The sequence below is a fragment of the Pinus tabuliformis genome, chromosome 8 (genome assembly GCF_031772625.1).
Source record: "Pinus tabuliformis cultivar Carrire ecotype Pingquan chromosome 8, CPIR1, whole genome shotgun sequence".
Taxonomy (NCBI): Eukaryota; Viridiplantae; Streptophyta; class Pinopsida; order Pinales; family Pinaceae; genus Pinus; species Pinus tabuliformis.
The window spans coordinates 967,907,255-967,979,343 of NC_142294.1; the positions used below are offsets into that span (position 1 = coordinate 967,907,255).

The 72,089-nt window shown below is 39.8% G+C and overlaps 1 protein-coding gene and 1 pseudogene across 1 annotated transcript; both read left to right on the forward strand.

Annotated features, from left to right (window-relative positions):
* The first annotated feature begins 42,073 nt into the window (after positions 1–42,073).
* LOC149238691 (malate dehydrogenase, mitochondrial pseudogene) lies at positions 42,074–44,599 on the forward strand (annotated as a pseudogene).
* A 9-nt stretch (positions 44,600–44,608) lies between these two features.
* On the forward strand, positions 44,609–48,070 carry LOC149238692 (malate dehydrogenase, mitochondrial-like). Its single transcript, XM_089369643.1, has 5 exons — positions 44,609–44,689; positions 45,527–45,695; positions 46,057–46,118; positions 46,363–46,490; positions 47,671–48,070. The coding sequence occupies exons 1-5, from the start codon at positions 44,609–44,611 to the stop codon at positions 47,678–47,680; spliced, it is 450 nt and encodes a 149-aa protein (XP_089225769.1). The 3' UTR covers positions 47,681–48,070.
* Positions 48,071–72,089: the final 24,019 nt, after the last annotated feature.

Consider the following 72,089-nt stretch of genomic DNA (forward strand, 5'->3'; position numbering starts at 1 on the left):
TTAGGAATATGATTGCTGGGAAGCTGGACAATGCTATCTTTGCCAATTTTATTTCTAAGCTCGGATTTGCATTTTTCTTCTAAAGCTTCATTTTCTTGGTCAATTTGCATTTCGGAAAACTCATCAATGACTTGCAGGAACCTATTTATTTCATCATCATCATCAAAAAATTTCCAATGCTGGACATTGTCAGGCAAGGATGGTTTGTATTTCATTTGAACTTCATAAACTAGTTTGGGAGGCATGGGAGGGATAAACATGCTAGCAGACACAGCAAGGGAATCAGCAAGCTGATTTTTGGCTCTAGGAATATATGAAATACAGAAATTATCAAAAGAATCTCTAATTCTCCATACCTCATCTCTGTATGCTTTTAGCCGTGGGTGCTTTTCCTGAAATGTTTTATTTACTTGCTGAATGATCAAATCAGCATCTCCAAACACCTTTATGTTCCTGACTCCTCTATCTTTTACTGCGTTAAGGCCCAATAGCATAGCCTCATATTCTGCTATATTGTTTGTGACTTGAAAAGCCAACTTAAAAGATAGATGTGTGCTTTTTTGTTCTAGAGATACCAGCACCACCCCTGCTCCTGCAGTATCCCTGGAACATGCTCCATCAAAGAACATCTCCCAAACCTGACTTCCTTGCTCTTCCTCAGCCTGAACTATTGATTTCCTGATTTGCATTGAGGCCTTCTAAGATTCTTCTATTTGGAGAATACATGCTCCAAAATCAGTGTCCACAGCATATATGGGATGATTAGTAGGATTCTTCTCATTACTAATGATGTATGCCAACTGTGCTTCTCTATATAATCTCCTGCTTTCTCCTCCAAAAACTGGGACAGTGGCATAAGATAGATCATTCTGTAATGTCCCACCTAGTCTCTTAATCCATCCTCTAGACAGAAGCATGTCAAACTTGGGAGGGACATCTTCTACCACAATATCCATCATCATACTCTTCACGGGAAACTGAGTTAAGGCAATGGCCAGGTCTTTAATCAATCCTAGGCATTTTACTTTCCTTGAATCAAAGAGAATAGGCCTTGATATGGTCTGGTGATGTCAAGGCCTAACTCTTCCATGACAACTTAAGGCATTAGATTGTGGTGGGCCCCTGTGTCTAGCAAGCAGTTGTGGAGGATTTTGTCATGAATGGTTAAGGATACATAGAAATATGGAGAATTATTATCAACAGGTTCAATCATGGGGCTAAGCACAATAGCAGGCTTATCATCTTGCAAATTGACAGAGTCAGTGGAGGTTTGTGTGATTTCCAGCTCAAGGGCTTCAAGGATAGGCTTTCTAAATACTTCACTATTTAACGGAGGCACAGATATTTTCATCTTCTGGACTTCTGACTCTAGGCTTAAAGAGGAAGGTAGCTTATCAGAGCTTCTTACTATTGAACTGGAGCTTTGAGAATGACTGTATCAGCGGTTGGTCTTCTCCGTCTAATATTCTGTGGCTCTGTCTGGACAACAGCTCTTTGAGCAGGATTCTCCTTGACATTTTTTGCATTTGACCTTAGATTGTATATTTGTTGTTCACCAGTTTTTAGAACATCCTCTCTATCCCACTCTTGAGTTATTTGGTCCTGCAGCAATGATACTTCATACGCAGCCAATGTCAAGAAAGCAGCACTGCCTTTATCTTCCATGCAGTAAATTTCATCCTCATCTTCAAATTGTTCCTCCTCCGTGACTACATTCTGGAAGGGAGCTTTAATTTTCTGTTCTTCATTTTGGTTCTTTTCCCCTCTGAATGATTTGCAACTATTCATTTGCTCTTCTAAATGGATTTGGATTTCTTGGAGCAAATGTGTTCTGCTGCCTTGTCTTTCCTGAATTCTACTCAACCTTCAGCTTAGATATTTCATCAGCCAATGACTCTATCATCTTAGTCATTTTATCTAATTTAGGCTCTGAAGATGAGGCAGAGGAAGAAGAAGCCTCACCTCTTTGCCTCCTTCTATTAGCATGACTTTTTAGCTTTTCTGCATCCACAATATTAAACTCTACTTCTAGTGTTGCATCCTAATGTCGACTAAAGTGGCACGTCTTCTTTCTCTCAATAACAGGCAGAAATCAGAGTCAAAAGCATTGGCATAAGTGAGTTTGGCAGAGGTGGGGGTAGGCTTTACCTTAGCTGGTATCTTACTATACATATGATTGAATCTCTTATTAAAATCAGGCAATGATTCCCAATTTTCCCTCTTCAGGTTACCAAACTCAGTATGATAATATAGCAAGTCTTTTTTATCTCCCCAGTGCTTCAAAAATGCTTCATCTAAGGCTTCAATATCAGCAATAGATCTAGGGGCTAGTTCTCTGAACCACTTTCTGGCCTCTCCATCAACGCTCTGGACAAAAACTCTCATCCACACATCATTTTCACTTATATCCGAGTTATTAGCATAACTATAGAAAGCCTCAAGATGTTCTTCTGCTGTTACTCCCTCTGTAACAGTGAATTTAGGCATATATTTTTGATATTCTCCTGTAGGCATAGCATTTAAAGGAACAGGCAAGACCAAAGGTCCATACCTGGCAGCTACAATTCTTTCTATCTTCGTAGGTGCTTGCTGGCCTGCCATGACTGGGGTATGTGGAAGGACACTGGTAGATTGAGCAGTATGAAATAATGAAATGGATGACAAAGACAAAGGGATGTTCTGGACTGTATGGGAAACTTTCTTTGGACTGAGATTCAAAGGGAAACTAACTGAAAAAGGGGTTGAATTAATCTCTAGGAATTTCCTTACTAACAGTGCTGGGCTCTAAATCTTCAAACTGTATATCTTTAGCAATAACTTTATCTTTCAAAGATGGATGAGACTTCTTAAGTTTACCTGATCTTGATGCTACTTTCTGTGATGTTTTTTTCAACTTGACAATCTTCTCAAAGTCAGGCACTGGTTCAGCTAGTGATCTCTGAGGATTTCTTCGAGTATGCCTCACAAACTGAGCCAGGACTATCCTGTGGAGTTGCCAAAGGTTGGCCTTCCTCCAGTGGAGTCATCAAATAGATGATTATAACCAGAAATATGCCCAGACCTTGTCTATCATCAAAATCTAGAACTGTGTCGTTCTCCCAGGGAAGTTGAGCTTCAATTCTCCTCTCCTCGGCAATGGCGCCAATTAATGTTATCACCCCAAGAAACTCTCCTAGGTTGTATCTCAGAGATGCTCGGGAACATTACAAACACAACAAAAATGTTGGAAATGGGTGGATGAGTGGAAGGAATGATGCATATTCAAGCCAGATAACCACTTCTACTATGCTTAACCCCAGACATGGGTGAACACCCCCAGACTACAAGGCTTTAGACCACCAATTACTCACAGTTTAAGGAATAAGTGAACATGGATAATACTGACCACACCAGCAGATGCACAAGACCATGTGATGGCTGGCTGCAACCAGTAAAGAGGTCTGCAAATCTATTTCCTAATGCACAGACAGGATGACAACTCTCTGTCATTAAAACAACAGAAACCTGCATACACATTCAATGATACTTACTAGATTTTAACACAGAGGTGGGATGACAGCCCCTCTAATGCTAAACATCAAGAGAACATGAAAAATGCATAACAGGCACAGCCTGGAACAAAGAAGAAGTGGAAAGTGAGCAATTAACAGTAAACGAATCTTGTATTAGCTGAAAATGAAGACTAGACGCTGCAGGTATGACAATAGTTACAGTCTCCAGAAGTTGAACCTTACATCAAAACCACAACCATCAATCTTCATTACATCTTGTTTCTGGGTATATATAGAGATTGATTACAAAAATATCTGCTATCCTATGCGTGGAGGGGTCATAATGGACCACCAATCACCTTAACTCTCTGATATGGGTCTCTGATACAATCTGATGCTTCAATAAATTAGTTTGACATTCTCTATTGCTCAGCTGTCCTTTCTACATAGGTGGAGTATAATATGAAATGGGCTCCATTACTGATAAGTACATTTAACTGCTCGAGGCATGTCCTTCTTGCTTTTTGGCCATTCTTCCTTAAATGCGGTGGTTGAAGAGTGATTGTGCCGGGTACAGGGTAGTTGATCACTTCATCCTTCGGGTGTACAGAATGGTTATGGACGCGAAGGGTGCATGGCGAACAAATGAGCGGGACCGGGAGTAAACAATAGCCATTGGATCAGGTGAGTGGGTGGTAGAGATCTATCGACGGAAAGCATCGGGAGGAAAAGGAGGCGAAAACGATTGTGAGCCGTCAGATCTTGCAGATGGACGACAGAGATTGATTTGTAGTGGCTATCGGGAAATAGTGGGAGTGGGCAAATGAGGGCCATTGGATCACGAGGTGGACAGATCCAATGGTGATCGGGGCTAGAATATGCGTGAGGGTTAGCGAGCAGGGGGAACGGGTGGGACGACGATAAGTGGTTTCCCTGCACCGCTTATGGAGGAGGGTGGTAAACATACGCAGGGGGCGCGATCACAATCAGCGCCCGACACGTGGCGGATGGGACATGTCAAAAACCATTGATATCGTGAGTTAACGCACGGGCAAGTTTTGTTAGCGGGAGGTGCGACTGCCGTTGGATTGCAGCGACAAACGATCTGACAGTGGGGAAATGAAAGAGGTTTAGCACGCGGGAAAATGCTGTGGTAGCGGGAAAAGTCAATGAGCGCGCGCGGTGATAAGAATATGGTTACATGATGGTATGAACTCGGTGCTTGGGAGCTAAAGAATATGGCTTATTCCGGGCTTTTGGAAGAAAATAGGGGTAACGAGGTTTATGGGAGTGAAGGAAAAAATGAAGGAAGAGGAAGAAAACGGACTGCTGTGGGCTCCCTGCTTGCAAAAACACACGGCCATTCTTGTCTTCAATCCACCAAAGACTTTATCTTATAGCAAAGCTAACAGTAGTAATACTGATGTAAATAACGAAAAAAATTACTGGAAAATAAAAAATAAAAGGGGTTTTGGGACGAGAGACGTGACAGGGAGGAAGAAAAATGTGTGCATCTATTGGAGGAAAAGACAGTAACCTGGGAGGAATTTTGGAAGCAGTTCAAGAACCGCTATTTAAGTGAACTATATTATGATGGCCATGAAAATGAGTTCCATGAATTAAGGTTGGGGCACATAACTATGGATGAATTTGTGGTGAATTTTACCAATTTTTTGTGGTATGTTCCCTACCTTAAAGAAGAAAAGGCCAAGGTACAACAATTTGTGAACTATTTGCCTATTGTCTACAAGGAGTGAATTGAGTTCGAAAATGTGAATACGTTGGACAAAGCAGTAAGGAAGGAAAGGATGTGCTACCGAAAGTATAAGAATAAGGGAGAAGTCTCTAAGATTTGACAGAAAGAGGGTAGTTCCAAACCTATAATTGAAGGCAAAAGGCAGAAACCTAGCTATCTCAAAATTTTTGGAAAGGACCATCAACAGAAAATGTTCAGAAAGTGATCCAAACTTAAACAAGAACGTAAAAAATTATAGATATAACAATAAATATAGAGATGCAGTATAAATAAACTTCATTTCATTAATATCAAATACTGAAATATAATTACAAACATAATGGAAATAAGACTAGCTTGGGCGATGGCAGCTTATCTCTAAGAAGAGATGTGGTGGCTACATGCCTCTGAAATATGTTACAATGAGGCACGAAGGCATATTTATTATTGAGAAATAATGGAAAACCCCAAACATCCAAAAACCTAACCCTAGGAGATGAAGTGACAAAACTATGGGCATTGTTTGGGTAAATTGGCACATCAACTTCCTGGGGTCATAACTTTGGCATATGATATCTGTTTGACACACACAATACCTCGTTAGAAAGATATAACTGAGGAATACAACTTCCAAGTGGCTAATTGCAATCAAATGCTCATTTTGGAACTATTTTTCTTTAAAAATGTGATTTATGGCCTCAAAATGGCTCTGAAAGTTCAGGACCTGAAAAAACTGCCAAAAATAGTAAACTGTGCTACAATTAAGGAAATTGAAAAACTGAAAGAGATAGTGGTGGGTGTCCAAGTGGAATAGGTGGGTGGAAATGAAAATCTGCCTTGATCAGTCCTCCCCCCTTAGGAAGAAATGGTACCCATTGCATTGAGTGCATCCATGAGATGGGGAAACTTCTACTAAACTTGGTCCCTGCTATGCCACTTGCCTTAGTGCAGGAGTTGGCCAACTTTGACAACCTGATATAGTTGGATATTCTGCTGGTGAGTGGTATTGACCTATGTGTACATAATCTGATCCATTTTGGCCTATTCCATGTAGTCCGTGTTTAACTCTTTTGGTGTGATTTGTTCTGCAATGTCTGATGTGTCTAGTAATGGTGGGAAGTATGGTCGAAGCTACTCCACATTGAACACTAGGTGTAGGCGAAGGAATGGGGGAAAGCTGAGCTCAAAAGCGTTGTCTCCCAAAACCTTGGTAATGGTATAAGGACCATATCCATGTTCTGAGCTTCCGATGGGCTCTGGTAGGGCATTCTTTCTGCAAATTCAACAAAACTTTATCGCCCACATGAAACATATGTGGCACCCTATGTTGATCATGTCACTACCTGGACTTGGCATTTGAATTCTCCAAGATGTTTTGAACCTACTGGTGGATGTATTGGTTGCGTTCACTAAATATGTTTGCTTTATCAACTTCAGATAATACATGTGTGGATTTTCTCTGTGTAGTTGCATGAGGCATGGCAACATCAATCAGATACAATGGTTGAAATCCTAGACCCACTAGAAAGGGACTACGACCAGTCGAGCTATGGAAATCTCTATTATAACTGTGTTTCACATAGGGAATACTCTCATCCCAAGTTCATGGATGCTTGGAGTTGTACATGCATAGTATGTGCACTATTATCCTATTGACGACCTCCATTTGGCCATCAGTTTAGGGATGGAAGGCAGTTGACTTGGTGATCTTGGTGTCAAATAGTGTCTAGAGGCTTGACCAGAATATGCTCTAGAATCTTCTATCCTGAGTTGATATAATGGTCTCCGGGATCCCAAAATTTACCCATACTCGTTCAAAGAATATTTTGGCAGTTTCCTCTATTGTGATACTCTTCATCCAGGCCTCCTGTTGGCTTGAGGAGGCCTAACCTAGTTTCAACGTTAATTAACCAAACAAATCCCTACACTAGTGGCCCTTTCAGCGTCATCTCGTTCACCCGAAGCAGTACGGGGCGATTCTAGAACCAAGTTTCTGCATGCTGACATGGTTGTGATGTCGTTTGATTCCTTCTATCCTTGCCTTCATGTAGGTTGCTTCTTTGTAGGGTCTGCGAGATGAGCCCTCTATTCCCACCTTTAGTACCTCTGCGAAAGGGTATGATCTACCTTCACGCAACCCTAGCCTGCTACTCAAGTACTTGCATGCTGCTATGGCAGCATGTCATACAAATTCCCCTATTAATCTAAGTGACTTGCTTATCTTATCAAACAATTATAGTTAACACCGCGTAAACAGAGCGCGAGTAATCTGGGAGGATATGACTGGAACCCAGGGGGCATGCATCCTGGTCTGCTTCGACAGGAAAACTTTGGGTATAGAGTAGGTTTCCGCGGGAGAATATGACTAGTTTGTACCCCGCCCTTACTGGAGAGGGGTTATTCTAGAATAAGATTCTTTTGTCAAAGTTATGTGAGTTGACAGACGGAGTCTCTCACCTTTGTCTATTTCGATAGATATCGCCGAAGAAGTGTTTTGTTTGAAAGATTAACGAGACAATCTTCGGGTAACCTGAAAGAGGTAGGCCTCTCTCGGTAAAACAAATGTTTTATTGGACTAAGAAGGGGTAACCTTGAAATCATACTTTATGCTTGGGGGCATGCAAACCTTTTTGAGTTCAAGCAAGGGGCGGTTATTTATTTTTTTAAATTTTTAGGTCCTCCCTTTAAACCTATAGGTCTAACCCTTTAAACTCGTAGGATTAGTCGTTTCCGAACTTGCATAAAGAAAGGATGCGGGGCATAGCTTTGGTAAGGCGCAAGCTCCATAAAAAATGGAATCTTACATGAGACATTCTTATCATAAAACTGGGTAATCGAGCAGTTTTAGCACACAGTTCATGCTCGTTAAAAAATAAACGCAAGATCCGAGCAGTTTTAGCACATAGTTCATGCTCGTTAAAAAATAAACATAAGATCGAGCAAATGTTTCCACCCACGTTTAAGCTCGTTAAAAAATGAACTATCCCGGTAAATAACTACAGTGAATGTAATATCATCAACCATTAAAGCCTTGGTCGTGTTTGCACCGTCACCTCCACTTTTCCATTGGCCGATCGTTCACCTCCATATGTTTGTTTACCCATTTTGAGGAACAGCTGCGAAGAGTGATTTCACCTAGCCATCCTTGTGACACTGCCGTGATTGGAAAAATTCCAACCTGTACCTGGAATCAGCTGCTAACCCTGTTTATCACTCGTTCCTCAAAAGACGAGTCTTCTTTAAGCTCTTTTCAACTAACTCGTAAAATATGAAAAGATTGCCGAGTCCTTGGCCTTCCAGCTCGTTAAAGGGACAGGAAGAGCTGTCCCTCCTCTAGATTTTAGTCTTTTTGGACCTGAGGGATTATTGCACAAAAAGATCGAGCGCTTGTTTTATTCGGCTCGTTAAAACTATCGAAAACTCATCCCTTCTGTATTGTTTTATACTTTTTCGGACCTAAGGGATTAGATGACGAAAAAGGACTTTTGGAGTTAACTTTATGTACCTTTTCAGACTCTCTAAAAATGAAAAGGACCGAGTTATCCTTGTCGTTAGACTCGTTAAAATCATTAAATAGCGACAAACTTGTCTTTATACGAGAACGAGTTTCACTATCGCTAGGCTCATTAAAACATAGCGATGGGCTTGCCCGAAGGGTAGGTTATAGAACAAGCATATGTTACCCTCCTCAAGCTTGACAAAAATAAAGAGGTACTGGTCAGCAATGACTGGGGAAAAATTGGGAGAAACTAAAAAAACTTTGATGGTAGCAAGTCGCTCTTGAACATGACACTTTTCCTCCGTACCACCATCGGGTTGGGTTGTTTCATTCACCGGTCACATCCATGGTCTCGCCATACCATCCATATTTGGGGTAATGCTACCGATCCATCGCATCAGTGTCGCCACATGTTCAAGAGAAGTCGTTCAGAAAAGTCAATCGTGTCCCATCCACTGCCATACATTATCCTTCATCCTTTCATGACCGCCACCCTGAATCATATGTCACAGATCGTTTTCACCTCGATTAAAATCATTAGCTCCGTTCCGTGTCACTGATGTGGGATTCATTAAGGTCCTCCTTTGACGGATCGCTTCTTGTCGACATCAGCGCATTATCCAAGAAGTTGATCTAGGAACAACCCCTTCAGTACTTTGAAGCTTGCATGCCTCAATGGCAAGTTTCTCACTTCTGGCGACAGGTATACATCAATGACCTTCGACCGAAAGATTTTGCGTGGTGTTCGACGCCAAGTCCTTTATTCACACCACGTGAATTGTACTGCAGTACCTTGAGGGTCATTATCATTATCGGTGATTCCTCTCGCACTTGTTAACGATTTACCTCATTGACCGGTAATCAAGCGATGTCTTTCCATGTTCGACTTCAGAACAATTCTCACATGGATCGACTTGTACTTAGAGTGAAGATCGAACGAGTTTGAAGACCCCAGATCTAGTTTCATCCATCCGGGCTGCGACATATATTCAAGAAAGATAAAGACATTGACATGTACATCATTGCAACAGATAATCATCCTACTCAAAGGATGATAATTTCATCAAAATTATTAGTCTACCATCAGACGATTGTCTATTCTATGTACAGAAAAATGAATTTATAAAGCTGAGCATGGGAATGCCCGCCTCAGCTAGATCATGAAAGTAGTATGAAAAATAATGTATTGTATTGTATTGTATTACAGGTCTCCTGCCAGCATTGGATGAACTTCGGATCCCCCTGATAAAGCATTTCACCCGATAAACGGTCTCATACTTTAGGGGGCAACTGTTATAGACATTTTTGTGCCTTACAGCATTGAGCATGAAATGTCCAATACTAAGGGATCCAAAGTCCCTAAACATGTTGTTCCTACCCCTAGAGGAACAAGGCTAACAAACCACAGCAATTCACAGAAGTTCTCCACCTGAAACTGCTCAAAAACAAGTCAATTCAGGATCATTTCAGTGGCTACACTAGCTGTTTGCGCTGAATGTCAAAGCCAACACTGGCTACCTGCGTTGAATGTCAAAGGGAACACTGGCTACCTGCGCTGAACGAGAATGGACATGTGGCAAGCTCATTTCTCAAGGTGTCAAAACCCAGGAAGCTTCCAAAATGACACTTGCCTCAGGGAATTCGACTGGTGATGAGTAAGAGGTTCCAAATCTCCAAGTGGAAGCAAGAACCTCCAAGTGGAATCAAGAACTAACAGAGGGAGAGGACACTAGTCAGATCTCAAGCTGACTCATCCTCTCTCCAAACATCTATATATGGATCTCTCCTCCATGAGATCTAGAGGCTGGAATTTTGTTATTGCAAAGAATTGTTGTTGGTTTGAGATTGGAATCATTGGGTGCTTAATGCTTTGAAGGGGGTGAAGATAGGAATTCCATTTGTTGGGAAGGAGATGCTGGATTGGAGCCCTCTGGGTTGTATCTCTTCCTGAACCTTGTTATTCATCAATAAAGCTATCTTAGTTTCTCCTATATGCTGATGTATTCTTGATGTATGATTGCATTAGTATGTTTAGTTTATTTCTAATCCTGAACTAGTTATGAATATGAATCCATGTCTTGTGTAGTGTTCTCTTCTTGTGATCTTGCAGAAACCTCTTGAAGCTGGGCGAGCGAGAAGGCAAGTAGCTGGGAACTCTCCAAGAGAAGAGAAGCTGGATCGAGGGACAAACGGAAGACACCGGTTAGTCCATCTATCTCTCTCTTCATTCTTAATTCATAAAGGAAGAATACTAGAATAGTTGTCTCTGTTTGTTGCTAAGGCACTGTCACACCTTAGGTGGATAGGATCGTCCTGCATAGGCATTTTTCCCCACAACAAATTGGCGACTCCACTGGGGAGATCTGTTTAGTCATTTTATTTGTGTTTCTATCATTGTTTGTTTCATAGACTCGACAGCAACAATCGAACTGCATCTGCTTTTCCCGGATGCAAAGTAGACAGTTGCTGCTTTGATCCAATCACTGGACTTGTCTATGATCTGAACAATGGACTCACAAATGATTTGATGATCCTTTGTGATAGATCTTAGTACTCCCTCAAAGCATCCCTTTGATTGTACCTTGCTTGTTGCTTTTATTTGGCCTAAAACAGTGAATTAAATAGCAATCTGTGACCCAGAACCCAGTGAGAAACTCTCGTTTCTCCTTCAGCGCGACAGCTGTGAAGAGGTTCTGCATTTCAACGCAGGTCCCGTGAAGGCTACCTGCGCTGAATGTCAAAACCCCTGTGTTGAGGTTGCGCTGAACCAGTTTGGCCTTGTGCAGCTGGGGTTCTCTGCTCTGTTTTGCCTTGTTTTGATCTCTGATTTTTGCAGCCTGTAACCAGCATAGGTACCAGTCTGATAACTCCTTTTCTCTGCTTAGATTCCGCCTCCTTTTGTACAAAAAGACTGTGAGTGTTTTTATGTGTTTGTGGCGTCATTCGCAGTTTTCCTTTGCACGAGTGAAATAATCATTCTGTAGCCCTTGATTCAGATCTGTTGATTGTGATCTTAGGAGAGAGTTCATTGGCTGTTTACAGTTGATTATACATTCGCTTTTGCTTATTGGTTTGAGTTTGTCTCTTTTAAGTGTCGAAACAAGTGTTCATTTCGAAAATCGTTAAGTGTTGTAATCTCTTCTACCCTCTCTGATTTCGAAAAAGTAAACTTGTTTGTATTTGTCATTTAAAAGCAAATTCAAAGTTGTACAAAAAGATTTCTTTTGTAGGCATCAATACTAAGAAAGCGGAAAACAAACACCTGCATTGTGCATTTGCATCTTGATAGTTTGCATGTTTGATTTAGGAAAAGTGCATTAGAGTGTGCTGATTGCTCTTTGAGAAAAGATGGTGTCTTTCTTTTCCCTTAGTAGCTAGGATTTTCAAAGTTGAAAAGATATAAAGCTTGCTTATCATCTTCAGACTGCATTTAGGAATTGTATCATACATCTTGTGGTGAACCTTGAAAGGCAAACTTCTAAAAAGATCAACCTAAAATAAATTGAATGAACTTAACAACGCTTTGCAACATAACGCACAACATAGAGGTCTAGGCTAGAGACGTGTTCCGGCGTCGTAAAGCCTGGTGACTGTCGATCTCGTGGATGGTGGGTGATTCCTCCTGAGGGACGACAACGCCAGTACGGATTGTGCTCCCACGTACCGTCGCGTATATATTGGGAGACCCCTATAGGCATAAAACCTTTATCCTTAGGAAGCCGTGTCGGCCGCCCTACTGATCGCAATGCACTGAACACAGCATTCAGGAAGATCGACCGCCCGTACCCTAAAAAGTATTCTGCGGTTTTGCGAAAAGTTTGGCACACCCTCTGCCTAGAACTCCAGAGCAGTTCCTTTTGGCCTTTTTCAGACTCTATAACGGAAAAAGTCCATCCGAGCATTTGTCACTTTGGGCTCGTTAAAACATCGAAGGAGACTAGAGTCATCTTTAGCTTTTTCTCGACTCTTTAAAAGTGAAAAAGCAAGTTGTGTCTAAAGCGTCGTTAAAATTTATTTTAAACGGAACAATCACCCCTTATTCCTACGTTGATCTTTAGGTTGAAAAAATGGAGCACACCAACCAAGGAATTCCCCTTGGTGGAAATCCTAGTCCCTTCTCCTCTTGGGGAGATGTTGGTGCGCCCCATATGGCCACATTGTCGCTTCCAGGACTGACAATTGGCCTGCCGGTCTGGCTCTTTTCAACCAATGTCATTCAAACCACCACTATTCCTGAACAGTCGAGTCAACAGTTAGACCAGACCAGAGTTGCCAACCAGCCTTCTACTTCATCTTACTCTTCCTCTCCTCCTTCCTCTTCGCTTGACGGAACTGGTAAAACAAAAAAACAAGTTCCTAAGGAGAAGAAGGAAAAGAAGAAGAAAGAGAAGAAGAAGTAGGAGCCAAAAGCGACTGGGGGCAAACAAGTGTCGTCTGACAAAAATCCACACACAGCACTGACAAGGCCTAAATCGCCATGTGTCATATGCAAGGGAGACCACTTCCACAGAGATTGTCCCTGCATCCCTCGGATACTAAGGGACTGGTCTCCCCGTTTGCACAATTCGGTAGCATCAACCTCTGATAGCCATGTTGACTGCTCACCATCAACTAGTGAAAGTGAAGCCACAGGACAGAGAGGGAAAGCTAGATTTCCCTGCAAACTGTGTGAAGGCGACCACGCCATCCACCGTTGTCCCTTCTTAGACGAGGCTAAACGAGTTTTGGAAGATCGCCCGATCTTACAAGCGCAACTTCCTCCTGGATATCAAAAACTCCTGCCAAGTCCTTCACTAGTTGAGAACCAGGCTGGCCCGCGCAGGTGGTCATCCGAAACACCTATAATTGAAGATGAACCGTCTGAATCCATACCTGACGAAAGTCAAAAGGTTGAGGCGGCAGTTGACCCGGTTTTGCCTTCAGAGGCTCTATCTTCGAATGATACCGTCACAGAGGAGAATAAAGATGACACCGTCCAAATTCTCTTCATCAACACAGACTCCGACGAACAAGGGGGAAATTTGCCCATTCCTTTGTCGCAGGAAGGAACTTCATCAGAGTCATACCGGGCCGTCTACTCGGTCCCACCACCAAGCAACCTGGTTGTGTCCTTCGACTGGAACCAACTAGGCTGACCCCGGTTGCCAGCAAGCATACCATTCAGAATTATCGTTCAAATATACAGAATGGTAATGGCTGGCACTATCATTGATGAGGGGGTATCTGTGAGTATCCTTTCCTCTATTGCTTGGAAAGCGCTTGGTTCGCCAGCGCTTTTTCCTGAAATGAGAAATCTATCAGGCTTTGATAAAGGAACCAGTCGACCTTTAGGGATCCTCCCCAATGTGCCCATAACATTGAAAGGGAAGACCGTTCAAATGAACGTGATGGTCGTTCAAGGACCCTTGGATTATAACCTACTCCTTGGACGAGACTATATATATTTCATGGGAGCCATCGTCTCCTCACTCTTTAGAGTAATGTGTTTTCCGCATGAAGGAAGAGTGGTCAAGCTCGTGGACCAACTTTCATTTCCTGGATCACGCATCGCAAATAGTCATGTACCATCCCTAAATGGTCTATTCACGCAAGAAATGTCTCAACCCACGGTCCGTCCTCTTGATGAGCGCGAGTAATCCGGGAGGATATGACTGGAACCCAGGGGGCATGCGTCCTGGTCTGCTTCGGCAGGAAAACTTTGGGTATAGAGTAGGTTTCCGCGGGAGAATATGACTAGTCTGTACCCCACCCTTACTGGAGAGGGGTTATTCTAGAATAAGATTCTTTTGTCAAAGTTATGTGAGTTGACAGACGGAGTCTCTCACCTTTGTCTATTTCGATAGATATCGCCGAAGAAGTGTTTTGTTTGAAAGATTAACGAGACAATCTTCAGGTAACCTGAAAGAGGTAGGCCTCTCTCGGTAAAACAAATGTTTTATTGGACTAAGAAGGGGTAACCTTGAAATCGTACTTTATGCCTGGGGGCATGCAAACCTTTTTGAGTGCAAGCAAGGGGTGGCTATTTATTTTTTTAAATTTTTAGGTCCTCCCTTTAAACCTGTAGGTCTAACCCTTTAAACTCGTAGGATTAGCCGTTTCCGAACTTGCATAAAGAAAGGATGCGGGGCATAGCTTTGGTAAGGCGCAAGCTCCATAAAAAATGGAATCTTACATGAGACATTCTTATCATAAAACTGGGTAATCGAGCAGTTTTAGCACACAGTTCATGCTCGTTAAAAAATAAACGCAAGATCTGAGCAGTTTTAGCACATAGTTCATGCTCGTTAAAAAATAAACATAAGATCGAGCAAATGTTTCCACCCGCGTTTAAGCTCGTTAAAAAATGTACTATCCCGGTAAATAACCACAGTCAATGTAATATCATCAGCCATTAAAGCCTTGGTCGTGTTTGCACCGTCACCTCCACTTTTCCATTGGCCGATCGTTCACCTCCATATGTTTGTTTACCCATTTTGAGGAACAGCTGCGAAGAGTGATTTCACCTAGCCATCCTTGTGACACTGCCGTGATTGGAAAAATTCCAACCTGTACCTGGAATCAGCTGCTAACCCTGTTTATCACTCATTCCTCAAAAGACGAGTCTTCTTTAAGCTCTTTTCAACTAACTCGTAAAATATGAAAAGATTGCCGAGTCCTTGGCCTTCCAGCTCGTTAAAGGGACAGGAAGAGCTATCCCTCCTCTAGATTTTAGTCTTTTTGGACCTGAGGGATTATTGTGCAAAAAGATCGAGCACTTGTTTTATTCGGCTCGTTAAAACTATCGAAAACTCATCCCTTCTGTATTGTTTTATACTTTTTCGGACCTAAGGGATTAGATGACGAAAAAGGACTTTTGGAGTTAACTTTATGTACCTTTTCAGACTCTCTAAAAATGAAAAGGACTGAGTTATCCTTGTCGTTAGACTCGTTAAAATCATTAAATAGCGACAAACTTGTCTTTAGACGAGAACGAGTTTCACTATCGCTAGGCTCGTTAAAACATAGCGATGGGCTTGCCCGAAGGGCAGGTTATAGAACAAGCATATGTTATCCTCCTCAAGCTTGAAAAAAATAAAGAGGTACTGGTCAGCAATGACTGGGGAAAAATTGGGAGAAACTAAAAAAACTTTGATGGTAGCAAGTCGCTCTTGAACATGACACTTTTCCTCCGTACCACCATCGGGTTGGGTTGTTTCATTCACCGGTCACATCCATGGTCTCGCCATACCATCCATATTTGGGGTAATGCTACTGATCCATCGCATCAGTGTCGCCACATGTTCAAGAGAAGTTGTTCAGAAAAGTCAACCGTGTCCCATCCACTGCCATACATTATCCTTCATCCTTTCATGACCGCCACCCTGAATCATATGTCACAGATCGTTTTCACCTCGATTAAAATCATTAGCTCCGTTCCGTGTCACTGATGTGGGATTCATTAAGGCCCTCCTTTGACGGATCGCTTCTTGTCGACATCAGCTCATTATCCAAGAAGTTGATCTAGGAACAACCCCTTCAGTACTTTGAAGCTTGCATGCCTCAATGGCAAGTTTCTCACTTCCGGCGACAGGTATACATCAATGACCTTCGACCGAAAGATTTTGCGTGGTGTTCGACGCCAAGTCCTTTATTCACACCACATGAATTGTACTGCAGTACCTTGAGGGTCATTATCATTATCGGTGATTCCTCTCGCGCTTGTTAACGGTTTACCTCATTGACCGGTAATCAAGCGATGTCTTTCCATGTTCGACTTCAGAACAATTCTCACATGGATCGACTTGTACATAGAGTGAAGATCGAACGCGTTTGAAGACCCCGGATCTAGTTTCATCCATCCGGGCTGCGATATATATTCAGGAAAGATAAAGACATTGACATGTACATCATTGCAGCAGATAATCATCCTACTCAAAGGATGATAATTTCATCAAAATTGTCAGTCTACCATCAGACGATTATCTGTTCTATGTACAAAAAAATGAATTTATAAAGCTGAGCATGGGAATGCCCGCCTCAGCTAGATCATGAAAGCAGTATGAAAAATAATGTATTGTATTGTATTGTATTACAGGTCTCCTGCCAGCATTGGATGAACTTCGGATCCCCCTGATAAAGCATTTCACCCGATAAACGGCCTCATACTTTAGGGGGCAACTGTTATAGACATTTTTGTGCCTTACAGCATTGAGCATGAAATGTCCATAATCTAAGGGATCCAAAGTCCCTAAACATGTTGTTCCTACCCCTAGAGGAACAAGGCTAACAAACCACAGCAATTCACAGAAGTTCTCCACCTGAAACTGCTCAAAAACAAGTCAATTCAGGATCATTTCAGTGGCTACACTAGCTGTTTGCTCTGAATGTCAAAGCCAACACTAGCTACCTGCGTTGAATGTCAAAGGGAACACTGGCTACCTGCGCTGAACGAGAATGGACATGTGGCAAGCTCATTTCTCAAGGTGTCAAAACCCAGGAAGCTTCCAAAATGACACTTGCCTTAGGGAATTCGACTGGTGATGAGTAAGAGGTTCCAAATCTCCAAGTGGAAGCAAGAACCTCCAAGTGGAATCAAGAACTGACAGAGGGAGAGGACACTAGTCAGATCTCAAGCTGACTCATCCTCTCTCCAAACATCTATATATGGATCTCTCCTCCATGAGATCTAGAGGCTGGAATTTTGTTATTGCAAAGAATTGTTGTTGGTTTGAGATTGGAATCATTGGGTGCTTAATGCTTTGAAGGGGGTGAAGATAGGAATTCCATTTGCTGGGAAGGAGATGCTGGATTGGAGCCCTCTGGGTTGTATCTCTTCCTGAACCTTGTTATTCATCAATAAAGCTATCTTGGTTTCTCCTATATGCTGATGTATTCTTGATGTATGATTGCATTAGTATGTTTAGTTTATTTCTAATCCTGAACTAGTTATGAATATGAATCCATGTCTTGTGTAGTGTTCTCTTCTTGTGATCTTGCAGAAACCTCTTGAAGCTGGGCGAGCGAGAAGGCAAGTAGCTGGGAACTCTCCAAGAGAAGAGAAGCTGGATCGAGGGGCAAACGGAAGACACCGGTTAGTCCATCTATCTCTCTCTTAATTCTTAATTCATAAAGGAAGAATACTAGAATAGCTGTCTCTATTTGTTGCTAAGGCACTGTCACACCTTAGGTGGATAGGATCGTCCTGCATAGGCATTTTTCCCCACAACAGCGCAACACTATCTCCAGCTTACAGATGCATACCAAGACTGGCTCTTTCTCCAGAATGTCCAACTCTGGGACCATTCAGCATGCCTCCTCAGCAACCTGCATGATCTTCTTGCTCTGATTGGTCTCCTCGGCCTCAGCAGCGATGGAAAGATTTCTTTATAAGGCCATCTGTTCGTTGTTGATCCATTGTTCGCTAATCACCTGGAGGGCGGGGTGCTCTTGGGCCCTCATTTCTGTAATTACTCCATCCTGCAAGAGGTGGAGTGCTTCACACGAAAGCACTGCCAGGTTCATCCCACTCCCTTCAAGGTGCTGACAATGGGCCTATCAGCCTCATTATCCGTGGTCAGTGCTCTATCTGGCAGCACTATCGCACTGGAAGCCTCCGTGCGCAGCATATCAACAGACTTTAAACTGTCGATTGCAAGCTAGTAGACATCGCACCAGCATGGATGCATGGGTCTGCAATTCTTGCAACCTGGTCTAGATATCCCCTAGTATGATCTGTTGTTGTTGTTCAAATTTCTGCAGGGCCTCCATGGTGACATCTCTAACTGTGTCACTGATATCATGTAATTCTCCCTCCGTCAATGTGATAGGCTCCATCAAGGTCTTAGTCACCTTGGATTTGCTTCTAGACCCTCCCTTCTCTAGCTCTCTTGGGCGCTTAATGCGGGTGGACGTCTCTTGAGGGTCCGCGACATGTTGTTTTGTTTCTTCCTCTTCTATCTTAGGCCAAGGTGACTGCACGCCTTTGTCAGAGCCACACTCTATTCCACCATTCTACTTACCTACTTGTTTTTCTGCCTGTTCCGCTTAGGCCTTCTCAGCGGCCTCCTTTTTTCTCTTTTTGACCAGTTGTGCCCTCTTCAGCTTGGCCTCCTCCTTCTTCGTCTGCACAGTGAACTTGCTGCAACCCACTGCCAAGTCCATGGTAGTCTGCCACTCTGTCGACCATTGATCGAGCACCACATTGATGGCGTCATCCATGCCGAGATATGGCAAGTCGTACCACTTATGCGCAGGGTCCTTCTGTGCCCTAATAGATACTCTATGGAAATCGGCTTTGAACTCGACATAGCTCTGCAGGTTAGCATACACAGTGGGTGAAAATCACAGCTTACGATTGATGGCCATTGTGATATTCATCTCCATCAAGATCCAGAACATCTTACTGTCCCAAGCTCGTTGCACGTCCTCGGTCGCCCATAGCGAAGCATACTTCATTGCTTCAGGGAGGTCTAGCACGACCGAAGGGAACTGGATGTTGTCTAGTAGCTCCCACGCTGCCAGCACAATTGACAATAAGAGCCATGCGTAGTGGAATGTCTTTCTTTGCTCTTTCGTTTCACAGTAGTTCGTGAGGAACTCTCCGCGAAGGTAGTTCGACCAGTTAAATTGGATTCCTTTCATGGACTGCTGTACGAGTGCAATGACAGGCATCAGCACCTCATCGGCGCGGCACTTCCGCATCACCTTCCCTCCAAGGAGTTGCATTGCTACCTTCACAGTGGGGTCGCAGTTGTTGGAGATAGCGTACCCGCACAGCTTTTTCACCATCTTGAATTTCTCCTTCATTGACTCTACTAGAGCCTACTCGCTGCCCTTGTTGCCAAAGATCATTGCTAGATTCTCACTTGTATATGGCATGTGTGTTATTCAGTGCATTAACATTTCTGTGATGGGTATCAACTCCTCCAACCATAGACACCCATCATGCACCAATCACAGTAGCTGCTTGATGACAAAAACTATCACCACGGTGTGGTTATAGTATGGCACCCAGAGCAGGTTGAGAAACCCTGCCTTCTCTACTCCCATGAGCCACTTCCGCAACTCCAATGTGGTCATCCCTGTATTCGTGCCGATGATGCGGTGCATCAGCTGCTCAGTCTCCAAGAGTGGGAACTTTTCATGGTTCGCCAATTCCTAGTCTTCGAGCTTCAATATCGGCACTTGTGCCAAGCACGAACTGTCAAAAGCAATTTCATCCAGTAGTAGAGGGGTTTGCAGGGGAGTCTTACTCTCATCAATGTCCTTTGGGATCTTAGATTTAGGCTTGCACGAAGGGACATACTCTAGAAGTCGCATTCTGCACCCTCGGTTTCAACCTCCTCTACCTCCATTCCCACATCCTCATCATCCATCGGGATGTCCTCGATATCCTCCTCTTATGCTTCTAGGTTTATAGCCTTGCCTCTCTCCTATGCAGTGGGCTTTGGTGGGTTTCTCCTTGGCGAGGCGCACACCAGTATGGTAGGCTGCTTTCCCTTCTTGTCCTTCATGGTTTCCCTATTTGGGGTTGGCTTCGGTCTCAGCATTCTCAGGGATTTGGGGACCTCTTCCAATACTTTAGCCACTTCCAAAGAAGGTACGTCTGCCTCTGTTTACATTTATTGTGTCGACTCTTCTACTACTTGCATTGTATTGATAACTTCTGGGGGTGCTGACATAACAATCTCTATCAGTGCTCGCGACGTCTCGGGAAAGTTTACAAATGCAGGAGTCTATTTAAGAGCCTCGAAGAACTTTGGGTCCATAGGTGTCTGAGAGCTCAAGAATTGAATACTAAAAATGCCAAGTGTTTCTTGTTGGACAACCACTTGTAATTTATAGGGCATTTTGAATTCAAATCCGACCATTCCTCCCCAAACTCATTTCATTAATGTCGGATTGGCGACAGATTTGCAAGGATCTAAGCCATAAATTTTGTCTTAAATGTTGGTCGCCCACTCCATTTGGCCTCACTTCTATCGTCTTTTCATGAATAGTGACCGTAACGGTCACTTTTTGGCCGACCTGCACGATTTCTCCCTGGGTAGTGCAGCTCCCTCCTCGCTACTGTAGACCCAATGACACTTCCTTACTTCGCCCCATCTTCCAATCTCACAGCTCCCCAGCCCGTGTGGTGTAGTTTATAGTCCTGCACCTCCTTTCAGCTACCTGGAGAACTAAGACTATGCTACCTTTATTTAGTCACATGGCCGAACCGTCGGTGTATGGCTTCAAGCTACTACCATTCACTTTTTCGAGGAAGGGTTCTCCATTCAATTTGACAAGTTGTACCACTCCTCCATCGATAATCTCCTTAATAACATAAGGCCCTAACCAGTGCATCCTGAACTTCCCTGGAAATTTATCAAACTTACTATCATATAACAAAACTAGGTCATTTACCTTAAATTATCACAACTTAATGTGTCGATCATGCCATGCCTTTTCATGCTGCTTTTGGACCTGCTGGTGAAATCCAGCCAAAAATATCTCTTCTTCAAGCTCATCCAGCTATGCGAGCCTTTCCTCCAGGACTCCGTGACGTGTCATACCTATGAGCGTTGCTATGCACAGATTAGGCACGATGTATTCCATATGCATTACTGCTTCAACCCCATAGACGAGCCTAAAGGGGATTTGTCCAGTCAACTTCTTGCATGTCGTTCGATAAGCCCATAATATTGCAGGTATGTGTAGGTCCCAATCACTTCACTGAGAATTACAAACCTTGGTCAACGCATTTTCGAGCACTTTGTTGAATGCTTCCACCATCTCGTTAGCCTGTGGGTGATAAGGCGTGCTCTTCTGGTGGTATACCTGAAATTCCTTCATCAACGCGCTAATCATCTCATTCAGGAAGTGCGTACCACGATCACTCATCAAGATCTTCGAACAACCAAATTGCGTCAGTACATGCTCAAATAGTAACTTTGCAGTAGTTGCGCCCGTGCAATCCTTCACCAACTGCGACTCTACCCAATGAGTCAAATAATCTATCGCGGTGATAATGTACCTTGCTCCTATCTTTCCTTGCGGCTGAATGGGTCCTACAAAATCTATCACCCACTTCTCGAAAGGTTGCAACGTCATTTGTGGATTCAAAGGCATCTCATCCCTTCGCGATGGCCTGCCAATTCTTTGACACACATCACATGCCTTACAATATGATTTTGAGTCCTAATGGAGGATTGGCCACCACAACCCTCCGCATAAAATCTTCTGCGCGGTTTCTCTCCCTGCATAAAGTCCTCCCACAGTGCCCCCATGAGCATTCGCGAGGATGCTGCTTCTTTCAAACTCAAGCACATACCATCGCAATGCCACATCAGTCCCCATCTTGTACAAATGCCCAACAATGACAGAGAAATCTGCCACGCGCACCACTAATTCCTTTTTCTGTGGGATAGAGTATCCTTCCGGTGCAGTACCTGTCGTTAAGAAATGTATTATATCCTCAAAATGACCATCCATGACGCTCACTGCAAATAGCTGTGCATCAGGCAATCCCTCCTCCAAGTTAGTGGGTTCCTCCCCTATTTCGATGTGCGACAGATGGTCTGGTCCTATGTTCAGTCATCTAGGCTTCATGATAACTTCAAAATCATACTCCTTGAACAATAAGAGCCATCTGCAGATTATCCCCCCCAACACAGGCTTATTGACCAAGTACTTCAACGCGGAGTGATCCGTATGCATCTTAAAATGGCCCCCCAGCAAGTAGTGCCTATACTTCTAGAGCGCATCCACCATAGCTAGCCCTTCGCGCTCGGTGGTGGAATAGTTCTTCTCTGCTTTGGATAATCTTCGGCTTGCGAATGCGATAGGATGATCCAAGACTTCTCCGCCAGCTTGTGTCAGTACTGTTCCTAGCGCTATACATGACGATTCCACATGTACATGAAACTCTTTCTTCCAATCTGGAAAACTAGAATCGACGCGGTGACCATATTTTATTTCAATATATCCAAGCTCTTCTGACAATCATCGTTCCAACAGAATGTGACATATTTCTTCAACAATTTCTCCATAGGCAGGTGATCTGCGCATAGCCTTCAATAAACTTTCTATAATATCCCGTATTTCCCAGGGTAGCGCGTAGTTGTTTCAAACTTCTCGGCGCTTCCAAGTTCAGTATCACCGTGATATTTGCAAGGTCTACCATCAATCCCTATCTGCAAACCACATGCCCCAACAAGTTCCCAAAAGGAACACAAAACAAACACTTCTTGAGATTGAGCGTGATCAATCTTCGATAGATATCCAAAATCAGGGGCAAGCTTGCTACATGTCATTTAACCAGCCCAAACATAGTCCAGTCATCAAAATATACCTCCAGGAACTTATGAATAAATACCTTGAATGCCACAACAAGTACGCGTGAGAATATCGCAGGCGCATTCTTCAATCCAAACGGTATTACAGTGTACTGAAAACAACCCCACTCAGTCACAAAGGTTGTCTTTCTCTTATCCTCTGGCACAATTTTGATTTGGTGGTACCCAAAGAACCCATCAGTGAAGGAATATGCTTCCTAGCACCTACATTGTCCAACACTTCATCAGTGAATGGAGTCGAGAAAGGATCCTGTACACAAGCGTCTTTCAACTTTCTGAGATCCACATATATCCTTATTTTATCCTTCTGCTTCTTTTCCTATACCACCATTAGACTTACCCAGTCAGATTCTTCCACAGGCTCGATGATGCCTGTCGCGAGCATCTTGTCCAGCTCTAAGTGGACCTTTTCCTTATATTTTAGATTGAGACGGTAAGGCCTTTTGTTAACTGGCTCCGCATCGGGTTTCAATGTAATATTCATCATTCCTAGGTCAACGATTATCCCTTTCAGATCTGTAAACTTTGTAGGGAATAAATCCTAGTATGCACAGAGCAATTCAATGACCTTATCCACCATCGCCTCATCCCAGTAGTCTCTAATCTTCGCGAATTTGGGTTCTTTCTCAGTACCAATGTTTACTTGTTTTTTTATCAACGGCGCGGTTATATCAGGATTCTCAATCTGTGGTCCTTGAACCTCGTGGTGACCTTCTATTTCTGTAATGTTAATCTTCCATGGATCCTTGTCTGCTTCTTCAGCAGTTACATTATAACATCCTAGTGCGTGACTCAGCTGAGTAGCCCATTCAGGCTGAATCAAGGCTAAAGGATCCTGCGGTATCCTAAAGATTGTTGTTTTCACTTCTTGTAGTGCTTCATCAATACTGTCAAACCCGTCCTCAAAACTGAATGTAATCATGAATCCTTCACACATGATATCCCATTCGCTTGTCCCATGGCGGAGCTCAGTTTCTACATACCAGTTCATCGAGACAATATCTAGGGTGCGATAAAACAAGTGCACCCATTCAGGTTGGGGCTATTCTCAGTAAGCCTAGGTCCATTTGGCCAAATGTGCGCATGGATCATCCTGCCCATCATACTTGTCTATCATTCGCATCTTCGACTTCCCAAAGCGAGTTCTCATCATCCTCCTACATTTGCGCTAATCATCAAAGCTTCCCTTGTGTGTACCCCACCATCTTGTGGGCATAGTGCATAGTGCCCAGTCCAACGCCTGGAAGCGCTGCCTATCTGGTACCTCCCTTTCAAATGCATCCAAAAAGATATCTACCTTATTTAGGCCATCATAAGTAGGTAAATTTCTTACCTCTTAGGACACACAGTGCAGTGATTGGGTCATCATGTTGCAATTCAGCGTAGTCACTTCATGTAACCGGTTCTGCCAGCACTCTAACTCTTCATCGGAGTCCGAAGTGCAGGAACTCTCGCAATCCCATGTAATTCATCCATCTGCGGTGGGATTCACCCAATCTTTATCTCACACCGTTATCTTATAGATACAGTCCAAATCTTCATTGCTTTCATAATCGCGGACTAGTTCCATATAGCGTGATCCCTCAACAGGATCTAGAGGTACTATTACGCGTAGTGATTTATTCTCAAAGATCATTCTCTGCTTCTTCATATTGATTACCCCATTCATATCAGTGGCCCAGTCAATTCCTAGGAGCGCAGGATAGGGATTGTTGTCATCCACTCTCTCTATTACTTCAAAATCAGCCAGTGCGTTTGCTCCCTCAATATCGACGGTCACCCCCTATAGCTGCCCCATGGGGATGATCTTCTGATGATTGCCCATCCTTAGCTGAATCGGAGACCATTGCAGTGCAATTCTCCCCATTCGTTCCCAAGTCCGCTTCGGTAGGATGTTCGCATTTGACCCCAGGTCAAAAATAACCTGATCCATCTCATACTCTCCTATCTGCGTGGTCAGTCTCATCTCTCGTCCTGTCCTTGTTTTATGCTTGCCAATATTTTGTACTATGTGCGGCTCACCCGGTGCAAGTTCAAGCGCATCTATTGATGAGCTCTTGTAACCATTTCACAGCCTTACTATCGTGTAGTAACTTCATACAGGTATCTAGGAAAGTTGTGAGCATAGAGGGGTCCATCTCCTGCTCAAGCTTATCCTTGCTTCCTGAGGTGGAGGCCTCTGCAAAGTTCTTCTTAGCCTCCATGAAGGTTTCACATGCATGCTCCAAATCCAACTCAGCCTCCTTTGCCAGAGTTTTTCGAACCCATGTATTGTCTTTTGGTTGTTTCCCCTTGTCATCTCCTGTCGCGATTCCACTTATGAGCACTATATTTACACTTGGATCCTCTTTGCATGGCTCAGACCTCATCATCTTCAGTTTCTGAGTCGACGGAGGTGATATCTCCCCTTTGTCACATATCCTAGCTACCAACATAGGACAATCTTCCATTTCATGATCAAACAACGTGCAATACTTGCACAACGGACGTGTTTGGTTAGTGCAATTGTGGATATAGTGTCATGGTCCTCCGCAATTGTAGCAAATCAATTGTCCTCGACCTCTGCCAAGTCCTCCTCCAACTCGGCCTCGTCCGCCCCCCTAAAATCCTATCCATGCCATCCCTGCGCTCTGGACAAGGGGCTGCGTTTTGGCTTGAACCCTATACGTGGAAGTTCTATCCATCATCAATTCATAGCTCCTGCAAGTATGCTCATCATGCCCTATCAACCTACAAAATTTGCATAATAGTTGTTGCGGTGTCTGTGCAAAATTTTGTAACAAGTGACAATTATCTGTGGCATGTTCTCCGGGTACCTAACAGATAGTGCACCATAATTCAGCCCTGTGCTAGGTCCTGCTTGAGCTTCTGGCCATAATGGAATCGGTCCACCTCCTGCAATATAGTTCGCAAAGACTGGGCAGTGGTCCTTGTCATGCCCCTCACTCTTGCATTTCAAGCACCATACCTCTTCGCGCACCTCTGGTCGAACTTTCTTGTCCTGCTTCAGACTTTGCATCTCAAGGCATAGATTCTTCAAATACGCATGGATCTACTGAACTCCTAGATTTGGATCTTTCATCAGAGCTTCATGTAGTCTCATGGCAATCTCCAAGGCCTCCGCCTGAGTGGTTATCTTCTACTGCAACAGCGCAACCCTTAAGTGTGGCAGGAGCGAAGCAACAAACTGTTGAAAAGTGTGCAACAAGAAATGCTTGTTGAGAATGCAACAAGATGATGGAGCTTCACTACAACAAAACCAGTGATTAGCGTCCCTTTTTACTTCTTTTTTTGCATCTAGAGCCCATTTTTGGTGCTATTTGCATCCATTTATCAAATATGGTGCAAAACTTGACACAAAATTTGCATCAAGTTTTGCACCAAATCTTACACCAAGTTTAGCACCAGGTATTGCAATAGGTTTTGCACCACGTTTTGCACCAAATTTTATGCCAAGTTTTGTGTCATCCTTTACACCAGGTTTTGTTCCAGGTTTTGCATCAAGTTTGGCACCTAATTTTGTTTGACATACTTTTGCATCCTCATTTGCATCCACTTTTTGCACCTACACTTGCATCAACTTTTGCATCGACTTTTGCATCCTTTTTTGCATCCTTTTTTAAATCATTTTTTGCATCCATTTTTGCATCCATTTGTGCATCCCTTTTGCGCCAAGTTTTACATCGAGTTTTGTGTCTAGTTTTGCATCAAATTTTTCATCTACTTTTGTTGCATCCACTTTTCCCTCTTGTTTGGCATCCATATTTACATCCTCTTTTGCATCTATTATTGTACCCACTATTGCATCTAATATTTTTGTGCCACAATTAGCGCCTAGTTTGGCACCTCCTTTTGCACCCACTTTTGATTATAATTTTGCATCCACGTTTGCATCCTCATTTGCGTCTAGGTTTTCATCAACTACTACATCTATTTTTGCATCCCTTTTTGTATCCAATTTTGGACCGGGATTTGCATCGGGTTTTGTGTCTCGTTTTGCATCTACTTTTGCATCGACTTCTATTGCATCCACTTTTGCACACAATTTTGCATCCACTGTTGCACCCATTTTAAATTTCACTTTTTGCATCCCTTTTTACATCTTCATTTGCATCATACTTTGATTCTTTTTTTGCATCTATCATCACATCCACTTTTGTTATGCCACAATTTGCACCATGTTTTGCACTCACTGTTGTATCCACATTTGCTTCCAATTTTGCATCCATGTTCACATCCTCTTTTGCATCAAATATTGCATCTATTTTTGCATCCACTTTTATGTCAGGTTTATGCATTGGGTTTTGCATCTTGTTTTGTATCTACTTTTGCATCTACTTACATTATATCCATTTTTTGCATCCAATTTTGTTTTTCCTGTTGCATCAATGTTTGCTTCCACTTTTACATCCATTTTTGCATCTTATTTTGCATATTTTTTGTCTATTGTTACATCCACTTTTGTTGCACCATATCTTACACCTACCATTGCAACCACATTTGCTTCCGCGTTTGCATCCTCTATTGCATCCACTTTTGTTTCATCCATTTTTGCATATACTTTTGTTTCCGTTGTTGCATCCACATTTGTTTCACCACAATTTGTGCCAAGTTTTACACCTACCATTGGACCCATGTTTGCTTCCACTTTTGCCTTCATGGTTGCATCCAAGTTTTCATTGACAACTGCATCTACTTTTGCGTCCACTTTTGTGTCAGGTTTTTCATGTTGTTGTGCATATACTTATGTTGTATCCACTTTTCATCCAATTTTACTTCTATTGTTGCCCCCATTTCTATGTTCACTTTTGCATCCCTTTTCCAACACTCATCATATTTTCTGCATTGATGATATTCCTTATGGCATTGACAATTATGAACAATTGATGACAATGTCAATAATATTGACAATGATGAAAATGAAGATGATGGCGATGACATGAATTGTGATTATGATGATAAAGACGATAGTGGTTACAATGACAATGATGATGATGGCAATGATTATGATGATGACGATGCTAATGACGTTGGCGAATCTTCCCAATTTTAGATGTTGTCATTGTCATAATCATAAGCATTATATTTGGTGTCATGATCATCATTTTCATCTAGGTCATCATCAAAAACAATAATGGCATGAATGATGATGATGCATGATTACAACAATGTCGATAGAAATTACATTAATGATGATGTTGGGGATGATAAAAATGACAATGACGATGATAATGGTGGTGATGATGATCATCATCGATCATCTGTCAAAAATAGAGTTGTTATTTCTCTTACATATATCAATGTGTCCTAAACAACCCTTTTCTAGCACTGATCACATTTTTTGGGTTGATGATATTTCTTACAACATCTACAATTATGAAAAATTGCAAACAATGTCCATAATGATGATGATGATGGCATGAATGGTGATTATGATGATAATGTAATGATGGCAATAAAAATGACAAGGATGATGGTGATGATGATGACAATGATTATGATAATGAGAATGACCTTACAATCTTATGGATTCGTGAACAATTACTAGTTTCAATACCATCTTCTGGATACGTATTACTATCATTCTTCATGCATTACATTTCCATCGACATCTCTACTCTGAGTAGTGGATGGCATGTCATCAATGTATGCTAATTTCATCAATTCCTCAAATTTTTCACGTGGTAGTGCTCTCTTCAATGCTTCTGTTCTTCTCCTAGTATGGTTTAAAGGATGAATTGGATCATCTCGTTGAATTCTTAATGGCCTAGTTGGATCTTGATCATTAATAGGTGTATCATCAACATCGTTTACCTATAATTAAATGCAACCATTATTTAATGTTAGATAGAAATTACTGTATAGAACATGGATCCATTTCAAAGATATACGCAATAAATTACTCAACAAAACAACATTATACATGTATACAATAAATTAAAAATATTATTTTTGAACACATTATTTTAAAAACAAGCCACATTAATGTCATATTCTTAGATTTTCTACCTTAGGAACATCCAAAAACAACAATTGTCTCAAATTATTCATCTATGCATGTAGTATCATCATGACCAACCTCTTGTTCATTGTGTTGATTTTCTATTTCATTTACAAACTCCATTGTCATATCCTCTTCCACCCATTTCTTTTTGCGTGATTTAATTGTACGGCGTAGGCCACGTCCATATGCAGGTATTTGTATTGGTCTATCAAAATGATTAAACTCCTCATTTGTTCTGATTCCATTGCCAACCTAAAATAATTGATACATGCATTATTTTTTCCAAGGTTAGAGATTAGACTATATGATGTACTTATATCGTCCATTAATTTATAACTGAACTTATTTATAACACCCACAAAGTATAACAATTGTATCAAAGTATTCATTCGATGTATTATCATCATGACTAACCTCTTGTTCATTCCCAACTTTGGTTGAAGATTAAGATGTCATCTAAATACACCACCACAAATGCATTGGTGAAGGGTCACAAGATGTCATCCATCAACTTCATGAAGGTTGCAGTAACATTCGTCAACTTGAAAGGCATGACCAACCATTCAAAAAGTCCCTCCTTGGATTTGAAGGCAGTCTTCCACACATTAGAATTAACCAAACTTCAAGTTAATATTGTTGGAATATTTGGCCCCCTTGAGCTGGTCCAAAAGGTCATCAATCCAATGGGATTGGGTACCTATTATAGACAATGATTTTGTTTGGCACCTGATAGTCAATATAGAGTCTCCAGGTCCCATCCTTCTTATGTACCAGTACAATCAGACTCCCACAGGGTGATGAGCTTTTCCTAATGTGCCCTTTCTGCAACAACTCCTGAATTTGCCTCTTGATCTCATTCTTCTCCAGAACACAACGTCGATATATTGATCCATTGGGAATGACGCGCTTGGGGTCAGATCGATGGAGTGATTGACCTGACAATGGAGAGGTACCCCCGCAGGTGAGGTGAAAATGTCCTTGTACTCCTCCATGACCTTGTCCATCTGCTACTACTGTGCGGAGGAGCCATGTTTGGAATTTGTGGCCACAATCTTCTTCTTGTCCTGAGGGTGAATCATAAGGAAAACAAATTTCCTAGTTTGTGAAATGATCTTACTACATTTCTTTGGGAGATCAAATAGATGGTGGTAGGCGGGGCTACTCGAGCTAAGGGAGTTGGAGACTTTTGGCTAGTCTAGAGAATATCACAAAACAACTCCTAAACTTCAATGCACTCACTTTCCAACACATACTAAGAAACGACAACAAGTTGGTAAACATGCTTGCCAATGAAGGGCTCAACTTCACATTAGAGGTCATGGAATCTCTATGGGAACAAATTTTTGTTGCTCAATGGAAGCATGAATGTCAGGACATTGTTGAACAAGACAAAGTTCCCTAAGGTGGGTGCACAACATTAATTTTCCTGATTGACCATGATCTGTAGTAATCATATGAGAGGGAGGCAAGATGCCCACACCTAGCGACCTGCATGGCATATCTGCCACCACCATCACAATTCTCAGTAGAGGATGATATTTATGGTATTAGAGGCATTTGTACGAAAGGAGGTGGGCTACTATCATTTCGTAGATCTCAAACTCTTCGAATCGAGCACACATTCATGGTTTTGTGTAGGTGAGTACACCACTGTCATTTAAAGAAGCAAAGCATATCATGTTGGATCATTAAGAGAAAAATACAGCCAATTCTCGAAGCCTTTAAAATAGGGCATATGGTCATGGGGTCTTGCAACACTCTATCAATGACTCTAGCTTGCAAGCACCATGTAATCCCCGACATTTTCACTTGCAATCAACCCCTTAGGATCTCCACTTTCGGTTATCATCCATGCCTCTCCTTTACAAGGATCTCTATCAATCAAGTTTGGTCTTCTCCTTTACTCCCCTTGCAACTCACTTCAAGATTGGTTCTTTTCCACAACCTCTCTTCTTGCTCCGATTTGGAATTTCGGATCTTGTCTCTCTGTCCCCATGCTTGGATTTATTTTTGTTGCAGGTTTCCTCACCTGAGCCTCCTCACAATTTTAACCCCCCCCCCCGCACTTTCAGTTAGAAAGGTTAACCTCTATCTAGTTTATTTTTACCCACCATCGACTTGTTCCTCCTTTCAATCAACTTTCTGCCACCCCTACCTCTCACTCAGTCATGGTTCGATGTTGCACCACCATCTCCACAGAGGCAGAACATAGGGGCAGATCGAGTCAACCCCCCTCTCCTACTCCTCCCTCCCTGCATGCCTCCCATGCTCAGGATTCCACCGGAGCCATCGTGGACCATTATCAACGTCTCGTTCTTGAGGTCATGTAGTGAGCTATCGCTTACATCAAAGGGCAAGTTCGCTAGGCTAGAAGATACGTGCCAAATCATCACATGGAGCGAGAAACACAAGATTATATTCATGATAACAGAAACTCCACCAGGGCGAGGGCCTCTGCTTAAGAATATTAACCTGTAATGGCATACTGAGACACTCATGGGCGGGTACTTACTGACAGGGTTGACACCTAACAAGAGCTCCTTATTTGATGTTAGAACTCCTAAACATAATGAACAACATGGAGAACATGCTGAATGACATGGATGACAACCTCAACCAAATTCTATCTACTACCCAGCCTCCATCAACCACAGGAGATGACTCTCACCCTCGAGCTCATACTTAACACCCTGTAGAATGACAACTCAAGTGCAACTCTAGGAAAAATGATAACTCTCTCTATACCGTCTCTATTCTTCTACTTGTTTCAGAATGTATTTTGGTCTCTTAGTTTATGTAATTTTGTCTATGCATATCCTTGTTTTTGGTTTAAATTCCCAGACTCTCAGGTCAGAAAGAATGCGAGCAATATGAAAATTTTGTTTATGTGCTATTGCTTTTACCTCCCTAACGATAGACCAAACCAATCCATCTATGTTATAATCACGTTTTTTCTCGCAGTAATATAATCTAAATCCTCTAATCTTACAAAAATATGTCATTATTAGCTCAAGGCTGAACTCTTATGGGATTAATACCCTTACTTACCGGATTTTATTTTAAAATACTCGTTTATCTAACTTACTTGCTACATTAACCCAACTACCTTGTTATTTACTGCGCTAAGCGCATGAAATAACTCCATTCTTTCAAACAATTCTATCTCTTTATTTATCCTGTAAACTATTTATAACAACATTCTTTAACCCTACCTTATACCTTTATAAAAAAATTTAATTATCATTATAAATCTCCATCAACAATTATATTTTTATAATATCTTTCCTCAATGATCTTATTACCTTGAAATAAAAATTAAAAACTATCCTAATCCCTAAATATAAACCTTTCCCTTTCCCTAGAATGGAAAATGGTCCTTCACACTCTTATAACCCCTAAAAACATATTCTTTTAAAATATATAGCTATCTCAATTATCACTGCCTTTTAAAAAACACCCTAACATCATATTCACCACTTTTAAAGATTCTCTGCAAAGATTCACCACTTTCGAGGATTCCTTGGGATTGGACTATTCGACATACATAACAAACAACTAAAATGGTCCAATATCAATCAAAATATCCACAATATGACATATTCCATAAATAACTAACACCCCTGAAAAAAAAAAACACTTTCCTTTTAAACACGCCGAGATTTGCAATGTTTAAATACATTGTAAACTAGTCTGACCCCTAACTAGAGTTTGATAAAAATCTCCTAATATTATTAAATTTATTTAAAAAAATAAAATAAAAAATATCTCTATTTTTACGCCGTAAGGCGTTCCCTCTGAGAAAGACATCCCTAAAATGTGACGTGTGCGATCGTGAGCCATTGATTTTGTGTGTTAGATGATTTTGTGAGCTATTTAAGGTTCAGATCAAACCCTCATCGTTTACGTTTTCCTACTGTTCATACTACATAGCTGTCTCTTCTATAAGCTTACATGCTTTCTGGGTTTGTCAAGTATCCAGTTATGATCCAAGTCCTCCAAGGTATGAACTCTCTATCTGGTCAATTTGAAGGGTATCATGCATTGATTAATCAATTTTCCAACACGAGATAGAGGGATGCTCTTCTTCTGCACACATAATCCTTTGATAAATCATTTTTTTATTTTACTTAAATCGCTTCAGATTTCCTGTTCAATGTTCAAATTTTATTTCCTGTTCAATGTTTTTCCAGGCATTCACTACACTTTGGTTCATGGCATGAGCCTCGGCTCTTTCTAACTACATTGGCGCTTCTCACCTTCATCTCTATGATTTCGATGGTTTTCAAGGTTGGTCACCTCCTTGCAATAGGAATGGTTAGTCCTAGATACTTAGGACAAATTTCTGGGCTGAAATTCCTGATGCTGAAATACCCATTCGTTGCAGAAACGGTTTGCTGCAGGATCTGTTTATTAGATGCTTCCATCTGGGTTTGCAACTTGGCGCAACAGTGCAGGACTGGTGTGTGTTCGCCTGCATATCGTGTGCTCAGACTCTTGTTTCTGCCCTCCTCCTCTTTCTTGGTTTTCTTAGGGTTAGGGTTGCAGCAAAGGCGATGGTATGGTATGTAGGTCTGAATTCATCCCATCCCGTCTGGGGTTTCTGAGCTTTACAAGCATCTCACGTACACTTTTGTAATGAATCATTACTTTAAGCCTTGGAAATTTAGTCTTGATTCATGTTTAGATGCAGCTCAGGGTGAATTTCACAAATATATGATGCTTTATTGTCAGTTATTCTCATGCAGCACTGCATCGATTAATGGGTCTCCTTCACATATCCACCATGCTCTATAGTGACTGTAATTCGCTGTGAAATTCCCAACTCTGACATTCTCTGTGCTCAGCAGCCCTGTTATTATGTTATTCTGGTTTTAGTTACATTCCGCAGAGAATAAATTTCGTTTTTATTTGTGTAAAATAAACCTTTTATTGCAGGCATTATATTGTTTTTTATTTCAGGATGTGGTTACTCTAGACTCATGAATTTTCTGAATGTATGGCAATGAGGCCTTCCCCTATAGCTTATAGGTATGTCATTCTTGTGTTTACTACTTCCAAGAGAACAATAGATCACGCTTGTGCTCAAATGAACGAAGCTTCCACATCTGTTAATGAGTTAAACATAAACGGTTCAGCTCCCCTAGGGCATTCTCAAATTGCAAATTCTATGTTCTATGGGCTTCCTGCAGAAAGTGCTACTACTCATGATGGCATCCACAGTATTTCTCTTGCCACAATGATGGTAGATCAGAGAGCTCTATATGGCAATGATTCTGAGTTTCTAAGGACATTCTTTGATCCCCGTAGCTGCAACCTATCCCCTTTTAATGGGCTTTCCTCACTGAGCGCCCTCAAATCTTTTAAACCCACTTTTACATGTCTCAATTTTAATTCTAACCCTAATAGAACAGAAGCCCTAACTAGAGCAGTCAGAGATATAGATGCCAGCTTCTTTGAAATTCTCCCCACACAAATCTCAGAAGTACCGTTACCAGTGCTGAATTCCACTAATTGTGATGATTTGTCTCCGTATTCTCTATCTCTGCAGGAAGGGATCAATAATGGCAATACCAACAGGTATTCTGAGGCCAATCAGTGGAGTGCAATTGCGCAGCAGAATTTTTAGTGCATTCGGTCTTTCGTGATTAGACCCATCTCCAGTATCTCATGGCAACTCAAGCTCAAGCCTCAGCAAGCAACCATCAAGAGCATTCTGAGTCTTTCTCCACCCCCAGTTAAAATGCCACTCAGTTCCTGCTGCGTTATCTCTTTTAAGTCATTCTCTTTCCTCTCCATTTTCAATTACAAGCCCACCTTCAATCACATAAAACACTCATACTCTGTCAGTCAATGTACACCCGATCAGAGGGAACAACCACCGAAACGTAATGACAGGGCATCGGAGAGTAACCACAACAGTATAAGAACATCTAATATTACCATATAAAAGACATTTCACAATGACACTTTATGAAGATGAGTAAAGAGAGATTATGAATCAAAGAGTTTTGACTCTGACAAGGAGCAGGAAATTTTGGTGAAAATTGAGCCTTTGGAAGCTGAAAAAAGTTTATGAATTAAAAAGCTTTGACTCAGACAAGAATCAGGCAATTTTGGTGAAAAGTGAGCTTTTGGAAGCCGACTTACAGATGGTAGCTATAAATCCCTTGCCAGGGGTGGACTGAGTTAAAAGAAAAAGAAAAAAACAACAACAGGATTGAGAATTTCTTTGTAAAGTGGATATTTTTGAATACCTAAAAGAGTATCTATTTGTATTTACTACATACCCTTGAAGAATGTGATTTCCATTCTTTTTTATTTAGGTTGTACTACATATTTTTTTTAAATGATATCTGTTCCTTTTTGTCAAATAGAGGATTTGCAATACTTTTCCTTGAAAAAGGAAAAAGGAAACCACTCAGGTTGTAGAACACCATCATTTTTTTATCAGTAACTGTACATTGATGTATGACATAAAAAAAATTGACTCCTAAAGATGAACAGACAAAATTTTAGATGTTTGAAAACAGTTGTTTTGCAAGCTTTATGTGCAATCTCTCACTTGAAAGGGATTGGCGTTAATGAGATAGACAATGAGCATGTTGAGATAGCAAACTTGTTGGTGAGACGGATATTTCTGTCAGATCTCCAGCTCATTGGTCGTTCATCATTTAGGGAACATCCAGCTAATTGGGAGTACATCAATTGGAGCATTGGGGGTTGTTTGTGAATCATATATAGAGCTCCAACAAATGGCATTGGAGCTTTCATCTTGGGGCAGCCTTGGTGAATTATATATGAAGCTCCAAATATTGCCAATTATATCAACTATCCATCTAGCAGCTAATGTTACTATTGTGCGAAGAAAACTGTTCGTTTGTTCGTAAGTAATGTACCAAGAGATGAGACCGTGAGAAGGAGAATCGGGTGTCTTCTTTATGGCTTCTTACATGGGCTAGCCATGGATATAATGAATCCTCTCCTCTCACTTCCTGGTATACGAACAATGCATTCTATATGATCCTATTTAGAACAAATGATTTATTGCCATCTGTTGTCCATTTCAAGTGTTGCTCGTTATATTTTAATGCCCATACATTCATAATGACAGTATAGGGTCTTACCATATATCCTTTCAGATTAATGGCTGGATTTTCAAGGTCCTTGTTGTGTCTGTAGATGACTTGAGCTAACTAAGGAATGTAATGGCCTAGAAAAAATAATATTGGAGAAAAATCCATTCAGGTTAATTTAGCTATGTTATGGGATGGATCCAAACTTGTATTGGTAATGAAGGAAACATCCTCTAAAATCTACTCAAGATCAAAAAAAGCTCGAAATCTTAATTCAACAGTGTCTTTATAAAACACTACAAGCCAACAGTTTGTTATTTAATACTAATGTTATTGAAGCCTGAGACTCCAATAAGAAAATCAAGGTGTGTGGATTTTACATTTAATTTCTGTTTCTTTGGGTAATCTCATCTCAAGCTCCCATAGCCTATCCATTTGTTTCATGGTATTAATTCTTTTCTGCAAGACATGCAAGAGATATTGGACTAGAGGAGGGACTCTGCGCAACGTTCCTGTTGGTGGTGGGTGCCGGAAGAACAAGCGTGCTCAGAGAACAATAGATCACGCTTGTGCTCAAATGGACAAAGCTTCCACATCTGTTAATGAGTTAAACATAAACGGTTCAGCTCCCCTAGACCATTCTCAAATTGCAAATTCTATGTTCTATGGGCTTCCTGCAGGAAGTGCTACTACTCATGATGGCATCCACAGTCTTTCTCTTGCCACAAGGCTGGCAGATCAGAGAGCTCTATATGGAAATGATTCTAAGTTTCTAAGGACATTCTTTGATCCCCGTAGCTGCAACCTATCCCCCCCCCTCTCAATGGGCTTTCCTCACTGAACGCCCTCAACTCTTTTAAACCCACTTTTCCATGTCTCAATTTTAATTCTAACCCTAATAGAACAGAAGCCCTGACTAGAGGAGTCAGAGATATAGATTCTAGCTTCTTTGAAAGTCTCCCCACACAAATCTCAGAAGTACCATTACCAGTGCTGAATTCGACTAATTGTGATGATTTGTCTCCGTATTCTCTATCTATGTAGGAAGGGATCAATAATGGCAATACCAACAGGTATTATGAGGCCAATCAGTGGAGAGCAATTGAGCAGCAGAAGCTAGCTGAGGGTAGTGATCCTGTACAGGTAGGTATAACCCCTTTCTCTGAACTGGAAAACACTAATAGCTCCAGGAATGATCTTAACCTAAGAGTGGTCACAAGCCTCCCTTCTTGTGTCAAGGTGGAAGGTCAAGACAATCGTTTGAATATAACTCCAGAATGGCGAGTTCCATTAGAGCCCTTGTTTGAGGCAGCTAGTGATACTGCATATTGGAATGGAGGAGTATGGCCTGAGCTCACTAATTATGGATCTTCTATAGGCTCCTTGATCTAGAATTAAGATAATACCCATTAGCTGATGCACATGAAATGCTTCTTGAAAGAGCATGAATTGATGAAAGGAACGTATTTTTTCAGATGAAGGAAATGTCAATCATTAGGGTTTAGACTTCCAGGGCTGACTAATTGTCATGTAGTCTGGCCAGTCTCTCCAGATGAAGGCTTCCCTACACTTGAATTTTGTTGTGTTTGTTTATTTGTTTTTCATTTTTCATAAAGATCTATAAGATGGGTCTTCATCAATGTCCAAATTCCCTTCATAGGAATGCAGTGACATGATGGACTTGGGACATGATCACCATGATAGAAGCTGACTGAGGAATATAGATCAAATGTACAGCATAAGAGGTTTGAAGCTTCATTTCTTTCCAGCTTCAAACATCACGGGGCAACAAAGGTTGGGGTTAATAATTTGCCTTAATTATCCTAGCAAAATTGCAAGGAGAGGAGGAAATCAAATTATCACATCCAGTTCTATGCAAGATAGCTGAATATGCTAACTCACTTTTGTCTGGAGTTTGTGAGTCAAGACAAAGTTATTGCTAAGGTCAGGTGAAACTGTTTCCCAAGTTTAACAGTTTTCTTTTGATAATCAGTTGGTATCATGATGATATTCTTTGTAAATATGCGAGGGTTCATGGCAGTGGGTTGTGCTGTTCTTCTTTCTCCTCTGTGGCTATTGTTATTTCCTTCGTTTGGGATCCTTCCAATTGTGGGGAGAACTTCGGATTGGGAGCCTTTGGTAAAGAACAGCTTAGGGAATTTAGGAGCAGCTGCTGCTTTTTATCTGACACCCATTGGTTAAGAGACACATATTGTATTTGATATTATAGTGACCATAGTGGTGAAAGGTTACATTAAGAAAGGGAAACAATTAGTGGGGCTAATACATACTGCAATATATAGGAATATCTAATAGTAAATTCATTATAAGTATTTCCTATCTATTTGTTTCATGGGATTAATTCTTTTGGATTCTAACTGTTCCATGTTACTGCAGGATATGTTTATTAGATGCTTCCATCTGGGTCTGCAACTTGTTGCAACAATGCAGGACTGGTGTGTGTTCGCTTGCATATCGGTTTTTCAAACTGTAGTGGTTTTCAAAGTGTTGGATTCTAAGTTAGATTTAGAGCTGAAATGGTTCTCAGCTCCATCGAAGTCTGCATGGATTCTGACTAGCCACATGTATAACAATAGCATAATTGCATTGCGATTAGGCTCAGACTCTTGTTTCTGCCCTCCTCCTCTTTCTTGGTTTTCTTAGGGTTAGGGTTGCAGCAAAGGCGATGGTATGTAGGTCCGAATTCATCCCATCCTGTCTAGGGTTTCTGAGTATATTATATGCATATTTTGTAGCTTTACAAGCATCTCACGTACACTTTTGTAATGAATCATTACTTTAAGCCTTGGAAATTTAGTCTTGATTCATGCTTAGATGCAGCTCAGGGTGAATTTCACAAATATATGATGCTTTATTGTCAGTTATTCTTAGAATTTCATCTGAATCACAACTTCTTCTACTAGCATTCTTATTCCATGGAGGAGGTCAAATGTTTTGGCTTGTGTTGGAGATGTATCAGTCTGTCAGAATCCAAGATCAAGATCCTTTTCATTGATTGTTTTTGTTTATTTGAGTTTTATCTTCAGGATACATCACATAGAGATTTATTGTGATAAAGTTTTCAAGGTTGGAAAGTTTAATTGAGTTTTATCTTTAGGATACCTCACATAGAGATTATTGTTACACAGTTTTCAAGGTTGACAAATAAAAAATAGATTTATTAGAGAGATAAAATTCAAATGAATTAGAATCACAAAAGCATAAACTCTGAAACTTTCATTTATTTTGGCATAATTAGAAATTTGAGTTGTAGCTGAGATATTGATGCTTGTATTTGACGCAATATTTCCTTTGATTCTTTGTGCAGAGTCTCATGCACAAGAGAACCCTAAAGCCTCTGGAGGAAATGCTGCCGGCTTGTTCTCGGCCAATGATGGAACAAAGTGGATTGAAGCAGCCACCACCGCCAGATCAACCACTCAAATTCCCTCGTTGTGATTCAGCCAACACCAATTTTTGCTACTACAACAACTACAGCTTGTCCCAGCCTCGCCATTTCTGCAAGACATGCAAGAGATATTGGACTAGAGGAGGCACTCTGCACAACGTTCCTGTTGGTGGTGGGTGCCGGAAGAACAAACGTGCCAATAGAACAATAGATCACGCTTGTGCTCAAATGAACGAAGCTTCCACATCTGTTAATGAGTTAAACATAAACGGTTCAGCTCCCCTAGGGCGTTCTCAAAATGCAAATTCTATGTTCTATGGGCTTCCTGCAGGAAGTGCTACTACTCATGATGGCATCCACAGTCTTTCTCTTGCCACAAGGCTGGCAGATCAGAGAGCTCTATATGGCAATGATTCTAAGTTTCTAAGGACATTCTTTGATCCCCGTAGCTGCAACCTATCCCCTCTCAACTGGCTTTCCTCACTGAACGCCCTCAACTCTTTTAAACCCACTTTTACATGCCTCAATTTTAATACTAACCATAATAGAACAGAAGCCCTAACTAGAGCAGTCAGAGATATAGATGCTAGCTTCTTTGAAAGTCTCCCCACACAAATCTCAGAAGTACCGTTACCAATGCTGAATTCCACTAATTGTGATGATTTGTCTCTGTATTCTCTATCTCTGCAGGAAGGGATCATTAATGGCAATACCAACAGGTATTCTGAGGCCAATTAGTGGAGAGCAATTGAGCAGTAGAAGCTAGCTGAGGGTAGTGATCCTGTACAGGTAGGTATAACCCCTTTCTCTTAACTGGAAAACAGTAATAGCTCCAGGAATGATCTTAACCTAAAAGTGGTGGTCACAAGCCTCGCTTCTTGTGTCAAGGTGGAAGGTCAAAGACAATCGTTTGAATATAACTCGAGAATGGCCAGTTCCATCAGAGCCCTTGTTTGAGGCAGCTAGTGATTCTGCATATTGGAATGGAGGAGTATGGCCTGAGCTCACTAATTATGGATCTTCTGTAGGCTCCTTGATCCAGAATTAAGATAATACCCATTACCTACTGCACATGAAATGCTTCTTGAAAGAGCATGAATTGATGAAAGGAACGTATTTTTTCAGATGAAGGAAATTTCAAGCATTAGGGTTTAGACTTTCAGGGCTGACTAATTGTCATGTAGTCTGGCCAGTCTCTCCATATGAAGGCTTCCCTACACTTGAATTTTGTTGTGTTTGTTTGTTTTTCATTTGTCATCAAGATCTATAAGATGGGTCTTCATCCATGTCCAAATTCACTTCATAGGAATGCAGTGACATGATGGACTTGGGATATGAAGGCTTCCCTACACTTGAATTTTGTTGTGTTTGTTTGTTTTTCATTTGTCATCAAGATCTATAAGATGGGTCTTCATCCATGTCCAAATTCACTTCATAGGAATGCAGTGACATGATGGACTTGGGACATGATCACCATGACAGAAGCTGACTGAGGAATACAGATCAAGTGTACAGCATGACAGAAGCTAACTGAGGAATACAGATCAAATGTATAGCATAAGAGGTTTGAAGCTTCATTTTTTTCCAGCTTCAAACATCACGGGGCAACAAAGGTTGGGGTTAATAATTTGCTTTAATTATCCTAGCAAAATTGCAAGGAGAGGAGGAAATCAAATTATCACATCCAGTTCTATGCAGGACAGCTGAATATGCTAACTCACTTTTGTCTGGAGTTTGCGAGTCAAAACAAAGTTATTGCTAAGGTCAGGTGAAACTGTTTCCCAAGTTTAACAGTTTTCTTTTGATAATCAGTTGGTATCATGATGATATTCTTTGTAAATATGCGAGGGTTCATGGCAGTGGGTTGTGCTGTTCTTCTTTCTCCTCTGTGGCTATTGTTATTTGCTTCGTTTGGGATACTTCCAATTGTGGGGAGCACTTTGGATTGGGAGCCTTTGGTAAAGAACAGCTTAGGGATTTTAGGAGCAGCTGCTGCTTTTTATCTGACACCCATTGGTTAAGAGACACATATTGTATTTGATATTATAGTGACCATAGTGGTGAAAGGTTACATTAAGAAATGGAAACAATTAGTGGGGCTAATATATGATGCAATATATAGGAATATCTAATAGTAAATTCATTATAAGTATTTTTATTCTTTATGAAAGTATTTTTTTGTTGTATTTGCCTTCTTCAATTTATGCCTTACGGCGTTTCCTTTGCAACATCTGGTGCAAATGCTAGTATAATAACTTAATTAACATTTGACCAACTAAAAATTTCGATCACATGATGTTCCATTCCCGAACCTCATCCCCCCAAAAGAGGGATTTCTATCACGAGCTGTCTGATTGTCAATAACTAAGAATTTCGCAATAAAATAGATTAAACCAAAGCCCTGCATAGTACCGTGAGGCTTTAAAATCCCTTTTAACAAAGTCATATCCACACATCTCCATTGATTCGGCCTTTAAGCTCTGGAATCTCCCCCTTCTTCTTCATCTGCCTTCAGCTTGCATTCTTTCAGTGTTACCAGCGGCAAAAATGAGTTCTGCAATGCGACGATTGGTGGGATCTGCACTGAAGAATGCATCATCTTCTTCTTTCAAAACTAATGTTATGCCGAGAAGGTTTTATTCGAGTGGTGGAAGTCCGCCACGCAAGGTTGTTGTGTTGGGAGCTGCTGGGGGTATCGGGCAGCCATTGGCTCTTCTGATGAAACTCAATCCTCTGGTGTCAAAGTTGGCGCTCTATGATATCGCTGACACTCCAGGTGTGGCTGCAGATGTCGGCCACATCAACAGCCGTGCTGAGGTGGGTTCCTCTTTTCCTACCGCGTTTTTTTCGTTCTCTGTATGCTGGATCTGTTCTCTCTGCGAACGATAGAGATGTTTTGATTTTAGTTTCAAGGGATCTCCATTGGGATCGATCGTACGAAGACCCACTTGGTAGGATCTACTTTTTGTTAGTGTTTTACCTGTTATTAGTTCTTTGATTTTACGTTTCTGATATTGTCCATGGTCAGATAATTTATTTATTTTGGTAAGCGCCTATTTTTTTAAAGGAACCAGGCCTTATACCAAGCTTAGATTCCACTGCTATAACCTGTCAAGGTCTCTGGGATTCTTCGAATGTGGAATTTATTCTTTTGGCCACATTTTTGCAGGAAATATGCCTTCCGGGGCTTTTGAACGTGGGTTTGAGCCCTGAAAGCGCAATGATTTAATTTCTTAAACACAACCCAATTCACGTTAATGGTCAATTCAATTCACTTTCATGGTCAGTTTGTAAATGTGTTTGTGCATATTTTGATTGATGAAAAAAAGCACCTAGATATTTATTTCGTGGAAATCCATGGCTGCATCATGTGCACCTACTCGATTAGGGTTTTTAATTTTATGGATCTAGGTGACATTTGGCCCAACAATCCATTGAAGCAACGCACATCGCATTGTCATTCTAAAACGATTGTATTGTACACCGTGAATATTGGATTTGACTATACCTGACATTCTTTGGGCCATTTCAAAAGAGGCAGATATTGAGAGGGCTACATTATTATTATTTTTGATTGTTTTCTTGTTGGCAAATGTCTTTTTGTTAACATAGTGGGCTTTGCCCTCATTGTAGATGCTACAAACATAGAATCTCTATTCCACCAATTTCATGTAGGATTTGCACCTGATCTTGTCTGTTGAATCTCAATATGGTAGTTAACTCCGATGGTGAGATAATGCCGCAACATACTTCTAAGAGGGCACTGAAAGTGCTATGATTTAACTACTTGACTACAATCTGCCTGACATTTATGGCTAGATTGAAATTTGGGCTGTGCTTATTATTATTATTAGCAGTAGTAGTATTTTCTATTGATAGGAGAAGGTTGAAATTGAGGTTGGGCTCACTATTATTGTTTTTGTTTGGTCAAGGCCTTTTGACTGGCGTGGGTGAAACACCTTAATTGCATCTATTCATCAAAGTCACGCATGACTTGCAGATGGGCTCATCTGTCCAAACCTCAATAGCACAGGGGTCATCATTAACAGCACCTCTGCATTATCATTGAACTGGTGTTTATCACGTTAACCCGACTTCATATTTTGGAATGACATGGGCAGCCGCATTATCATGGGAATATGCCTCCTGGGTTTTGAACCTGGGTCATCCTCATGACAAGCACCCTACAACTTGCCACTAAACCACAACCCAATGGACGAGGTAGTTCATATTTTTTTGATGAAAAGTGCATCTATATTTTTAGCAGAATCCACGGCTGGATCATATGCCTCTGCTTAATAGGACTTTTTGATCTGATGGATCTAAGTCATACTTGGCCTAATGACTACTTAGAAGTTAGAATAGTCTCATTGCATTGTCAATTTGTTATTTTGTGAGGATTGAATTGATGACCCTCTGCATATTGGATTTGCCTCTATATCCAACCTTTTTGGGGTCGTTTAGATTTGCCTCTTTATCCATGAGTAGATTAAATCAAAATAGTCTCCGCAGCGTAAATTAAACTAAGGTTGAATAAACTCCCTAAAGTGGCTTGTGAGATGTTAATTATTTATCACAGCATCACTTTTATACCTGGATTGGATAAGACTATACCCTGATTGAAATGTCGTATACCTGGATTGGACAAGATTATACCCTGATTGAAACGTGGGTTGGTATAGGTCTTCAATCTCCTACGAGCATAATCATTTCTTTTGGTGCTCTATCTCCTCGGTAAAGGCCAAAAGGTGGATTTTACTATAGAATACAAATAATCCTATTCTTGTTCACTATGAGGAGGACATACCATTGCTTGGGTCATGGAACAAGGATAACAAGTTTTACTTCTTTTGGAACTTTGCGATAATAATTTCTTTTCTTATTTTTTGGTCTACATATTTATCATTTAATTTGGTACTGCCATATTGATTTTATCATGCTTGTGTCACGACCTTGTCAGTAATTCACAGCAGTGTGACCTGGGTGCAGGTTGCAAGATATATGGGAGAGGAACAACTTGGCACGGCATTGGAGAATGCAGATGTTGTGATCATTCCTGCTGGTGTGCCTTGAAAACCTGGCATGACCCGTGATGATCTCTTCAACATCAATGCAGGGATTGTTAAATCTCTTTGCTCTGCAATTGAAAAATACTGCCCAGAGGTAAGTTGTCGTGATTTATGATCTTCTTTGAAGTTTTTGTTTTCATGCGATTTTCTTATTGACTATTTCATAGGAATAAGCATGACGTTCATTGTAAGTTGCTTTGTCGAAGGCTTTGTATGTTTGAGATCTATAGATATGGCAATATATACAAATACATATTTGCAAGAATCTTTAAGCAAGTTGTTGATCTAGATTTACATACTGTTCTTGTATATAATCAATTCTACTGGAGAGGTTAACGAAGCTTGAAGACTTCTTTGAGTCAAACGAATAGGTGATTGACTCATTATTGACTCTTTATTTAGACAAATTGCAGCTAACTTTTGCCCATAAGAAGGAAATACTAATTGAAATGAACTTAAGAGTAATTAGCTGTGTAGTCCAATGCAAGTTTGCAGCCACTGTTAAAGCCCTGTTATTCTTGTTTCTCCTCTTGTAGTTAGTAACTTAGCTTTTGGACTTTTGAGAAAGTTGGCATATGAATATCAATATAAAAAATATCCTTGGTCTTCTATTTAACTGTGCACAAATCCACTTGATCACGAGGTATCCTCTATAACATTATATATTACATACAATCAGTATGTACTACCATTAGTGTGGCAAGTTAATAGATAAAGAAGTATGTTTCACAATTATTTGTTTTGTTCATGTACTGGTGTGTGTGTACAATATGTATAGTATATTGTTACATATTATATAGATAGATATATGGAGAGGGGGGAGAGTGTACTGGATAATGTTTTCCTTCTATCAGGAATGGTATATTTGGATTCAAGAAATCATCTAGAATTGGTTTTTACGGCATTGCTGAGGACTTGATATCCATGGCAGGCAATTGTAAATATCACCAGCAATCCTGTAAATTCTACTGTACCAATAGCTGCTGAGGTTTTTAAGAAGGTAGGGACCTATAATGAAAAGAAACTCTTTGGTGTTACTACTCTTGATGTTGTCCGCGCAAAGACGTTCTATGCTTCAAAAGCAGGAGTTCCTGTTGAAGGTATTTAAAATTCTGGCTTGTTATGCTTAGCTACTCTCAAATATTTAGTATTCTGTAAAATATTTTTATTTTTTATAATTTAATCATGAAATATGCATCCTGGGCAAACATGCCAGGCACTTCTCCTCATTTCAAGGATGGTATCATAGGGCTCAAGGCCATCAGAAATATAGTCAGCTCAAGATGTCACTTGAGGCAATTGAACCCGGGTGGGAAGGATAACAGTCTTTGCACACAACCATCTGGGCTAGACCCAATACATGATATGCTGCAGGATCTTACCAACATCATGCTTTTTTTAACATTAGATACAATTCTCAGTTTTATGTTTGTTGTTGATGTCATCCTATGCTGTCTGCAGAAGTTGATGTTCCTGTTGTAGGTGGACATGCGGGTGTTACAATTCTTCCACTTTTTTCACATGTATATGACTTTGTTGGATCCTCATCTTGAGTTTTTTCTTTACTCTTGTGGACATGCGGGTGTTACAATTCTTCCACTTTTTTCACATGTATATGACTTTGTTGGATCCTCATCTTGAGTTTTTTCTTTACTCTTGGATATTAGAAAATTAATTTATAAAAGATAAAATGAGATCATAATTACCTACTCTTCAATACAGTTAAAAAGGGAACATACACTTTTTTGTTTTGATAAAAAATTTTAGGCAACACCAAAGCCAAACTCTGTATTGTCTGAGGAGGACATTAAAGCCTTGACAAAGCGCACACAGGATGGAGGAACTGAAGTTGTTGAAGCAAAAGCAGGGAAAGGTTCAGCCACACTGTCTATGGCGTAAGTTTATGTTTTGGTCCTCTATAGTGGCTAATATGCATTCATATCTTTTGAATGTTTTTTTATTCTTATGTGACTGTCTAGAGTGCTGAATTTTTCATCTTGATGCAGTAGTTGGAGTCAGATAATCTTATCATGGTGTGTGCTTCATGATTTCATGCTTGGCATGCAACATGATTTCATGCTTGATAAGTACCTAATCTGAGATTCACTGTCAGTGAGAATATGGCATGAAGGAGCTTCTTTCTCTTTATCTGAATCTTGTACTTCATACATTTGCATGTCTCAAATATTTTGCCTTAAGCTTAGGTACTTATCCTACATGAAATCATGTAGCATGCATGTCTCAAATCTTTTCCCTTAGGCTTTCTCATTTGTGTGAAACTCAGTGGGTGCTTTTAACCTGTGAGGTTTGACCGATGGATTGTTGCCTTTCATTTACCTTAGTTTGATTGAAATGTTCAGAGTTAATCTAGATTCTGCATGCAAAGATCCTTCCCTAAGAAAAGCCATGAGTCTCTTCAAGGATGTTATTCCTTCTTAAACATAAGATATGTCAAATGGATCCCGCAAAAGTTGTGTGCTTGATGATGGGTAAATCTGGGTATGAGATTTACAAATTTGCACTTACATGTATGCCTGTGGTTGCAATTCACAGATAGGCGCATAACATCCATTCATTACCTCATCTTGAGCATTTGAGCATGGTTCATGCAAAAAACATTGTTGGTCAGTTAAATCCATTAGTTGAAAACTTGGAAGTGAAGAGTAGTGTTGTAGTCTTCTCTATGTTGATGAATGCTTTTTGAGACTTCAAAATGTTTAGACATGCAATTCCTTTTTCATCTTGCTCCTGTGTTCTCAAAAAAAAAAATTTCTACTGTTTTTTAAGGCCAAATATAAACCATGGGATATATATTTTTACCCTGAAGACCTCCAAATCATTTGGAAAAGGAGGTGCTGCAGCAAAAGAGATGGGTTGAATTTGTTGTTTGGATGCACTCTATGGTATGTAATCTTAGTTGGATTTCCAATATACTTTTAAAACATATTTTCATTTTATTTTTTAGTACTATTAGATATTATATCTTACCTCATTTTATGGTTAACATTGTATAACAAAAACATGCGTTGTGTTATGTAATTAATACTAACATGTAATATTGATTTTTTTTGTCAGAATGCTATAGGTAATGATTGCCAAGACGAGGATCCAAATTATGTTCAACATATATTAGGAGATGATGAGGATGAGGATGAGGATGATGGTGGTGAAGGAGGAGATGATGATGATAGTTGCGGTGTTGGTGATGATGTGGATCAGAGTAATGAGGATGGTCAAGATGATCATGAGGATGATCTTGGTGGTGGTAGCTAGGCATGCACATGCATTGTTTTTTATGAAGAAATTATTGTGTAGAATGACATTGTTATGTTTAGATGGGTGTTGTGAATTTACCCTATATCAATGAGACATTTTGATTTTGTAATCATACTATGAGTTTGATTTATGTATGTTGTTAATTTATCGTAGAATAACGATATTCATGAAATATTTTGATTTGTTAATCATATTTGAATTTTAGTTGTTTTGATTAAAAATAATACTGATTTTATTAGTATTATGTTGCTATTTTATACATGTTTTGAAAATTGTTAATGACACATTGTTATTTTTCTGGATGGATGTTGTCAATTTCTCTTAAATTTCTTTACAAATGATTTTGAATTGTGATATCTACTTTAATGATATTTAGAAACTATCATATATTTCACTATGAATCTATAAAGGGGGTCATATATGTAAAGAAAAATATACTCTATATAAGAAGTCAAATGCGGATGTAACCATGGATGCAAAATTGAAAGTAAAATTGGATGTTAAACTAGGAATTAATACAAAATGCAAACAATTGACATACAAAGTGTTTTAAATTAGAAGTGAAAAATTGTGTAATAGTTGACACAAATAAGGGAACAAAACATGGCATACAAAAGGATATCAAATTGGGCAAAAACAAGGACACATAAATGGGAACCAAATTAGATGCAAAAAAAGACAACAACTAGATGTAAAATAAGATGCAAAGTTGAGCGTTAAAAAGAAACAAAAAACGTTACAAATTAATATGCCAAATGATGATGCAAATAATGGTGTAAATTTGGGATGCAAACTTGGGTGCAAAAAAGGAAAAAAAAGAGATGTAAGAAAAGACATAAAACAAGATGCAAAATGGGGCTGAAAAAAGGTGAAACCAAGGATGCCATATTGGATGTAAAAAATGATTCCTAATCACATGAAAATTTAGGCTCGAACTTAGACACAAAATTATATGCAAATGTGGACACAAGATGAGGCAAAAAAAGATGCAAATTTGGATGGTGAAAACGATGTAAAACTAGACACCAAAAAAATGCAAAATTGGATGAAAAAGTCGGTGTAAATAATGGTGCAACATTGGACACAAGTAGACACAAAAAAATGGTGCAAAAAGGGGCATAAAATAGCTTAAAATTGGATGCAAAACTTGGTGCAAAAACAAATAGAAAAGTAGACGTAAAAAATGGCTCTAAATTGAATGTACCATTAGACACAAAATAAAATGCAAAGGTGGACACAACACATGACTCAACATAAGATGCAAATATAAATGCAAATTTCAATGCTCAAAATGATGTAACATTAGATGCAAGAGATGGTGTTAAAAATGATGCAAAATTGGATGAAAGAAATGACGCAAAATATGGTGCAAAATGAGATGGGAAAAATGGAGACAAATCAAACGTAAATGTGGATGTAAAAAATGGTCCAAAAAAAGATGCAAAAATGGGCACAAAAATGGATGCAAAATTTGGTGCTAAATCAAATTCAACACATGGTGCAAAGATAGGCACCAAAGCTGGTGCAAAAATAGAAGCAAAAACTAGTGTAAGACTAGATACAAAACCTGGCGTAAGACTAGATGCAAAAACTGACACAAAATGGATGCATAAAAAGACGTTAAATTGGATTCAAAATACAGTGTAAACTTGATGCAAATGATGGTGCAAAAATGGAAGAAAAGAATGACACAAAATAGGAAGCAAAAGAGAATGATAAATAGATGCAAAAAATGACACAAAACTAGAAGCAAAACCTATCATAAAATAAGATGCAAATCTTGGTTCAAAATTTGACGCAAAAAATGATGCATAGTTTGGTGTAAAAAATGATGCAAAATCTAGCGTGAAAAAGGATGCAAAATCAAGTGCAAAAAAGGACGCTTTAAAAATTGTACAATAGAGCCAGATTTAGCGCCAGTTGCTCATCACAATTACAAAAAAAATGCACTAAAATCTGGCGCAAATCGCTGGTTTTGTTGTAGTGCTTAGTGGAAAGGAGTCGCCTTCACTAAGTGGGCCCGCAGGCAAATTATGGCGCAAGTTCTATTTTTGGATCCCAGCAGGGATGATCACAACAGGAGTCACCACAGCAGGGATGATCACAGCGGGAGTGACCACAGCAGGAGTGATCACATCAGTAGTGATCACAGCAGGAGTGATAAAAGTCTATTTTTAGACTGGTTGTCAAAAATAGAAAAGTCAAATATTATTGTCTCATAATAATATTTGGATTATAAACTTGATCTTATTCTCTTGGAGCACTTCAGTTTGAGCTACATATGTGGCACATGCAGCTGTCAGAAGGAAGTACGCTTTCTTTGTTGGTCAGTTGAGTTGTTGCATGCATGACTTCAGTTAGAACTCAATCAGTTGAGTTTGGTGGAGTTGATTGTAGAGTTAATGAAATTGTGTTCAGTTTGACATGGTTAAACTAGTTGTAATTAGTCTAACTACAAATTGACTAATGATGAGTTGTTAAACTAATTATTAACTCATAATGCAACTATAGAATACATCAGTTAACTCAGTTGCATGCGAGTGCATGTTCAGTTCAGGAGGGACAGGTGTTAGAGGATCAGATTGCTATCAGTTGTGACTATAGTTGTGCATGATGATTTGCACAATCAAAGGGATTGAGTATGCCAATGAATTGCCCAATACCAAGTATTATAGCCTCTGCTCACGTCTTTCCCAGTGTGATTGATTCTTTGGAGGTTAAATACGAGTTTGGTAAACCATTCTCATTCATTCTTGAGCAGGTATTGAGCTATGGAGGCAGGCAAGCAGTGGAATAGATTTGGAGATCAGATCTGAGCTGTATTGTGTGTAACAGGTGGAGCTGGTACTGGATTGCTTGTGATAAGCATTGTACTTTGTAATGTTACATGATTCAATCACTATAATATACAGATAGTTGGGGTTTTTAGCGAGATTCTTTCCCCGGGAAAATACTATGTTGATACGTGCGATTGATGCTTCTATGTACGTCTGTGAATATTTCTGCTTCTGTAAATTGATGATCAACGTAGAGGAGCTTATGTATTGTGTATGTATTCTGCAATAGTACATGATCAGGATAATATCCATTGAATATGTGTCATATTATTCAAAATTTCTACATGGTATCGGGGTTGTTTGATTTGTAGAAGAGATTTTTACAAGATATCAAGCGAGGATTGGTCATCAGATCTATTATTCAGAAAGTGTTTACATTTTATTTCTTCAGGCAGAGTCTGTAATCGGGCCAGGTAGCCTCTGGATTCATCCTTGTTTTGGAAGGTGAGATATCCGGTGAATTCCGAGACAGTGAATCTCTGTACAAGAAACATTTTGTTCTCACGAATTCTAGATCGGAAGTGGTTTAGTTTTTGAGCTGGTGGAATTCGAATTTAATTCCAAAGCAAGAGATAAAACTCAGAAACATTAAGTGTGAGAATGGAGACAGTATGCCCCAGTATCTCACAAAGTTCACCCAATGCTGGGATGAGCTAGGAAGTGTGGGGGTGACTGTCGGATGAGGATGGTGAGTCTAGCACTCCTTAACCTTCCTAAGAGTTGGCATAGCTACCAGGACTTGGTGAATAGAAGGGAGAAACTGCCAATATGGGAGAGACTTTGGTCGGATCTTGTGCAGGAGTAGATTAGACGGTGCACCAGAGACAGTTCTTCATCTATGCAAGATGAGGAGAACTGTGCCTTAGCGAGTAAGGTGAAGAAGGGGAAGGAGAAGGGTTCTCTTTCGGAATCCAGTTCTTCCAGTTGTGGGAAGAAGGTTGACAAATCGAAAGTACGATGCTTTCGTTGTCATGAGGAGGGTTCACGGGTCAAGAACCTGTATGCTCTTGAGGTTCAAGATGCATGCAAAGCCTTGAGCAGCGAGGCAATTGATGGAGACTTGGTGGTTGAGAGGGGAGGTATGTTACCTTTCAACATGCAGAGCCAGAAGAAGTCTCAGACGATTGTGGAGGAGTCACGATTGGTGCAGCAGCTTTAGGAGGTTGTGGAGCAGCCACAACAAGTGAAGCTGAGAGGAGATCGAGTAGAGACATCTACTCATGCAGAGACCTCCAGTAGGGGGAAACTTCGAGCCAGGTGGGCTGAGGGATCACATGCAGCCATACCTCCAGGTAGGAGGTGGGGCGATATAGAGTGATCGTCCTAAGGAGGAGGGGCAGGTCCTTGAGGTACCTAACCTATTGGATGAGACCTTGCTACAGGAGCCCTGATGTGGAGTAGCAGGAACTGACTGATTGGGTAGAGACAGATGCGGATGGAGAGGCAGAGAGAGCGACAGTGCAGGGAATCCCAAGACAGCGCATAGCTAGCAGGCTACAACAATGTGAGAGGCTCAAGTATTTTGCACAGTGCTAGGTGGCACAGAGAGGTGTGCAATGGTGTGAGATGCATGGAGATGTTGCAGTAGCGCAGATGTCAGAGAGGGAGCACTTGTCAGCAGCAGGTAGAGCTTCAGCATCATAGGGTGTTTCTAGCCCAACAGGGAGGTCAGTTGGGAGGTGCAGTCGGATGCAATGCTGGGAGATAGAACCAGCAGCAGCACGGATGCAGTCAGAGATCAAAGTGACAGAGGCTAGAGCAGTCAGATACTAAAGAGCACAGAGATGTAGAGTTTTCAGTCGACAAAGGCAATAGCAGTCAGAGACTTTGGTGACAGAGCAAGTGGACCGGCCAAATGTGTTGCATGGAGAACATTGCAGAGTTACAGGATCAGGTTTGAGAGGAAGCCTTTCTTGTTGAGAGGGAGTGTTGAAAAGTGTGCAACAAGAAATGCTTTTTGAGAATGCAACAAGATGATGGAGCTTAGTGGAACGGAGTCGCCTTCACTAAGTGGGCCCGCAGGCAAATTATGTCGCAAGTTCTATTTTTGGATCCCAGCAGGGATGATCACAGTAGGAGTCACCACAGAAGGGATGATCATAGCAGGAGTGACCACATCAGGAGTGATCACAGCAGGAGTGATCAAAGTCTATTTTTACACTGGTTGTCAAAAATAGAAAAGTCAAATATTATTGTCTCATAATAATATTTGGACTATAAACTTGATCTTATTCTCTTGGAGCACTTTAGTTTGAGCTACAGATGTGGCACATGCAGCTGTCAGAAGGAGGTATGCTTTCTTTGTGGGTTAGTTGAGTTGTTGCATGCATGACTTCAGTCAGAACTTAGTCAGTTGAGTTTGGTGGAGTTGATTATAGAGTTAATGAAGTTGTGTTCAGTTTGACTTGGTTAAACTAGTTGTAATTAGTCTAACTGCAAATAGACTAATGATGAGTTGTTAAACTAATTATTAACTCATAATGCAACTATAGAATACATCAGTTAACTCAGTTGCATGTCAGCGCATGTTCAGTTCAGGAGGGACAGGTGTTAGAGGATCAGATTGCTATCAGTTGTGACGATACTTGTGCATGATGATTTGCACAATCAAAGGGATTGAGTATGCCAATGAATTGGCCAATACCAAGTATTATAGCCTCTGCTCACATCTTTCCCAGTGTGATTGATTCTTTGGAGGTTAAATACGAGTTTGGTAAACCATTCTCATTCATTCTTGAGCAGGTATTGAGTTGTGGAGGCAGGCAAGCAGTGGAATAGATTTGGAGATCAGATTTGAGCTGTATTGTGTGTAATAGGTGGAGATGGTACTGGATTTCTTGTGATAAGCATTGTACTTTGTAATGTTACATGATTCAATCACTATAATATACAGATAGTTTGGGTTTCTAGCGAGATGCTTTTCCCAGGAAAATACTGTGTTGATATGTGTGATTGATGCTTCTATGTATGCCTGTGAATGTTTCTGCTTCTGTAAATTGATGATCAACATAGAGGAGCTTATGTATTGTGTATGTATTCCGCAATAGTACATGATCAGGATAATCTCCATTGAATATGTGTCATATTATTCAAAATTTCTACACAAACCACTCGCGATGTTGTCCATCTTTTGGGTTCATGTTCGCTTCGCAGATTGTGCATTTCAACCTCTGATCTAGTTCCCAAGGTGTCTCGCCTAGTTGCATCTGATTTATTTGAATCCCATAATCGACTGCGCCTCAAATTTAGGCCTACTGAATTATTTATTCAGTGTTGTCTGGATGTCTACCACTCCAACATTCAGGTTATCATTAGGTTGCTTAAAATACCAGGTTAGCATGCGATCTTGCAGAGCACTAACCGGTGTTGCCTTCTTTATTTAATCTTCTGTAACACCTTCAGCTTCCCATACGGCCCTCACAACGAACTAGAATTGGTCTAGATCCTCATTTCCCAAGCCTTTGGACAAAGTCAGCTTCACTGTATTTTCCATACTAAACTGTGGTGGAGGTGGAGGTGGTACGGGTGAAGTTGGAGGCGATGTTGGTGAGGTCAGAGATGGTGTGGGTGGAGGTGGTATTCGCGAGAATCCTTGTCTTATTAACTGAATAGCACTTCATGGAGAAACATTCTCTCTTTCTTCCTCATCACCTCGTGGAGGTGAAATCAATGGACTATACTCCGGACCCTTTTTTCCTTCATTCCTGTAAGTTTTTCGACTTCGCGTAGTCCCAAACATAATCCAGGTGTTCAAAGATTTTACGTACTTACCTCTTGGTCCTTTGAAAAAGCGCTGCTCTGCCTCGCTGTAGCTGAGTGAGGTGTCAACTGCAAATTCTGTTACAAATCCTCCTATGACGCGATTTAGCCAATGATCGACAGTGCGGGTGATCATGTCCTAAAATGCTTCTAATTTTTGAATTAGCTTCAGGGTCCAAACAATAGGACTATCAAGTTTCCACCTTCCTTGTCTATCTGCTAGCTTGGCAATCCACTCGTATAGCTCAATTGGGAAGGAGCTGAAAAATATCTTGTGGATCTCAGTGTAAAGGTATCTATCAAACCACTATTCCTTTGTCAGTCACGAGTTTCTGTTCTCATGTGCCACGAATTCATGGATCTTCCTATCCAACCAATCTTTGATCTCCTTCTTAGATGGATTCCAGTGATACGACATCACACATCTCTTATGCAGATTTCGGTCCTGGCAACGACACCATTTGTTGGCCTGAGGGGGCCTGACCCAAGTTCAAAGTTAATTAGCCAAACAAATCCCTACACTATTGGCACTTACAGAATCATCCCATGGAGCACAGACCAAAGTCTCACCCAAAGCAGTATGGGGGAATGCTAGAACCAAGTTTCTGCACCCTGAGATGGTTGTGATGTTGTTTGATTCCTTCTATCCCTACCTTTGCGCAGGTTTCTTCGCTCTAGGGCCTGCGAGACGAGCCCTCTATTCTCGCCCTTAGTACCTCCGCGAAAGGGTATGATCAACCTTCACGCAGACCTAGCTTGCTGCTCAAGTACTTTCGCGCTAATATGGCAACGTGTCGTACAAATTCCCCAATTAATCTAAGTGACTTGCTTATCTTATCAAACAATTATAGTTAACACCGCGTAAACAGATATTCATAATTGTGTTCAATTATTCAATGTAGTTGTGGTCATTCGCACATAATATAAGAAAAATAAAGGAAACTCATACATAAAATAGCCAAGTGCATCAACAAAATAGAGACAAGGAAATTGCAGAATATCTTTCTTTATTAATATCTTCCAAGTGTTTACAAACTCTGTTCACCCTGCGCACACATCTTCAGGGGTCTACGCACTCAACTGCGGACTTCTATCCTAAGCATCTCTGTACTCAGCTGCAGAGCCTTTACCTATGCTACGACCCAAGACTTAGACTTCTTACTTCAGAGTTATGACTCTCTTACATTATTCATCATCCTGTCTCTCTAAAACTACTTAGAGCTTAGCTCTTTTTATACAATCCCATGTTCTGCGGACCATGGGTAGATCTCTTACAGCTGACTTTACTTTACAAAACTAAGGGCGAACTACCCTTTATGACACATAACACCTCCGCACTCTATGACCACAAAATGTGGAGACTTTACCATTTTATTACAAAATTTAACTAAAACGTGGGCTTTTAGCCCCAAAACTTCCCTTGGGGGATCCCACTCCGAACACCTCCAATATAGCCATCTTAGAATTTTTTTCCACGACCACAATACACAGTCATTACCATGCTTGGTAGAAGGGAGGCCAGACAAATAGTCCATGGAGATGGATTCCCAAAGATTGTTGGGAGTAGGTAGAGGAGTGTACATGCCTTGCTTCTTGATGGTTGGATTAGCAATGGGGCAGGCAGTGCAGGATCTGATATATTTCCCAACATCCAGTCGGAGTTTGGGCTAATAAAAGTAATTTTGTAGTACAACCATAATTTTCTCCACACCAAAGTGTCCTCTGACCCAACTATAGTGCGCCTGCCAAATCATCTTGGCACTTTTGCTGGAAGGAACACAAAGGTGGCCCAGGTAGCATAATAATGCGTCCGAGAGGTGTAAATCAAGAAATTTCTTTCCATATACTAGCATCTGGTATGTGGAGGCGAACTCTGGATCATTTTTCTACAGTTGCAACCATCCAGAGGTCTTGTGGCCACAAGAGTTGAGAACAGTAGTCGGTGCTGCAATTGGGGGTCGACTGAGGCAATTTGCAACATTATTGGTGCTGCCATTTTTGTATTTAATGTTCAAGTGGAATTGTTGGATATATGTAGACCACTTCTGATGGTGATTGTTCTACAACTTGCCTTGTGTCTGTATAAACTAAATAGGACAACGATCGATGTGGATGACCATCTCCTTCCCCAGAATGTAATGCTTCCATTGCCGGCAAGCCTGCACGATGGAATACATCTCTTTATCATAGGTGGGGTACTTATGAATTCTATCAAAAGTGTCTCACTATGATAGGCCACTGGCTTCCCGTGCTAGGTGAGGGCTACACAAATGGTATAGTCTGAGGCGTTTGTCTCCATTTAAAATGGTTGTTGCAGGTCTGGTAGTGTGAATGCCGGTGGAGAGTAGAGTTGATGCTTCAACTCAACAAACGACTTATGTTGGGACTTGGAAAAGGAAAACTTTCTTTTGGCCCTACACTTTGTAATATGACTCAAAGGCTAAGTGATATGGGAGAATCCCAACACGAACTTTCGATAAAAATTTACAAGGCCCAAAAAGCTGCGAAGCTCCGTTAGAGTGGTTGGGGCTAGCCAATCCCGAATGACTTGGATATTAGTCGAATCCACATGCACGCCACACTCATCTATGATGTAACCCAAATATTGGACCTGACTCATGCCAAACATGCATTTCTCCAAGTTGGCACACAGATTGTGGTGCCAAAGGGTTTGAAGGATCTGTTGAATGTGTTGCAGGTGTTCTTCCCAACTCTTGTTGAAGATAAGGATGTTGTCCAAATAAAAAACAACGAATGAGTTGGTGAATGGATGCAAGATGTCATCTATTAGCCTCATAAAAGTAGCAGGGGCATTTGTCAACCTGAAGGGCATAACCAAAAACTCAGATAGGCCTTCCTTGGATTTGAAGGCAGTCTTCAATACATATCTAGGCTCTATTGGAACTTGGTGATAACCAGACTTCAAATCGATCTTGCTGAAATACTTGGCCCCCTTGAGTTGGTCCAAAAGGTCATCAATCTGTAGGATTGGATACCTGTTCCTGACAGTGATTTTGTTTAGTTCCCGGTAACCAATACAGAGCCTCCAGGTCCCATCCTTATTTTGTACAAGTACAATCGGGCTCGCACGAGGTGAGGAACTTGGTCGGATGTGCCCTTTGTGTAGCAACTCCTGGATTTTCCACTTGATCTCTTCATTTTCCATAATGTAGAGGTGATATATTGGCATGTTGGGTAGAGGTGCTCGGGGAGTCAGATCAATTGAATGCTTGACCTGATAGTGCAAGGGTACCCCTGTGGGTGAGGAGAAGATGTCCTTATATTCTTACATGACCGTATCCACTGACTTCTGTTGCATGGAGGAACCCTTCTCAATGGATATGGATGTGGATACGATCTTCCCCTTACTTTAAGAGTGAATCAGAAAGAAAAAAAAATTCCAAGTCTCGGAGATGATCTTACTACATTTCTTAGTAGAGATCAAAGATATGGCGGTAGGCAGGGCTACTTCCAGTATCCTGCATAACTTACTACCCAAATAAATAATAACAAATCAGGGTCTAGACTCATATACAACATGTCTTTGCGACAAGTATGTTTTTCCTAGTAATACATAACAAATTTCAAGAGGAGAAACATCACACAGTACCTCATCCATGAAGGGCTTGATTCTGTAGGGAAGACGACACCACTGGCTGACCCGGAGATCTCATTGTTGTGAAGCCACTCGATGGTGTATGTTTGTGGATGTGTTGTAGTCGGTGGGCCCAACTGCTTCACAGCCTCTACTAAAATGAGGCTCTTTTGGCTCCCACTGTCGACAATGAACTACAACGGAGAACCATTTACCCACTTCTCTCAGTGGAATAGGCGTTCCCCCTCCTTTGGATCTTCATGCTCAATCTTATGGATCTTAGTGGTGGACAGAGTGACACTCGGCTCTACGTCAATGATTTTCTTCCACTTTCCATTCCCCTTGTTGGGTTCTGTCTCAGATTCAAAACATGCATCTAACTCAAAAGCCTTCAGCTAGACCACGAGTGACTACTTGGCCCGACATTGACTTCTGTTGTGAGTGGACCTCTTATGGAACCCACACTACTTGCCTGTGTCCTTCTTTGTCTTCATGGTGTTTTTAATTTCTTTCGGCTTCGGTGAGTTATCCCGGGTTTCCCTACCTTGGATTTTCCCTTTTCTTTGCGGTTTGGGGGTGCCTTTCCTTTGCCTCAGATTCACAGATCCAAAGTCTTGCTTTTTTCTGTTTAAACTTCTACTCAAACTTGACAGCATATCGGTACGCCATGTTGAGTGAGGAGATGTCCAGGAACTCCATCTTATCCTGGATGTACCTATGTAGGAAATCGTGGTACTTGAGTACCAAATGTTTCTCAAAATCCTTTATACCCAACTTTGTGCGAAGGGTATGAAAAAAATTGTTAAACTCTTGCATGTCTTGGTCGCTTCCCTATCACAGCGTGGTCCACTTTATGTATTTATCCTCATAGCTCCTGATAGGGTAGTAATACTCCTTGATGGCATCCCAGAACAAATTCCATGTGGGTACATCCAAAACTAGTGAGGGTGTACTTTCGTCCTTCTTCTCACAATAGGTTTCCCACCAATTCTTAACATGGGGGGAAACTTTGAGAAGTGCAAAAGTAATATTTTTCTCGCGAGAAAAATCATGAATAGAAAATATCCTTCTAACGGATTTAACCATTTATCTACGAAGTTTGCATCTATTTGACCCTCGAATATGGGGATGTCAAACTTAACTTGTACCTTAAAGGGTGTTCCGCTTCTAGAGTAGCTACTAGAAGGAGATGTGTTTCCCTTGGGTAGTCGCTGAAGGATCTGGGCAAAGTTTTCCATCATCGCGTTCCTTTTTCACTTGAATGATTCTTCGAGCAAGATTTTAAAATGATTTGTTGCCTCCTCGTATTTCTTCTCTTCCATCATGGGAGGTCGTCAAGATTTACGAGGCTAGTCTTGCAAAGGTTCGACCAGTTCTTGCCCTAACTCCTTATATCCCGACCTCATTGGGGACATGCAAAGAAAAACAAAGAAAGAGCATACCACTCTGATACCACTGTTCCAAACTTAAACAAGAATGCAAAAAAATATAGATATAACCATAAATACAGAGATGCAGCAAAAATAACACTTCATTTCATTAATATCAAATACTAAAATATGCTTAACAATAGAATGTAAATAAGACCAGCTCAGGCGATGGTAGTGTATCTCTGATAAGACATGTGGTGGCTACATGCCTATGAACTGTGTTACAATGAGGCTCAGAGGCCTATTTATTATTGATAAATAATGGAAAACCCTAAAGATTCGAAAACCTAACCTTAGGAGATGAAGTGTCAAAACTATGGGCCCTGTTTCGGTAAATTGGTACATCAACTTCCTGAGGTCGAACTTTGGCATATGATCTTTGTTTTATGTGTACAATACCTCGTTAGAAATATCTATCCAAGAACTACAAATTTTGAGTGGAAAAAATTAGTCAATGTCACATGTTGGCCCTAGTTTTCCAAAAAAACGTATTTTAGGTCCTCAAAATGGCTCCCGAAGTTGAGGACCCGAAATGTTGAAAGAGATAGTGGTGGGGGTTCAAGTGGAATAGGCGGGTGGGCACCAACATCCACCTAGATCAGCAAGGGAAATGGGAATCATTCGGCGCAATCTCACACTGGATCAAAACCAATGGATCTGAATAGCAAAAAGATTGGAGGAGGTAAAGAAAAGCAACCATTGAAGTGTTGGGGGTGTGGTGAACCTCATATATTGAGGGAATGTCTATATAATCCCAAACCTATTCAAAATATTCAAGTTGCCCATGCAGCCACCATAGTGAATGATATTGCTTGAAATATCCGAGAATAAGTGTAGCCTTGGAGGATAGACAAGCAGAACATCAATCAACCATGATTGAGATCGAAGGTATTATTTCCAACCAACCTATTTCTAGTTTAATTGGTAGAGGGGCTAGTTTAAGTTACATTGGAAAATAGGTGGTAGAAAAATGTAAACATAAAACTAAAAAATATAAGACTTCTCGGTTGGTACAGTTAGCAACCAACAATAAGAGAAGATTAACTAACCAGGTAAGGCAATGTAACCTTAACAAAATGGTTATTTCACAGCAGTGAACCTAAATGTGCTACCCTTAGGATCTTATGATGTACTAATTGGAATAGACTGGTTGGAAAATCAAGGGGCCATTATAAACTGTTTAGAAAAATAGTGATATTTATGAATCAACAAGGACAAACTCAAGTAATTTAAGGTATACCAAAACCCATATCAGTTAGACAAATTTCAGCCTTACAAATGAAAAAGAGTGCATAGAAGGGGTGTCAATTGTTTATGGTTCATGTAGAAGTGGGTAACTAGCAAGGTGAGGAGCCAAACATAGATACCTTGTTGGTTATTAAGGAATTCTGGGATGTCTTTCTAAAGGAAATTCCAAGTTTTCCACCACACAGAAATATATAATGTGTATCGATTATCATCAATTAAACAAGTTAACTATTAAGAACAAATATCCATTGCCTCACATTGATGATCTGTTTGACCAAGTGAGAGGGGAAACCATTTTTTCCAAAATTGACTTAAGGACTAGATATCATCAATTAAGGATCAAAAGTGAAGATATTTATAAAACATCCTTTAGGACCAGATATGGCCACTACGAGTTTGAAGCGTTTCCATTTGGCCTTACAAATTCTCCAACAACCTTTATGTGCTTAATGAACAATATACTCAGCAAATATTTAGACAAATTTTTGTTGGTATTTATTGACGACATTCTGGTATATTCTAGAGATGAAGAAGAACATAAGGAACACTTAAAATTGGTGTTGCAAACTTTAAGAGAAAATCAATTGTATGCCAAATTTAGCAAATGTGAGTTCTACAAAACTAGAATACAATACTTGGGCCACATCATTTCTAGGGAAGGACTAGCAGTTGACCCTGAAAAGGTTAGAGCCATGGTTAATTGGCCCATACCAAAGGATGTATCTATTGTTCGATCATTTATGGGACTTGCAGGATATTATTGTAGATTTATAGAGGGATTTTCAAGATTAGCATATCCTATCACATCTTTACAAAAAAAGGAGTAAAATTTGAGTGGACTATTGAATGTCAAAAGAGTTTTGATAAACTGAAACATCTACTGACAATGGCTCCCATCTTAAAACTTGCAAATCCAAATAAATAATTTACAGTTTGCACTGATGCTTGTATGGAAGGGCTAGGGGGAGTTTTGATGCATGACAATTCAGTGATAGCTTATGAGTCTAGAAAGTTGAAAACCCATGAAAGAAACTATGTTGTATATGATTTACAACTAGTTTCTATTATACATGCTTTAAAGATGTGGAGGCATTATTTGTTAGGAAAGAAATTCACTCTGTTAACTAATCATATCAATCTAAAATATATTTTCATCCAACCAGATCTCAATGTTGGGTAGGCTAGGTGGATGGTGTTTCTTATTGAATTTGAATTCGACATTAAACACATAAAAGTGAAGGAAAGCAAGGTAGAACACACTTTGAGCAGGCATGCTTATACTCTAATGGAAGCGTCTATTAGCAGTAGTAAAACAAATTTGATAGAGAAAATTAGGAATTCCATAACTAGTGACCCAAAATAATTGGAAATTCAACAAAAATTACAACATATTAGCATTCCTGGTTATGCAGAAAATTTTGAAAAGTTGTTGATTTACAGGAAAATATTGTATGTTCCCAGTGTACATGCCTTGAAACAAATGATACTTGATGACTATAATAAGAAACCATACGTAGGACATCCTAGGTACCAAAATATTATCACAACAGTAAGGAAAAATTTCTTTTGGCTAGGTATGAGAATAGTGGTGGTTGAATATCTATCAAAATTATTAGAGTGTCAACAGGTAAAGGTTGAGCATCAACACCCTGTTGGGTTGTTGAATCCACTACCTATCCCCAAATGGAAGTGGGAAATAATTTCTTTAGATTTCATCAAAGGACTACCGAGGACAAAGAGGAAACATGACTCCATCATGGTGGTAGTGGATACTTTAAGTAAGGCAACTCATTTCATGTCGGTGTAATCTACTTATGGCACGACACAAATTGTTAATATATTCATGAGAGATATTTTTCAACTACATGGAATATCCAAGATGATAGTGTGAGATGGGGATGCCAAATTCACTTCAAATTTTTGGAAGGGCTTATTTTGGGGTCTTGGGCACTCAACTAAATTTTTGTACCGCACATCATCCTCAAACAGATGTAAAAAGGGAGATAACCAATCAAACTTTGGAGGACATGATGAGAATGTATGTCATGGACATACCTACAAAATGGGAGGATTTTCTGCATTTAGCGGAATTCACCTACAAAAATAGTTATTAAACATCCATGAAAATGAGCCCTTTCGAAGCTATGTATGGCAAGAAATTCCATACACCTTTCAACTAGATTCAACAGGACAATAGACTAATACTCAGACCATATGCCTTACAAGAAATGGAAAAAATAGTACAGAGAATTTAGCAGAACATGAAAAGCTCACACGATAGACAAAACATCTATGAAGAAAAGAAAAAAGCACATAGATAGTTCAAAATTGGAGATCATGTGTACTTAAGAGTGAAACCAATGAAAAGTACATTAAGAAGGGGACCTTGTCCAAAATTGGCACCACGATTTTGTGGGCCATTTGAAATTCTGGATCGAATGGGACCCATAGCTTACTAATTAGCATTGCCCAGTAACATTAAAGTTCATAATGTTTTTCATGTGTCTTTACTTAAAAAACATGTACATGATCATTCTCACATTATTGATAGGAAAATGCTACAGGTGGAACCCAAAGGAGACTTCTTGGCAAAACCTCTCTATATTCTTGACTGGAAAGAGACCTGGATCTGGAATCGAGCCATCGTTTGGGATAAAGCGCAATGGAAACATTTCACTCCCGAAGAGGCTATATGGGAGTGAGAAGATGGAATGTAGAAAAATTATCCAGCATTTTTTGAGAAGGAGGAAATTGGAAAATAGACATTGAGAATGGTGTCAATAAAAGGGGGGAAGAATGTAATATCCCTCCATTGTTTTAATGTTATTTTTCTTTAGATTGAATTATTGCAAAAAAGTCAAGAAGTACATTGAAACATTTATGTAAATAAATATTTTTTTACTAATAAACAATGTGATTGAGAACACCTAGAAATGAGTCGTTGGAAGATGGGATTTTTGCCGAAGATAACTCTTCCATGGATAGGAGAGAAAATCCATTAAATCTCCTAGCTCGAGAAAGATTCTAAGCTTAAATAAGCATAAAGCACCGTAGGAGATAAAAGCGGGCTTTTAAGGAAAAACATATGCAAGTTGACATTGAAGGCCACAAAAGCGGGACACCGCAAAAGGAAAATATATCATGGAAGTGAGGTGTGAAATACTAGGAAAAGGGGATTAATGGGGGTTGTTGATCTATGTAAAATGTTCTCAGCTCGAGGGCAACTTGAGGTACAATTCATGGTTGGGTGGATAACATGCTCATCCAGTGCAGATTCAACTGCTTTTTTATTAGAAAAATCTGTGCATAATTGTTCTATGATTAGCTTAGTGAATAACTAACTACATGTGTTATACTTGTGTAATTTTACATGTATTATATGGTTTGGTATAAAAAAATTATAAATATTGTTCACGCAATTCTCTATTGGATGCATATGGGTTAAATAACACATTAGCAAATAATATGATTTGAATATCGGAATAGTGTATTTGTAGTTATTATGTTTTCTTTGGAATGATTTCTCGATGAACTATATTAATTAATTTTATTCGTAATGAATTTTTTTTGGTCAAATGTGATTTAATGTAAATAATTTTGTACAACTATTTTTGTGAAAAGCATCATTGCAAACGCATCTCTAATGGTGTGAAATGGATTATCCTTGATAGATGCACTTTTGGTGATTGATAATAAATCTTTAGAGATAAAAATAACTATGGCAAATAGAATTAATTAATTGATGATGAGTGCATAGTATAGATTCTAGAAACGTACAGCCCTATCTAGTTCGATTGTGTGATTATGAACGGGTAGTAATAGAGGACTCTAACTAGTAATTTTGAGAGTAGCCCCTAGGAATAATTAGAACATGGCAGCAATCATGAAACCTGATTTCTAAATAAGCTATAAGGAGGATACCATTCATGTAACCAGAATCGTGTTTGACACCTGGTCAAATGAAAAGGAATGTAATTGGGAGTTGTTACATAAACCATTGTGCAACTATTTTCCAGAAAATGACGACTTCAAGTAATTCTAGGCGCGAAAGGGGAAAACACTGAAAAATACCGATTTTGTGGTAAAGACAATAACAGTTAAAATTAATTAAATAAACAAGGCAGAGTTTTCCATTCAAGTATAGATGTCACGAGTTATACAGAAAACATAATGAAAATTAAAATTAAAAAAATAAGATGGCAGTCCTTCGGCATCCTGGCGGGGAGGGCAGACAGCCTTGAAACTTTGATCTAACCTTCATCTAACCGCTGTATAACAGAGAAAGAAAGAGGTGAAGTAATGCTAAGTAGGGGTCATATCGATTACTATAGTCCCTGCCGGATGCCAGATGGCAGGGACTAATAAGGCTCAGGAGAAGAATTTCAATGGTTTTCTGAAAAGGAGTTCTACAGTAGAAATTAATACGCATATAAAAGAAATCATATTTATTATATATATGATACGCATATAAAAGAAATCATATTTATTATATATATGAGAATTGAAGTGATAGGAACCAAAAGGGGCATTGTAACTTCCAAGTGTCCAATCCTAGCGAATGGATACAAATGCAATGGTAGGATTTACAAAGAGTTTAGGCGGACAAAGGCATAATAAACAGAACATAAAACAGTGGATTGTCACTTGCCTTTCCGAGCTATACTTCGAATCATGCACAGCCCATAAAGAAATTACACGGTAACATGACCATAATAAAATGGGGAGAATTATAAACTACAAAATTTCCTTTTTGTGCCATGAATTCTGGAAAATTCAATACACATATCATTGGATAAATTCATTTCATGAAGCCTTAGAAGGAAATTTAAAACATACATGAAATCAATGTAAATATCATATAAAATGTTCCAGTACACAAGTACTACATTCCACTTTTTTCCGCACGGAAAAAGCTATATATTCATATTGTATATTTAGCAAGATTGCTTAACATAGACATTTGCGCAGATTCCTCCGCATCTAGCAAAATGGCAGAGTTTAGATGTATGTCAGGGATATATACAAAACATACGGTTGGATATAGCAGCATAATATCTTCAGCTAAAAGCAAAAACTGTTTAATGACAGCAGAGGAATATATGTTCATACCTGGCTGTGGATGTCCCGAAATATCTCAGAGAGTAAGAAAATACATACCATATATTCCACTTTATATCTTGTAGTAAACACATAAGAAACCCTGAGGGGTTAAAATTGTCCAGATTAAATACACAGTAGCAAAAACTGGTGATAAACCAAATTCAGGCTCCTATTTAGTCGTACAAGTATTAGAAAGATTATAAGTAAAGATGGTCTGCGTAGACCCTTGAAATAAACCAGGTTCTATTGAGGCGATCTCAATATCGACCTTCGGATCTTTGTAAGAGTAAACGATGCGTAAAGCAACTCATTAGAGAGTAACTAACCTGTACAGTAGAAATAACGATTAGAAGATGCGTACTGGCACTTGAAAATCCCATAGACAGACGTCGTGACAACTAATACCTGAAATAATGCACAAAAAGATTATAAGTGAGAATAGCACAAAGCAAACAAAAAAAACTTATATCTAATTATATAGATAGGCATCTTCTTTTTGGAATCAGGCACTTTAATCATTTTACTAATTAAAAAAATTGATGGGATGATTTAAATTTGCCACTATATTCTCATAGTTGCCACAATATCAATGGATTGAATTCACACCACCAACTTCCTTGCATATCTAAATCACATGGTTAAACCTTATTTAAATTAATTTTTTACAAATCTTCATTAAAATTTTACCATGCCATTTGTTAATTGACACATATCATTGTTAACCATAATGGGAAGACTACAAAATGTAACACACACCTTACACATACACTTGTCATAGTAGTGGAAAGTTGTATTTCCAAATAAGATGATCATAGTTTCCAATTCCAAATAACAGGTATCAGTAGTTTCATTAACTTTTCCATCAATTTCACCCTTTCATGTTGTTAATAATAACTCCAAAAAATAGGTGTCAATAGTTTCCTTAACTTGTCCATCAATTCACCCTTTCATGCTCTTAATAATAACTCTTCAACTCCATCTATGATTGTAACATGGACGAATAATAGCAACTTGAGCGTTTCAAATTGTGATTAAATATTTATTGTACATTTTATTAGTGACCATTCCATATATTATAAGCAAATGCTCGGTGGATGCATCCATTTCTTAGTGCTTGGGTTGTTGGAATTGTGGAAAGATTACTGGAAGGATTGGTGGAAGGATTATTGGAACAATTTAAAGGGGCTTCTCTTCGCTTTTATCTGCTAAGAAAGATCAACAATCTTTCATACCCTTCCTTTTCTAGACCCGGTATTTTTTCATGGCTTTCCTTCAAGATGCATTAGAAGAACCCTTTTTATTGAAAATAGTAATGGTAACAACAAAAAATAAAATTCATTTATCACGAACTTTCTTGAATATATATATTGATTGTCTTTGTTGGTATAACCTCCATCCCTTCCTCATATATTGATTGTCTTTGTTGGTATAACCTCCATCCCTTCCTCTTGTGATTACTAGTGCGTTGGTCACTTGGAAGAAATGCTTCAGTGATTTAGTCGTGAATGAGTAATGTATTAAGTTCTTCGATTCAAGTTCTCTAGACATATTAAGTGGCTTTTTTATCTTGAAAAAGCGCTAAGGGGGGTATTTATGTGGAAATGAAACCACATCATAGGGATTTAATCCATATAAGTTTATAAGTAACCAGCGTACTACTTTTCTGAATAAGTTCCTTAGATTGATTACGGAAAATGAATAAATTAGGGTTGATTTACACTCTTAGATTCAATAAGCTAGAGTAGATTAGCTACACTTGATTCAAATCTTCTCATTGCAATGGGATTTTGATAAAGACCAACCCAAAATGTTTAGCAGAAATGATATGAATATTTTAAAGAATATCTATTAGTGATAAATCATGTTGCAGCCATTAACTTAGCATTAGCCCTAGATTTGAAGTTCACCTGTACATACCAAATGTTTTGTGTCTTGCGTTTTACATCTCACGCAAATTTGCGAGGCATTTTTTTTCATACTATACCTCCAAAATCCAACCTACATATCATTTAGATCATTTAGATCCTTAGGTTCCCCTGATTAACTGCATGCAAGTTTGTAAATAGCCACAATAAGTACTGAGTGGAGGGTGGCCTTTTTAATTGCTATTACCAAAATGTTCCTTGACACAACAGCCTCAAATTTAAAATAACAGCGTTTGGATTCTGGAGGGTTAATTTAATTGGAGCTCCAACAACTTGATCATATCTTCTGTAATCTATTTCATATTGTTTGGACTGCTATTTGCTTAGCTTCCTTATCTATATTTCCGTAGATTCGAACAAACGAAGAACCTGAGGAAAGAAAACCAAAGAAAAAAAGACAGAACTATGATTTGAGAGTTTTTATATGTGAATACATATAATATTAATTACAATATACATATTAATTTAAATGCATTAATTAGGGTTCAATAGTATCTATCTTGTACTGTATCCATCATGTTTTTCAACCTTATCATAATAAAGAGCCCAAACAATAGTATTTTTAAATTTCTACATAAGTGTAAACATTAGATGTTAGGCTTTGTATTGGTTTTAATCTTTCCCTTCAAATGATTTCTTAATGCTACATCTCTAGCATTAATAAACCTTCTTTATCATCTACTTCAAGATAAACATTTTTTATCATCTACAATTTTCATGGGGATAATGCTACATCTTTTCCATTATAAAAACTTAAATATTATGCTACGTATATGTATATTATGTAAATACAATACATCTTATATCACTACTATCCCAGTAAGTAGAGTAAGCATAGTAGAAGCTTAGTAGTCCATGGAGTAACAACCATGATACTTATGGAAATACAAGAAATTGGAACGTAATATGATAGTACTGCTCTTTATAGTATTACAGCTTATTTGGTTAACTAGTATGATATCCATATGTAACTGGTGTCAATACTATATGGTTTAAGCAAGGTATATAGCTTAGTTTCATCAAGTAATCATCACATATCTTTTATAAGCTTGATAACGTGTAAGCCTAATTACTGATATAGGATATACAAAGCAGGTACGTATGAAAGGTGAAACACAGATACCAGCATATATATAATATTCAATCCTTAGTAATAGTCTCAATACCATCGATTGCCTTATATGGAACCAATAGTCAAAAGAGGTGGTATATCTAGTCCAGCTATCATGATCAAGCTAGTTACTGCATGTACTATGATTGCACTTGTTATGATTATGTTTGTGTGAATGTGTAGTAGTACTAATACTCTCCCTATAACCTACCCCGAGTCAAAGTCTGAGATAGTGCGACGAGCATTGGAGTAAGCAATATCAATATGCTTATTACGATAGGTGGTTATGAGAGAAACAAGAAGGGTGGAAAACAGAGTAAATACTAGCTGCTTGCTTAAAGCTGACATGAAGCTCCTATCGATGAAATACAGGTACATGTAGAAACAAAGCTGGTTGTATACTCAATTACGGAACTAAGCCTACTGGTTACGTGTTATCAAGCTTAGTCATATCTACAGTATTGACCTAATCTGTGTTCTAAGCATTCAATCTACTCTATTAGAATATGGAAACAGCAAGTATGTTATGAATAGTGTGATATGTACTATATTAGCATAATGAACTGGTCCCTATGTTATGTATACAGGTGAAATCATAGGTCATTACCGTTGTAACATGGGTCTCTAAGATCGAGACTTGTATTGCACTCTTTGTAATGATCGTTTCTCTATTCCATGATAGTTATGGGATTACTAGTACCACTATAGCCTTTATTGCTCTTATTGTGTTATGTATTTCACTGATGAGATTGAGATCCAAGCTGATTACGATCGAATAAGGGGAAATAGACATTTTCGATCTGACCTGATTGAAAATAGATCGATATGCTTTGCTTCTTCTCTTGCAACTGGCTTGACTCCTGCTACTTTATACTGGAAGAGCTGGAAGAGATGGCTACTGTTAGTGGATCCATAAGTTGCTATGTTGCTATGTTGCTATATGGTTGAACCTTCACTTGCGGAGCTTAGATCGTTTATCACCTCATTTTGACCCTTATCACCCTAGCGGAGCTTAGATCATTTCTTTCTCGGAGGAGCCTAGGCCTAGTTAGAACCCTTTTCCCTGGCTTAGTGCTTGGGTCTTGCTTCTTGCTTGAGCTTATGGGATTGATTGAGGAAGAAGGGGATCTGAATGCTGAATGCTGGGTCGGTATGCTTGCTTGGATGCTTGGGATGCTTGCTGGGTCTGCTTGCCGGGTTCTGGCTTAGGGCTTGAGCTTCTGGGGTTTGGTTGGGGAGCTTCATACGGGCTTTGAAAGGAAAGGGGTTTGAGAGCTTCATGGTCATGCTGGGCTCATCTTGTTGGGTCAGGCTTAGTCTTTTATTACTTAAAGCTCACCAGACTTGCCCCTCCTTCCTCTCCCTAAGAGTGAGCCATCCTCCTATTTAAGGAAAGATCTCTCTAGGCTAGGCGCTTCTAAGCTGAATGAGTCCGGGTATATATAGCTTCATCTTCCTTACAACCTTTCTATGTGAGTCTGAATTAGAGGGAAAGGCTTCCTCCTTCTCCTTCCTTTCCCCTTCCCTTGTCTACAAACTCACCCACCTGAATACCTAGACCTGTTAACCCTAGACCACTTGCTTCATGAATTGCTTAATGGGTACTGCTATTTACTTATTATCAGGACGGCATGCATGATACAACCTTACCTTACCCTTTCCTTACGTGCATATACCTGTGGTTTTTCATACTTTACCGCTTCACCCAACCTTTGTGAATGGAGTGATCCCTAATTTACTTATTGGGTGGGGGGGCTGGTCGAGAGTTCGCTTACTCACCCTTAACAACCAATTAAGTCAGCCAGGAATCTTAGTGGGAAAACACTATTGCTATTAACTACCCTACCGAACCTTTACTTAGGAATTCTTATGGGTAACAAACACTATGAACTACTGTTCCCACCGAACCTTGCCCATACGATTCAGTTATTAGAAACTACTGCTAGGAAGGAATAGACCTACCCGCCTTGAGTTTACTTATACTGCCTGCTACCCACTTTCTCTTTTACCACCTGAAAGAAATAGACCTGCCTTATACCTAGCCTAGTACCACTTGAATTAATCGCTTAGTGGCTACTGCACTATACCTTTCCTTTACCTGGAAGCTAATGACTTGAATAGTCTCATTCCCATTCATCATAGTGATAAATAGTACAATGGTGAACTAAAGCTGGATTTACTATGCTCTTAGCTATGGGATTCAAGCTTAGATATGTATAGCGTTTGATTCTTAATAAACCACATCATTAACTATGGTGAGTATAGAGCTTTGTTTATACTAATGGAAACAGTGAATCCCATAGATGTTTGACTTATTACATATGCTAGCTTAGATACTAGTCAATGGTTCCAAGTATGGACACACTGTGATTAGAGTAAGCTTAGATAAGGTATAAGCTAGGAAACAACCCTTACATATAAGCAAGTAACTATAAGCTAAGATAAGGTTATGTCATGTAATTGAATATGGTTAAGCCTGATTACATGTAAAGCTTTGTCAAAAAGGTAACTAGCTATTACAGTGTAATGGTTATGAGTACTATGAAGATCGAGCTTACACTACCTAATCTGTGTTCTTTATCCATACTACCCTTCCAGTATGTACAAGATAGAATCTCCCTTATATATAAGTAATCAATCTAAGCTGAATAAGCTGTAAGAGCAATTCCCTTATACCTCTTGTTCAGGATCACCAGTTCACATTTGGTTATGTTTATAGTTAATATGTAGAATAAGGGTGTTGACCTTATAAGTGACATGGAAGCTGATTCCATCAACAATGGGTACAGAGATGGTACTATGTATGAATACGGTGTGATAAGGCTCGATATTCAATGACAGTTAGATCAGTGTTTGAATCATACATATACAATATCCATACTAGTGAAGCAGTGATAAGAACCAATAGGGAATGGTTAGTACACAATGGTATAGGTAAATAAGTAATCAACCTTTATTATGTGATCTTATTGTTTACGTAATGACTTTTAGTTAACCTATTCTGTACAGTTAATATGATGGCAATAAGAAGATTTTATGAGATAGAATATGGAGAATAGAGTATGACCTGCTTATTCCGGGTAAAGCATGTAGTGATTGAGCTTATTCCCCTAATTCACCTTATAGCTAAGAGTACAAGCTAATCGTAATAGCTATACTTATACGTATCTATATTAGTATGATTCCCATTGAAACCTATGTAAGCTTAAGTAG

Bases quoted from the DNA above. Each gene is read 5' to 3' on its own strand.
- LOC149238692 (XM_089369643.1), top strand. From the start codon at position 44,609: ATGACCCGTGATGATCTCTTCAACATCAATGCAGGGATTGTTAAATCT. The intron at 44,690-45,526 runs GTAAGTTGTCGT...TATCCATGGCAG, and splicing joins TTGAAAAATACTGCCCAGAG to GCAATTGTAAATATCACCAG. The intron at 46,119-46,362 runs GTATATGACTTT...AAAAAATTTTAG, and splicing joins TTCTTCCACTTTTTTCACAT to GCAACACCAAAGCCAAACTC.